This window comes from Strongylocentrotus purpuratus, unplaced genomic scaffold (assembly GCF_000002235.5).
Source record: "Strongylocentrotus purpuratus isolate Spur 01 unplaced genomic scaffold, Spur_5.0 spur5_contig_857, whole genome shotgun sequence".
Lineage (NCBI taxonomy): Eukaryota > Metazoa > Echinodermata > Echinoidea > Camarodonta > Strongylocentrotidae > Strongylocentrotus > Strongylocentrotus purpuratus.
In genome coordinates this window covers 538,963-599,910 of record NW_022145565.1, presented here as the reverse complement: position 1 = coordinate 599,910, position 60,948 = coordinate 538,963, and the positions used below count along the sequence as shown (strand labels likewise).

Genomic DNA, 60,948 nt, shown 5'->3' with positions numbered 1-60,948 from the left:
GTCAGTCACTCAATAGTGTCTGACAGTGAAGTCTAGCAAGTAAACGGGTTTCCTTGCATAATTTGACAATTAGGACACTGCTAACATTTAAATTTCACAGATGGGACATTCATAATTTCTGCAAAGTTCTACAGAATTTGATGTTGGCTGCAAAAGGGACATAGTACCTTTAATGGATTTTGTTCAGCATCGTGCCGTCATCCATTTCATGGTGCTCCAGAAGAGGAGCCGAATGATATCCGTGAGAAGCTGGATGGCATCTTTATGGGACATGCTGCTGCCTACTCCACAATATAGAAATAAGCAGCTTCCTTCCAGCTGGCTGATAAAGCTATGATGACGTTTGTTTTTGTTTATTTATTTTTTAAGTCCCAGTAACTCCAATTTAAACGGCTGCTCTTATACCTAGGTGGGGGTGCTGCTAAACTTAAATCTTGTCACCTGTAATAGAAAATATGAAATATTCATTAAGACGTAATTACGTCTCCGAATACCTGCTCCTTTATAGTCGGGCTATGAACTTATTGAACGCCCCTCGTATATATTATATAAGCAAATTAAAAAATCGTACGATATGATAAAAAATCAACTATTATCTAGATCTGCCACCATTCATTCATGCACTGATTTCATCATTCGCATATTGATTCCCCCCCCCCCCCCTCATTTTATTAATTCAACTCCCATAAGCCAATCCGGGTTAATACCGTTACACAAGTAGCTATATTAAAGACAACTTATTCTCTATTTGGCTTCAGACCACGCACCAAGAAACACTTTTCCACCAAATCCATGACCTAAACCAACATAAATATTACATAATTTTGGAATACACATGTAAAGCGCAGGCAATAGGATTGGTATTTATATAGGACACGCTCTATGAAAAACGGAATGCTTGTTCTATTGCGTTATATAAAAAGGGCGTAAATCATTGATTTTTTTTCTCGCGTTTGAATCACAATGTTCTTAATCACCGCCTAGAGATTCTATTTCACACGGTGCTTGAATGAAGTAAGCACACGTATTTGTTCTCTTTCAACCATTGCTTCTCATCACTACCTGAGTACAATCACCAGGAACTACGCCATTAGGGGCCGGATGATTGAGGGATGAAACTACCTGCTGTTTCTATAGCAACCATGCAGTGATGAAGAAAGGGAAGCAAGAGGAGAAGGTTCTCCAAGCTGTCTTGATCATTACAGGAGTTCAGTCCACTGGAAGGCACACATCGACGGAGGGGAACGCTTGCTTGGTTTGTCCATAAGAAAGAACTTGAGATTGAGTGGTGATATCGATCGTAAGTAGCTTTCTTTCAGTTCTAAGATTTACAAGTATTATCATCATCATGCTTATCTTTTATGTGATCGGAATCATCTTCCTGGGAGGATGAATTGTTATATGCTGCAAGGTTGAATGGTTGGTAAATTACAGTCGTTACAACTTGAATAACATTTGTTATTCTAAAGATTTCTCTTCATTCACGTATACCTTTATCTGGTCGACATTGAATGTGTATCATCCTCTTATAGCAGTTCACTATTTGGCTTTGATGGAAAGAGTTTACATGAAACGAACGATGAATAGAAATAAAGAGGGAAAGAAGAAAGGGAGAAAAACGCACACTGGAAGAAAATGGCTAGGCCTCTACGGAATGTTAACAATATTAGAAGGACCAGTGCCCCCCCCCCCCCTCGCATGACAACTATTTACGCTAGGCCACTTATAGCTCAACATTCAGGCAAATAATCAGAAAGGCTATGACACTATGTTTCATGAAACATTACTCAAAGGGAAATTGTCTATAAAATATAAACAGATGGATACATGTTGGCAAATGTCTATAAAATATCAGTTTCTAGCTATATGGGCGTATTTTGTTTACGTCAGCGTCATGGATCGTATCGCGAATGCACCTCATGACAGGGACCCGGGACCTCGGGACTATGGAAATTACCTTCATGTATCAGGCATTTTGACATATTAGGGAATCAAAAGAACTGAGTGTAACAGAATTATCTTGTTATAAGATATATTTTACATCAGAGTTCTTTATTACGAGGTTCCACCATGGACCTATATGGTTCCACTGTGTTTGAATATAAGATTCCTAGATGAGTTGCTGTATTTTTATTATGCTATCTGTTAGAGAAAATATTTGAGAATTGTTTAAATACAGTTTAAACTAAATTATTCACACGCTTTATAAATTCGATGTTTTTGTAACTTATGAATTAAAGGTGTGCTGGTTGAATCTAGGCCTATGTTGATGCCTTTAGATGTAAGCTTCAATGTGGTGGTGGAGGTTATTTTACCTGACTGCTAAGAAAGTATAAATGCTTGTAAGTAAGCAACCAGGTGGCCGACGGCTTTAGGTCCTCTCCGAGGGACCTGTTAATGAGGATTACCAAAGGGCACTAGCGCATCACCTTGGTTTCGAACCCTGGTCACCGGATTACGAGACCACTGCTCTACCGACTGAGCTATCGCGCCTCCTGCGTCACATTCTCAAGAAACATAAATGGGGACAACTAAATGTTTTTAAATACTTTTTAAAATTACAAAACTTGGTAAGGGTAAGGAATTATTTAGTTGTTAACTTATTCATTTCATTCTGATGAGAGCTTGTATACGTAATTCAGGATGTATCTATTGCTTTTCATTCACATCACTGTATATGGAGCAAAATCTTTAAATACAGTTGCAAGTCAATCGAACGATTATATTGTAAAGGATTACGAGCGATTGCCCTTACTTAGGAATGCTATTATTAATAGTTGTTTCTACAGTATATAGATAAAATGCTCGTGCGTCATCAGACCGCTTTTAATGTTCGCTTGGTTGATTTCAAATGTAAAATATCTTATAATCCCCATGACTACAGAAGTATAAAAAGCGAAGGGAATTTTGCGTTTTTCGGCCATTAATCTTTTCATCGATATTTACAGTAATATTGTGGGGAAAAAAATGTATTAAAAAAACAGAAATATCACTGAATCTTCTAAAGGCAGGTATACTGTCAACAAGTATTTTTTTTAGATGTTAAACGTGTACTCGGATCAATAAAGGTTTTCTTAATGACCATGAGCTGTCAGATAAAAGCACTTCGAGATTCAGGAAGTTTTCATACTCTAAATATATTCTGTGTAATCATAAGCTCTTCCTGCGAGTATTGGTGTTCCTCAATGACCGTAATGCTCTTTTAAGAAGACTTTCTTCTTTCGTTTTTTCCACAAACAGTAGAAAATATTTAGATCTCATACTGTCAATTACCAAAGCATATTTTGATATTCTCCTATCTGATCACAGAACCAAATTGATATCTGAATTTAGTGTTTTGAATACAAATCTATCAATATTAATGTACCAGAGCGTACTTCTTCAATCAAACTTTCATAATGTATTTTAGTATAGCAACTACAATATCTTTAAAAACAGTTACCTATTTTCATGTATTGTATTGTATTTATTAAAATTCATTGATGTATATCAATATTCTGTTTATAAACATATAAATCAATTTACAATGTGATGTAACAAATCAATATTCTGTTTGGAAACATATATATATATCTCAATTTACAATGTAATGTAACAAATCAACATTCTGTTTGCAAACATTATATACCGTATAAATCATTTTACAATACAGTGTTTATAGCAAAACAGAAGGAAAATTATATCTAGCAGAAACACTCTTTCATGCATGTTCCATTTTTTTTTAAATTTCATTCGATAAAGTGTGCTATTTCTGCTGGTAAAGAGGAGAGGCGTGGGAAACTATGTGAAACCATGGAACACATGGAATATTGACATTGTTATAATTATGTGCTGGATAGGGGGTGGTTCTACATCTACTAAAGATTGAGAATCGGGAGAGTTACGTATTCATTGTGGTATTCTGATCACCCTCTCTCTCCCTCTCTCTCTTTCTCTCTCTCTCTCTCTCTCTCTCTCTCTCTCTCTTTACCTTACTCCCTCTTTAATTATGCCGCATTATTGTAGAGCGCTTAGAGACTTCTGATACAGTAAGTGTTAGGCGCTATATAAGCAAGGATAATTGTTATTATTTATCTTTCGTTATTACTATATGTCTATTTCTCTCTGTGTATCTCTCTCCCTCCCACTGTCTCCTTTCACAATCCCTCTTCTTTCCCAGTCATCGTTTAAATATGTAAATATCTTGAAGTACAATTTGACCACTGTGTTGTTTTTTTTCGTATCCATCCCTCTCTTCTAATACACATTGATATCACTTGACCCCTCCCCCCCCCCCCCATCTTATTATATCCACTCTGCCCGCTTCATGTCGCCGTCGCCCCCCCCTTTCCACAACCACTTTCTCCCTTATCTTTCCTAAAATGGAATTATTATGGATTGATACAATTCGTGGTTGTTCTCTGAAATATAAGGTAGATATTTAGTTCTAATTCCCTTAACTGTCATATCCAATATCACTTTCTCATGAACATGATGAATATGATACGGGATGTGCGGTGACTGAAATATCAGATCACTTCCTTGAAAGAAGAAGATATTTTTACTTGCTCTCTACTGCTCACAGTTTTATTTACCCCCCCCCCCCTTGGTGTCCCCTCTCTCTCTCTTTCTCTCTCTCTCTCTCTCTCTTCTCTCTCTCTCTCTCTCTCTCTCTCTCTCTCTCTCTCTTTCTCTCTCTCTCTCTCTCTCTCTCCCCTCCCTCTTCCTCTCTGTAATCCCTCTTTGCGTCGCACTAAACCATCTCATTCTTATTTTCCCATTGGTGCCCCCCTCTCTCTCTCTCTCTCTCTCTCTCTCTCTCTCTCTCTCTCTCTATCTTCTTCTTCTTCTTCTTCTTCTCTGTAATCCCTCTTTGCGTCGCACTAAACCATCTCATTCTTATTTTCCCCGTCTCACTGATAAACAAGATGACGAACTAAAGACATTCTAAAATGAGGTCACTTTGAAAAAGACCTTTGTTGACAGCGAATGTCTTGCTCTTCCAGTCTATACAGTAAATATAATCGGGGCAAAATATTTAGTGACGTCTCTTTCATAACAAGAGCATTAAACTTACTACCATCATTTTCGGAAAGCAATGAACTGGACAAAAATAAGATCCTAAATAGACACTTATTAAGTGCTATCCTTCTTCTAAATTTCCATGGAATTCGTTTTCTTTCAATTTCTCAAATTCATCGCCCTTCTCCCTCTCTATTTCCTCCTTTTCCCTTCATCATCATCATCTCCATCTCCTTCTTCCTTCTCCTATTCGTTTGCTAATACTAAGTCATTCACCCGTCTTCCGTTCTAATAATACGAAGAGCTATAAACTACGTTTGAGATGAACTAGGTAAACAGTCTCCCCATTAAAACCGAGCATTAACGTATCAATCTTATCACGCGATACATCCCAAGGGGATTCCATTTTATCCACAAGATGGAACACTCCGTGACAAAATAAAATTAGCCACTTAATGGGTAATACGTACTTCAAACCCGGCATAAACATAACCGGAAAGAAACTGGAATAGAACATAAATGATACCTAATTGTAGATAATATAGAAAGTTGGACGGGTTTTTTGTTTCCTATTTGAAGAGTTGTTTCTTTTCATCGTCGTTTCTATATAACCAATATCGTAAATTTTGTCCAGTTTTATAGAAGACTGATCAAAGAGATACTACTACTAGCTGGTATCTCTTTGGACTGATTAGAGTTTATAAGAAACGCAGTACTCTGTATGCTGAGAAGTCTTATATGACTTAATTCTACTCACGCGTGGAGTATATATCACCAACACGTGAAGAAAATTAAAGCAATATACTGATAGGATTGAGGATCGTGGTACAAGGAATACCCGCCAGACGTGAAGAGCAGAGTCATCAACAGGTCTCATACAGTATAGCTTACCAAAACAGAGTACAAGACAGCAGAGACAATGTTTAGTCAAAATCTACCCATCACTAAGAGGTTCAGACAATATGTATCTGATACCACTCAAGGTAATGATGTAAATATGAACCTTGCAACCTGCATGAGAGTAAACAAGGTCTGGTATCCATTGGTTTTAAGCCATGTCAATTTGAATAACATACGTCGATTTTATTTGAAGTGTATTAAAAATGTCATATTCAACACTGAAGGCGGGCATTGTTTGCTTTTTGTTCGCTGGCAATATAACAGAGCGCTTTTATACAACACTTAAAACATGGATTATACTCCTACTTCTAACAGCATCCACGTCTTATTTATGATGCAGAAATGTACCAAAGAACAATATATGTATCTATTAAGGAGAAGAGGTATAAACCTTTCCTTCCCTGCACTTTTTTGTATTACTCTTGTTATTCTTCGCGAACACTTTTAGTTTAGGATATACTACAGCAAATTTGTTAGATCGTATCGTGGTACCAATATAAGAGAAAGGTCACGCTAATCAAGATGAGTCGCATGCTTGTCTCCAAGATCATCATAGAAGACACTTCTTATCAAAACAGCCAAACGAAAGTAAATTGTTTTCTTGAAAACCAGGCTATTCTTGTTCATGGCGCGTGTTTGAAGGGATTTGTGCAATTATGAGTTTCTTGCTAATCTTGCTGGAGGCCTTAAAACCAATTGTATTCAGCAAACATTCTTCTTTACCTCAGGAGGAGTCTTCTATTCAGATTCTCAGTTTATCATCGATCAAGGAGCTTTATTCTGGCTGGGCTGCAAGAGCTCTCTTCTAGATTGCTTCCCTGCATGCCTTCGACCCGTTTCCATTGTTATGAAATATGACGTTACCTAAGTGTTTCGCAGGTAGTGGCGGTATACACGGGGAATAAATACATTTGGTGAGAGTATGCTAGCAGGAGACATTGTTAGGTAGTGTGAATATGTGTTTCGGTAATCATATAAGTATTGCTATTGGTGACTTCCCAGAATAGACATTGAGTTTGGTACATGTTTCCTATACTAATAAACAACAAACAGTTTTGAGGTGTTTTCCAAGACACCGTTGAGTAACTCTAGCTTTGCTTGTAATTGTCATCGTATATCCGCTCCTAAATAAAAATAAAAAAAGTAGAAGAAGAAGGAAAAAAGAAGAAGTAGTAGTAGTAGTAGTATAGTATTGTTTTTCGAGTGCTCTGTTTTAAAAGTTTCGAAATGCTATCTCTCCCTCTCCCTCTCTCTCCATCTATATCTCACTCTCTTTCCTCTATCTCTTACTCTCTTTCCTCTATCTGTCACTCTCTTTCCTTTCCCTCTCTTTCCTCTATCTCTCACTCTCGTTCTTCTCCCTCCCTCTCCTTCTATCTCTCATTCTCTTCCCTCTATCTCTCACTCTCTTTCCTCTATCTCTACATGTCTTTTTATAATCCATCCATGTGTTTCTCTCTGACCCTTTCTTTCTTGCCTAAAGTTAATATAAATAAAAATGTTGTCCTTTTTTGTTCTCTCTGTGTCCCCCCCCCCCCCCTCCTTTTCATGCTTTCAATTGCTCTTCTCTGCCAACCTATTTCTCTTTACCTTTCTTATTTCCTTATCTAATTTTCGTCTTCTTTTCGTCTATTCAATTATAACCTATATTCTCCTTTCAGGTCTGCCTGTTAAAAAAAAAGAATTATGATTTTATCTGCAGTGCAGTAGTTCACCCTTAATTGCCCTTGATCAATCAGCATGGAATTTCCGATTACAATTGCTTTCATTTACTTCCTATTCAGGTAGTTTTGTCCTGTATTCATCCAATCAATAATTCATTACTTTTATCCCTCGTATGTGATGTGTGAGTGACCACCTTCCAATGTCATTCGCGATTAAAAGCGACCATAATTCCATGCATGTTTCCTTCGAAACGTGCATGGATGATTTTCAATAACGCAACTTTTCCGCCATGAGCAATAATCATTCGACTGTGTACAAATCTATGCAATATATCAAATATCAAAAGCTGTTTTATTCAAATACTATGTGAGACTAAAGATAACTTAATATTATTATAAAGGCACTGTTAAAAGTGAAGAAATATTATTACATTTGAAATTTACTTTCTAAATTGATATTTTGTTTATGTTCATTAAGTTGCGAGTACGCTTCATTGTGTTTGTTTTTTTTTCAGGGAAAACTTGGTGACTCGATTTAGTTTATTATTTTCAAATTCAAGATGAATTAAAATTGATATCCGGTCATTTTTTTAATGGACGGGTGGCTTTCTCCTGTGTATCCTACCTCATGCTCTCTCGTGTGGGCTCCCCCCCCCCTCCTCTCTCTCTCTCTCTCTCTCTCTCTCTCACTCTTTCTCTCTCTCTTTCTCTCTCTGTATCTCTCTCTCTCTCTCTCTCTCTACCCTCTCTCTCTCTCTCTCTCTCTCTCTCTCTCCCTCTCTCTCTCTCTCTCTCTCTCTCCCTCTGTCTTGACCTGTCTTAACCATATTACCACTCTAAATGATTTAAATGATCTAGGGTACTTCCTGAGCCAAGGTCTTGTATTCATTCATGCACAGGGTCGGTTTTTTACACTTTATATCAATATTTAATTCATATAAGTCATTTAACAATGTCTTTTCAGATAAATATTGAAGGGTTGATACACTTGACTTCCAGTAGAGCCCTATGCTATGTCTCGAATAGGTATGAATAGGTATGAAATAGACGCTTTAATTTACTTTATTTGCAGGAAATACGATATAATATATTGATTTAGACTTCTCTGGTTTGAAGGAGAATATTCAGCATTAATAATCATAGAGATTGAGACATCATTGTTTTTTGTGACTCAATTACATGTACATTTGAATAGTATATTATCGTTCATTAGGATAAGGTGGTCAGTGAATATTTAGCCCAGATTACCCTCTTGTGGATCGTAATGATCGGAGCAAGACTGCATACGACCGAACATTTAAATCAGAGGCATCGGGACCTTTAATTGTTCTATTATTTGTATCGTCCTCGTTCTTTCATCAAACGTCTTTTACCGCTCGAAACGATCAATGGGTGAAAGGTCTACTCCCTCCAGTCATGAAATCGATTTTACCCTTAGGCCTTTTGAGATCGATGCTTGGAAGGCGTGTCAGCCATCTTAGATCACGTGATTTCATCATTCACATAACAAGGTTGATTCTTGATCTGACCAAAAAGTATCTCCTTGATCTGACATGCTGGCTTCAGCAGGAGCAACACAAAATTAATGACAAGAATATTCTGACACTGATTGTTTTCTTTTGGTGTGAGAGAAGGCCATCAATCATCGATGAATATTGATAGAAGTATAAGTCTCACGATGCATCAACAGTTACAGTCTTCCTGTTTTGTTTGTCTCTTTAGCCTTTGGGGGATATTTGCAAGGCATACACAATAGTAATAAGATATTTTTGATACCACTATAACAAACAAGAATCTTTCAGATACGATTTGAAATGTCATATTTTCTTGCATAGATAAAATACATAAACTTCAGGGATATAAGGGATAAGAAACACATTTTCGCACCTCAACAGGTTTGAAATAAACACTCAGTTACACGTACATTTATATACTATTCTGCCTAACTGATCGTTACTAAAAATACGTATGCATTGTCTCAAAGGTCTATCAGATTTTTTCAGATTGCGATTGTTAAGAGGAGCGCTTTTAAGAAATTCTCATCTTCAAGAACTGTCGACTAGGAATTCTCATGAGTTTTCTCCAATCTCTTTTCAATGACTCTAACATCCGAGAGTACACTATTATGTCCAATTTTCAACAGAACTTAAAACCGGCTGCCAACAAAAATGTACATTTTAACCATTCTAACAGTTCTTACCAAATGGTAAGTGGATGTGAAGTACCGTCACCAAGGGTATACTGGACAGCTATTGACCGTAACAGTTGACATAGTATGGAGGACTTTCTTCCTGTACTTCATGGAGTTCAGACAGGCGTCGGGACTCGGGAGTGCTTCACATACTGTTTCATATTCTTTCAACACTTACTGTCTTGTTCTATCTGTTGCAAATGGTTTTTATTAACATAATATTATATCGGTACTATTTCAATATGAACGTTCATTGTCATGCTGTCAATACTTCCGACACTATCCCAGATTTTGCCGAATTAAGTTGGAAAATAAAACTCCGTCCAAGTTACTATATCTTTGTCGATACGTAAGTACATTCTAAAGTTGAATTCAAAATAAATTTTATAATGCAGATTTCGGATTTCCTTTTCATTTCCCTGTAACATGATGCGTCAGAGACTTCGCCAGACGTTGACGCACTACTACGTTATTAATATTGCACGTCGTATGCAACATGCATTGCTAGCATTATAAGTTAGTTTGAGAAAATAGGCCTATTTGAATGAATGTATGAACAGGTGACAATGATAATCCCAATTATTACAGGATTTAATTTCAACAAAATAATGTTGAATCGAATCTGTTTAATTTAGGGTAAAACTGTAACAATCATTAACAATCGCGGTTTTGAAGTTTCCCTTTTAAATTCTCCCTCTTCCATTCTTTGCTGGGAAGAATCACTTTCTTATTAATCTTTTTTCAAATTAACATGATGAATTTTCATTTCTCGTCCTTCCTAAAGTTTAATCTTAACCTTAAATCTTGCAAGCCCCTTTTCTGTAATTCAGTCTGTTTGTCTTTCTTTCTCTCTTTCTCTCTTTCTCTCTCTCTTTCTTTCTTTCTTTCTTTTCTTCTTTCTTTCTTTCCTTCTTTCTTTCTTTCTTCCACTCAAAGCGAATATTGATAAATAATTATAAAACTGCTCTCATGACCAAGTCAAATGCTTAAGAATACCTTTGAAGCCCTACGGTGTCTTTCTTTAAAATTAGCTCCAAACCAATATGACTTATCTTAATTTATCAACTAAGTTAATCGCGGTAAAGAACATTTTCATTTCAAGTGTATCACGTGACATCATTGACGTCTTCAATTCTGATGTCGTCGTAATCGATCATTGAGGGACTTGGAGGACATTAATCTGAGAATATCAGGTTTCTCGCAGGAAATTAACTCTTTACTTTTGCCACATCGCCACGATCGCCTGTTTATGAAAAGAAAACAAAATGGCCTTCTAAAATGAGGCGTTTATGAGTCCAGTCATTTCAAATGAAAGTGTTCAATCAGAGCGAAGTGGTTGAAACTGGGTCAGGTAAAGAGTTGTTAAAAAATGAATTCTGCGCCTCAAATCGAGTTAATTCCCGAAAGACGATAATACAGATGCATTAACAGGAAATCATTTTAAAATGTGTTCTAGATGATTGGTGACCCACAGAGAATACTTACATGTACATAAACATTTCTATTTGTAAGAGAAAAAAATGGAGATTAAGAAAGCACTTAAAAGATGTTATTCAGTACTGTTACACAATCAAAAAATTGATTTGACCTTCTACAGATGAAAAAAGTTGTTTGTATTTTTAAGTCATTATCAAAGTATCATATATATCCTCTCTTCCAATCTTTCTTTCCTTTAAGTTCTAGTTCTTCTATATTTTCTTCTTAATTTTCTTATCTATCCCGTAGTTGCTCCTGTTCCTCTTGTTCCTCATTTCTCTTCTCAATTTTACCCCCCCCCCCCCTCCTCCCTGCTCAATTTTACCAGTTTTATTCCAGTGAAATATATGTTTCTTTAACAAATTCTATGGGGTTGGAGCTAATACCAACATACGTTCTAACTTGTTGCATAGATAGGTTTTAAGATTAAAGGCCTAGACGTGGCGGCATCATCTTGGAAGTAAATTTTCTGAATAATAAATGCACCACTGACGTACAGACCATTCAATGGCACCGCACCTATGACATCCAACCATTGCAGTTTGCCTTGTAATCTGATCATCTTGTACATTTTGTGGAGTGAGCCATTCTGCATTCCGCAGCATTTTAACTGTTTTGTCTTTTTTCTCTCCTCTATTCAAATTCTTCCCTACATTCCTTTTCTATCTCCTCGTATCTATCCCCCTTATCTTACTCTCTCTCTCTCTCTCTCTCACTCTCCATCTCTTCCCTCATCTCTCTTCATATCTCTCTCTCTCTCTCTCTCTCTCACTCTCCATCTCTCCCCTCATCTCTCTCTCTCTCCATCTCTCTCTCTCTCTCTCTCTCTCTCGTTATATCTTTATCTAACTATTTCCCTATCTCTCTCCTTATCTGTCTCAGTGTCTTATAGCATCTGTATCTCTCTTTATATATCGCGTCTCTGTATCAGCTTGCGTACGTGCCTGTACAGTGTATTTCACCTTCTTTACTCTCTCCAGGGAGGTGAGACAAGTCCCTGCTCTGCGCTGGTGAGTTCATTGCCGGACTGTACACACTGTCAGTGGACGCTCTTGAGTTATGATAATTTAACAGTAAACTAACACTTCAAACGCGCTCCAAAGCAAGCTTTGTAGAAAGACGTGATCAAATTTCCCATTTCAATATAAGTCTATCGTATTATTCATACTACATGTATATCCAAACCTGAGCCCCTTGTGTTCGAAAAAATCAAATTTAAATATAAGCAGGAAAAAATATACATCCAACTTTAAACTAGTGAAACGTAGATATGTTATTGGTGTTACGCATCGAATGTTCAGGACAAGATATTCCAAGAAGCGTGACTTTCTTCTTAAGACGCCATTCCGTGCAAAAATGTTGAATAACAAAGATTGCTACCAAAATAGCGATACTCATTTTAGTAAGCCCATCAGACTAAAGACTTCTATCAACGAGAAAAAACATAGATTGAAAAAAAATGGGATAACAAGAAAACAAAAATCAAAGCCTCGAAAAGATGAATTGTACAGCCCTTTCTCGTGTAATCCAACCCAATGTATTCTTTTTCTGTATAACTTAAAGAAGGGTACATAGGGGACGTGTACGCTTTGTATGATAGCCGATATAAAAGTTGTTACTGTTAGCTTGGCAGATTTTAAGGGACTTTGTAGCATTGTTCAGGTGAGAGAAAATGGTGTTGAGGCAGTGACTTCAATAAAAGATGTAAAATTAAAGATAATCTGAAATTTTGAGTGAAAACAGACCATCATTAATTTCTATTTATTTATTATTAACATTTATTTCCTTCTCAACAGCACAATATAAAACACAATGTATATATACATGATTATGTAACAATTATTTCAACATAGAGTATACAGTAAATAATTCAGATACGGAAGGAGGCGAAAACCCGGAAAGTGTAGCTTGAGTTGGGAACGCCCATAATAAATTAACACAGTTACCGAAAGAACATTATAGATATTATTATGAAAATTACATTGTATATAACAGAACGTTGATAGGAAAGAAAAAATAGTGAAAGGAAGAGAGGAGAGAATTAAGTATAGGAAGGCATGTTCACTTATAAAGAGAAAGTTACATCAATTGGGCTGTACATGTGTCTGCGATTACATCATAAAGATAACGAAGTACAATTGTAAAATAGACAGCGGGTACATATCATTAAAAACAAGCAAAATCATCAAACAGACAACAGCTTTATCCGACAGCATTGTCCTGGGAATATACAGATGGTACTATAGCAACAAGTTATCAAAATAAATAAATAATCGGTCATACAAACATATCATTAAATTCCACAAAAGATCATTAATGATAAAAATTGGGGAAAAATGATCTGATCGATTCCTTAATTCTCCCAACTATACTATTACAATTTAATTACAGGTGAATGTAAATCGTCGCAAAGCAATGAATTGGCTCTATATACCATTCCAAACATTTAAATGTTGAAAGAATTTAAAAGCCTGTCTTATTAAGTCTTATTTTCTTTGAAAAACTTTTGGAAAAATTCAAAAATGGTTGGAAGAATTTACTGTAAGAGGAGTCGCACAGTGACGCCTTGTTTGAGAATTCTTCCAGATTTTGTGCATGTTAGAGGGTTAGTACAGTAGAAGGAATATAATACATGTAAATAGCATTTTATACCAAAATTACGCAGTTTTATCATCAACCTTTAACAATGTTACCCAGTCACTGTAGGATGCTATTACCGAACAAAAATAATCCCTATACCTTTGAGACTAATCTGGTACACTTATGAAATTCGTCAACTTCTACTTGTTTTCGTTCCATCAGGCTCATAACTCGATTTATAAATAGAAAATATCATTAAAAGAAATGCAAAAGTGATTCAATCTTGAAGAAAATTGTACCTTAGGGCGCGATTTACTGCTCATCTCATGAGAGCGTATACTGTGGGGACAAACAATGCCATCGTGATATTGTTTACTCACTGTTCGACGTAACAGAGTCCTACATGTACGCTTAACCTTCGAGCAAACTTTTTCTTTTAAATTGAGCCGATGCTTGTTTGTCAAGCTGTTATAGCTCGAAGTATTATGCTCATGGCTACTTTGTGTTGTTCTATTCAACGATTTGACTACTTGACTACAAGTACTTTAAGTACTTTACCGTAGTACCTCTTTTCTTCCTTATATTTTTCTTCTCTTTTTTCGATATGTTACATTCGTTTTCTTTATCCTTGCTCATCTATTTTAACGAGTCAAAAACCAGCCTTAAAATGTGTCATTTAAGCATAAATTTATTTAAAAAAGCAAATGAAAATGATATACTTGTTAATGTCTTTGGGGAGAATGAATTTAGTCCTTTATAATTTTCACTTATAAATGGTCATTCAAAAATGTATCTTTTTCATATTTATGAGCAGGTCTAGCACCAGTGGTTAATTTTTTGATTTGGTTTGGTTTTAATTTTCGTATTTATGCGTATGAAAATTAACAAATAACTTATTATTTTTGAAAAGGATGCGGCTAGATTTCTCTTTTCAGAGCCGTTATTTCAATGGGTCTGTTCTTTGTAGAGGTCCAGACGTGTTCTATAGAAGAGCTTGGAGTGGCTCTCCCCCCCCCCCCAAAAAAAAAAAAAAAACTTCAACCCCCCCCCCTACTCCCCCCCCCCCCAACAAAAGAATAGCTTTATTATATATGTAAAGTCACAACAGAACCCTCAAAGCCCCCAACCCCCAGAGCCCTCTCCATTCCCTGGATTAAAACCCTCTAGAACCTCTACTGATGCCTAGATGAGATGGATTCACTATGCTTCGTTCTCTTTACATAATCAGATGAGCAGCCATCTAACTATCCTTCTGCGTGCGCGGCTAGCCATTGTAGCATCCCGTGTGAAGAAAGCAAAGTCTGTTACAAGCAGTGTCAGTTAGCTGAATTTAGGTGACACAAATCTGACAAGTTTGAGCTAATCTCAATATAAAAGTACATGACTTGGGTCATGACGGCAGGACACTCAGAGCTCGATATTATATCCTCTTTCTATCAGGAGAGGCTAAGGGCTCTGTTAACTGAGTAATTTGACAGGGCTGACAGTATGGCATGCACGTATCCCATTGCTGCGAACCCACAAATAGCCGTCGTATACCCCGCCCCCCCCCCCCCACACACACACACACAATACCAAGGACCGGGGGAACTCAATACAATGTGTAGTGATCATACTGGCTTTGCCCGTGTACATTCAAAACGCCCCCCCCCCACCCACTCCCCTCTAAGGAGAGTTCCTCTCCCGCTTGTTTATTAATGTGTCGATACGCCGTTGGCATTTTCATCACTACCCCCAGGGACTCGGTATATATATCTCTCTCTCTCTCTCTCCCCCCCCCCCCTCTCTCTCTCTCTCTTTCTCCAAGTGGGTGCAGAGAGTGTACATTCTAACCATTTTCTGCCTGTAACGCCCAAGCTCTAAGGGGGTTGTATGACGCGGAGCAAGGAGAGAAACGAAGGACATGAGCTCTCATGGTCATCTTCACCGTCCATTGACATGAAGAAACTGAGCCAAGTCGGGTCGAGTGCCCTCCTGTGAACATGACTCTGTCGACGTCTGTCTTTGTAACCTTGTCCATGCATTTTGACTGATTTTGTACTGATTTGAGTGTGACGACAATGGATATGATAATTAAACTTCTTAGAAATGCAGGTGCCCACGCAAAAAGGTTTCCATAATAAAATCCTTGCAAGATTATCGTGAGTTCGGCTCCCTCATTACTTCTCATACTTTTCCTTGTCTATCGCCACGCCCCTCAGCCCCCCCCCCCCCCCCTCCTCCTCCTCTCTCTCTCTCTCTCTCTCTCTCTCTCTTCTCTCTCTCTCTCTCTCTCTCTCTCTCTCTCTCTCTCTCTCTCTCTCTCTCCCTCTCTCTCTTTCGTATCTTAATGTCAATATCTTTCTCTAATGTTTCTCCTACCTAGGCCCTGTAATAAATTATAGACTGTTACAATTACTGAATCTCAACCACATCATTTGTATATAATCGTACCTTTACCAATATCAACTTACACTCGTCTTTTGTTACAGGAAGATGGAATTCAATCACTGTAAGATACAATCGATTATAGCAATACTAGATATATATTTACAGTTGTCCATTTAAGTCGATTTTGTGTACCAGTGCTCTTTTCTGTCAATTACCATTTAGTGGTTTACATTATTTTGGCATGTGAGGGTGCACATGCCCCCGGGCAACAGGGAAGAATTTCGCTTTTGTGCACCCTGACCCACATGCTATTCCTTCTTTATCTTACTTTGTATTTTCCTATTTCACTCTGTATACACCTATATACACTGTACATGCTGATTGTGTTTTTATGGTCGAATAAATAATAATAATAATAATAATAATAATTTTACATCCTTACTATAAATCAAGATGAATTAAAAGAGGAAAAACTTTGGACGAATATCTGAGACGATAGGTTGGGGCACTGATGAATATCAAATATTATTCTAATGACAATAAATCTTTTGGGGTATAAATAGATCCAACCTGAGAGTGAGGATGATAGACTTTGCCAGTAGTAGTGAATAATTTCCTCAGAAAGAGAAGTAAGAATGATGTAGTAAGACAAATTGATTCCTGCTAACGATTTACCATATTATAGTTGGCGCGCGCAGGTGAATAATACGAGAGCTTATGTCTATTTGCACGCCCATCATTACGCAAACATAATACGAACACAGTCATCTCTCCTTGCTCACCGCAACGCATAGCCCTGTTGCCATACACAGCACTTAACATCGAAACGCTGGCCGCGGCGTCTCGTACAGGCACTCGGCATCGGTGATGGTGGGATATTAATTAGTGAGTGCCAGCATTCCAATTCCATAAACATGTTGTTTTAGGTCAGTCGCCATTCGGTAATTTTCTTTTGCTATCCATTTGCCATTTTGAATCAGGGACAAATCTGGGAGAGCAGGAGGCCTTGGCGCATGCACTCAACAAAATTACTATCTTCCCAAACATGTCAACAAGGTGAGTACTGATTGTCATTCTAACTTTAGGTACAGTCGTCTGATAACAGTCTTTATGGTATTTTCATCTCAATATTTGAATAATTCTTTGTCAATTTTACTTATAAATCAACACTGCCATGTATATTATTATTATAATAATAATTCATACAAAAACTAGCTATTTAAATAAAACCGATTTATTCAAGGCTATTCGCATCAAAATACTGCAACCATTATACTTCAGGAACGATCATACCCGATCATGTTTGTAGTGTTTTTAGTTTTCTCTCCTTAGTTGATATGATATAATGGTATGATTGAAACAAACTTTTATAAGGTTCATGAGTTCTTTTATTGTTATCTGTTTCACATTTAGCTGTGGACCTACATATAAATCTAATCCAATTCCCATACATGTGAATGTGCGAACTTATGAAGTAATGTTCATACATGAAGGCATTCAGCTGCATTTATCATTTTTACCGAGAAAAACAAAATTATTGATAATTTAAATGGATTCATAGAGAGAATACCTTTTTCAACTTAGTATTTTTTTTCTTCTTTAAATTCCTACATCACTTTTTCATCACACACCAATGAATAACCATTCTTGACACTGCACACACTCTATCTAATACATGGAAGAAGAAACATGACGAATATATATAGACATAATATAGTGATAACCCTTTTGACGCCTGCCAAGATCTATTGTTTAATCTCAACTATAAATATACCCGACGACGTGTTGGAAGATCCATAAACGGTTTACTATTTAAGTAGTGATCAAGATGTAAAGAATCTTATCTTTATATTCTTCACACGATCATGTCAAATGCCAACACCGCTTATCAGATGATTCGATTTAAGACTTGTCATTCTACGCTGATGTTTGTCGAGAGAGAATATAAACTTGACCTACAGAAATTTTAGATTGACGAGAGCTGTGTCTCAATTTATTTTATTTGTAAAGAAAAGTTCGATGAAGATAGCTTGTATCAAAGTAATATCTGTCAGTGAATGTTGTAGTCTACATGAACGTAGAGAGAAAGGGTACCAGTACATGCAGGCGCGTACGCAGGATTTTTTCAAGGGGGGGGGGGGGTTAACATTTATAAATCGGGTCGAAAATTTCGCAACGACTCAGCCAGCCGCTGAATAAGCGGGGGGGGGGGGGGGGGGGGGGGGGTAAGAGGACACTTTTTTTTTTTTTGGTCTCGAAATTTGAAAAATTGACATTTTGCTCCGTTGGGGGGGGGGGGTAAGGTCAGCTTTTTTAGGTCAGCCATGGGAATTTTTTTTTTTTTTTTTAATAAATAAAAAAAAAAAAAAAATCCAAAGGGGGGAGGGGGGGGGGGGTTTACACACAGAAAAATACCAATACCCCCCCCCCCCCCCTGTGTACGCGCCTGAGTACATGCAATGTATAACGAATTAGTCAACAAAATTTCTCGGTCGTGCGCTTTGTGTATCTTTAATTTACCTGCAGTGTCCATACCTTGGGAGGCTACTTGTGGAAGGAGAGCTTCGTATAGTTTCATCCTCTTGTTTTGTGTTTCTTTTGCAAACTTTGTGATATTTGTTATTGACATCTGTACATTAACCCGAAAAAGAGTCTGACAACACACAATATTCCATGTATTGTGATGGTGTTTTTCACGTTCACGGACGTTTGCTTTGTAGGGGGCAAAGGTTCGTATACTATTTTAATAGAGATTCATCATTGAACTCTCGTGTACAGAGATCTATTATTTGTGGCTATTATCAATATAGTCATCCCTTTGTATTGATATCAAGGATGACTGACTAACGAATACTACTCGGGGAGTGATATGTGTGTATACGGGATACTTTAATTACCAATTTACATATTAAGTTTCGGCTGTGCAGGAATCAAATGTTATTGTAAGACTTTGACAGGATATCCGTGATACAGTTTATTCTTCATATGCCTACCATTCTCATGTGAGGATTAATTAACATGAATGACATGACCTGTCATGTGAAAATCTCTGTTAACTTTTTGATAACTTTATAATATAATTATTGTTTGCTTGCTAATACAAAAATATTTCCCCAAATCTAACCATGCACGATCATGATTTCTTGAAGTTTTGACCCGTTGCAGTGGATAGTAGCATGTTAATATAATGATTACCAGTTAGATGTATTCGAAATGAATAGTCTCGAAATTGCGTTTTGTACTTTTTGTTTTTGTCATCAAAGTAAATTATGATAACACAGGTGTGAACAAAATAAGAGATATATACATATGTTTGTATTAGATTAAAGGGATAGAACTAGTTAAGTTCTGGTTTCAGACCGCAAATGTCCTTAAAGTGCATGGTTATTGCACTTATTCTTATTTATGACATTTCTAGTGCCCTTTTAGGACCTAAAATTGCTATTACGGTAATTTTAGAGCCCAAAATGTGTGAATTTTAGCCAATGCGATCTTACCAATTCAGCTCTACTTTACAAAAAATATGGTGACGGTTAATTAATTAATTAGTTAGTAATAACAATACATAGACCGGCTGGCTGTGCGTATTATAACTAAGACGAAAAAGCCAACAAAAAGCCAACATCGGCATTGGCTGGAATAAAACGTATAAGGCGCTATTTCGTTTTTGCAACGGCTGTTTTTCAAATTATCTAATACTCGTGGTGGTACACAAATATTAGAAATGGTTATATTTATGGATATTTTAGCCGTCTCTGAACCGATTTTGATCAAACAAAGAGGAATTTGTAATTTAACTCATCTATCCCTTTAGCCTCAATCGATATAAAAATGCTTTTATACAATTTATGTAGGCCCAGCTTCCTCCATAGAGAATCATTACCCACACAGAAGAATGCAACTATAAAAAAACAAATTATAAAAAAAAAATTGTTTCCGCCCGGGTTCGAACCGGGGACCTTGCGCGTGTGAGGCGCACGTGATAACCACTACACTACAGAAACCTGACGGTCCATTATCGATCTTTACACAATTTGTTATTATAGCAACAAAATTACTGTTGTCACAAGATGATTGGGAAATGTACCTTCCAATAGGTTAAATGTTAGTGATCGCAGTGGAACAAAAAGCTTGCGAATTTTTAAATTTTATTTATTATCTCTTAACTATCGTACTTCTAGGGTTGTAACATGTATTTCTCATATAGTGGACTCTGAGAATTGGTCGACGGAGAATTAAAGTAAGAAATGTTTTTGGCAATCGATGCTCTTGTTAAAGACAGTTTGTCCCTTTTGCAGCCAACATCAAATTCTGTAGAACTTTGCAGGAATTATGAATATGTCATGTATGTCCTATCTGTTAAATTTAAACATTAGAAGCGTCCTAATATTCAAATTATGCAAGGAAACCCGTTTCCTTGCTAGACTTCACTGTCAGACACTATTGAGTGACTGACTTGCTTTTTTCTCCTTTGGTTATGACATACATAAAATGAGCAGTAAAGGGTACATTAGCATTTGTCTACATCAATAACCAACTTCTTGTAATGGCCAACATTAAACTGATTGAATCTTTGCGCAGCATAAAACGTACGACCATTCGGTACAATGGTCTGAAAATCAAAATATTACTTATTAGTTCTATAGCTCTTAAGTAGATTCGACAACTAATAGTCGTTATTTTCCCACTTAAAGACATTTTCAACCCCCCCCCCCTTTTTTTTTTTTTTTTAGGGAAGTTCTAAACTAATATTATCTTTCAAATGCCGTTGGAATTTATCGTTTTCATTGTTTTGGCCTGCAAATCGGACATAGTACATTTAATGCATTGAATTCAAAATATTCTCATTGGCTGCATCAGATGAGGGTGCAAACTTTATCTTATACAGTTTTAAAAACTTTTTTTAAATCATCGACAAAAATAGTTTCCGCCCGGGTTCGAACCGGGGACCTTGCGCGTGTGAGGCGCACGTGATAACCACTACACTACGAAAACCCGATATGATGAGTTGATAGTTAGAAAATCTACAATAATAGCTTGTTGTTCTTTCAAGATTCAAAACATCAATTTAAAGATAAAAAATGGATTCTGTTTATTCCTTTGAAATCCTTTTTTATGATCGACAAATTTATGAACGATTTAGATAAGACAGAAACTACATTAGCAATTTTTTCAAAAACTTTTAATTTAAAAAACTGTGACCAATTTTGATCATTCAGGAAAAAATGGTTTCCGCCCAGGATCGAACCGGGGACCTTACATCTTAAACTCAGGGATCAAAAACCTTTTAAACCTTTTTTAAAATCATCGACAAAATTGATGATATAGAAACTATGTTAGCAAAAATAGTTTCCGCCCGGGCTCGAACCGGGGACCTTGCGCGTGTGAGGCGCACGTGATAACCACTACACTACGGAAACCCGATGGTATATAATTAGTTTGAATCTCTAGAATAATAGCCTGTTGTTCTTTCATAAACATACGATCATAATTTGGGTTTTGGTTATAAGGGATTGGATTCATTAACAAATAATAATAATTGACTAAGGCGTGCTGAGAGTCACATGTACTGCTTAAAAATATGTTAGCATATGGGACTACACAAACATGTTGCAACTGTTTGGTCCAAACATTTTAGCTATACTTCGTCGTATTTAGAATAAAGGGGATTTTGAAAAGTAATCCTTTAAAAAAATAGAATTAAAAAGCTTACACATTATTTTCACCAGTACTACGTCAATTTGCAGCCAACAAATTCTGTAGACTTTGCAGAAAATTATGAAAATGTCAGGTATGTCCTATATGTGAAATTTAAACGTTAGCAGTGTACCAGTATTTAAATTATGCAAGAAATCCCGTTTACTCTCTAGACTTCACTGTAAGACACTGTCAGTGACTGACTGAAATCTTTTTTTTTTTCTTTGGTAATAACATACTTAAAATGAGCTGTAACAGGTACATGAGCATTTGTCTGCATCAATAACCCACTATTTGTGATGGCCAAAATTAAACTGATTGAATCTTGTAGCCTACAGCACAAAACGTACACTATTCACAAAAAGGGACCGAAAATCAGACTATTTACTCCTAAAGTCGATTCGACAACTATTGGTCGTTATTTTCCAACAAAAAGACATTTTCAAGCCCCTTCGTTTTCAGGGAAGTTCTAAATTAGTATTATCTTTCAAATGCCGTTGGAATTTAACCTTTTCATTTGTTTGGCCTGCAAATGGGACATAGTACCTTTAAGCCGCTGTAGTAACAATACATTAATAAAAGTATTCAAAATGTTATATTCATATGACGACATGATGACAAATCAAATGGTAACCAAATTTTTCAAAATAACGATCAAGAAAAATTGTTTCCGCCCGGGTTCGAACCGGGGACCTTGCGCGTGTGAGGCGCACGTGATAACCACTACACTACGGAAACCCGATATAATGAGTTGTGATAACCATTACACTTCGAAACCCGATATAGTGATGAGATAGTTTGAAACTCTAGAATAATAGCATGTTGTTCTTTCATAACCAATTTAACGATAAAATTGGATTCTGGTTAGGCCATTACAAAAAAGACACGATTAGCATCCTGCCTTTTTGAAAAATAGTAAGGAGAAGGCCCTTTTTTTCAAAAAAATCTGACAACTGGGCTATTTTTCAAGATGGCTGCCAGCATTTGCTTTTTTTAACTTTTTTATTTAGAAAAACATAATTTTAGCAGTTTTTTTTCATGTTATTTATTTTTTTTTGTTATATTAAAAAGTTTTTTTTTTTTTTTTTAAAGCAGGGAGCCTCAAAAACGGAAGCGGGCGGGGACGCTTAACATGAACAAAATTTGTTAAGGTCTCTTAGAAGGGTTTACATTCAGGCGGGCTGAGAGTCACATGGACTGCTAACACATTATGTGTGCATATGGACTACACAAGCATGTTGCATGAAAGTTCGGTCCAAACATTCAGCTATATTTTGCCATATTTTTAAAAATAATCCTTTTCACTGATAAAAAAAAACGGGAGAATTAAAAAGCTTACAACTTATTTTCTCCAGAGTTACCTTTCTCTTTAAGCCGTTGATTGGTGACTATATTTTTTATTGTAACAATACATTAATAAAAGTATTCAACATTTTATATTCATATAACGACATGATGACATTTCAAATGGAACAACATTTTTCAAAGTAATGATCAGGAAAAGTTGTTTCCGCCCGGGTTCGAACCGGGGACCTTGCGCGTGTGAGGCGCACGTGATAACCACTACACTACAGAAACCTGACATGCTGTGAAAATTATTATCAGAGTCAGAACAAAATTTTTTAATGGGCCACTCTAACCCAACTGACATAGCCTTTTAAACATGAATACACCTCTTCTTATTAATATTCCAGCCTCTGATTATTCAGAAAATCTCTAAATTGACCAAAAAATGATGATAACCATCAATTTTCACAGATCTCACGCTTGCTAGGCTACGCCCCTCGAAAAAAAGGGTAATACGGTCACGTGGTTTAATTTGCGGGCATGTCCGATTTGATAATTTGATAATTTCATGATTAGGAATGTAAAGATTGCCAGAAACGTATTGAGATTATCTAGTGCATATTATTTTTCGGATAAATGTCTTTTTTCCCCAATTAATATCATAGTTGCCTTTTTAAATATATTTCAATGCCTAAATCACCCTCCTTTTCAACGGAGAGGCTCCTGCAGTGACGTCATATGCTTTTGCGCAATACAGCTCCGAAAGTGGGCTTTTTCTGAGCGTTCTTTTTCTGAGTCGTCATTTTTAAAGCTAGATTCCAGAATTATTGATGATTTCTAAGAAAAATCATTGTCATATTCGGAATCCCCGTCAAAAATTATTCTACATGTCTTTTTCATTTTGAGCCCGTTTTTGTTTAGAGTGGTCCGGGGAATGGCCTTTAAATACGCACCGATGTACAAGGGCCATGATGTTGATAATAATAAACACGTATTCCTTTATGTTAACAAACGTTAACAGACCTATTTTAGTCGATGGACGGATCTTACGACAATATTAGTAAAGTAATATTATATTCCTAAAAGAAAGCCTTTAAACGACGATATGATAATGTATCAAAATGTTAACATATTACAGAATAATGATAAAGAAAAACAAAAATAGTTTCCGCCCGGGCTCGAACCGGGGACCTTGCGCGTGTGAGGCGCACGTGATAACCACTACACTACGGAAACCCGATATTACAAAGTGTCTCATTGGACATTCTAATCCATGTAATCACAGCTGTTATTTGCAGAGCACTAGCGCTTATTTGTTATTCCAGTATTGACAATAAAGAAACAGATGGTGTCCAATTTTGACACCTCTTAAAATAGACCTGCCATTAGTACCCGTCAATTTGATACAAGTAACATATTAACAAGACACGGTAATGTAACGAATAATATTTTACTTCAAGTGGTAATGGTTATGGGCCCCAAGACGTGGGTAAATTAATTAATGCCCTAAAATCTGTCCATTGAATGATAGTTTGAAATTGAGAATATGGCAAGAAGTTCTAAGAGTCAAAAAATTTAATGACACCCATTTTCCCATTTAAAAAACGTCTTCAATTTAGCGAAAATTGTGGTAAGCCTCCGACCCCCCCCCCCCCCCCCCTAAAAAAAATATATTATCTTTCAAACTAGGATTTCAAGTGGTATGTATGTTTCATTTCATTTTGTGATTTAATCATTTAGGAATACAAATTGATAACTTATACTTCCCAAAAGTGAGCACAATTATAATAGCTAGGTCTGTAATGAAGTCCAACAGTATACATTTATAATTGTTTTTGCCTTTCCCAGTCCCTCTTGAGAAACAGACTCCAATGAATTATTATATGGCTTAAGCGTTACTAATTAACTTCATCAGCTCTTAAATCGTTTAAGCCACTCCATATCCCCATAGAAATGCATAGAAATTAATTACAGAATAATCAACTGACCAAGAAAAGGGATTGTCTAATTGATACTGTAAAATCTTATCATCAATTTGAAATCTTATTCTGAGGACGATTTGACATATGGAAAAATTCATTTATTTTATCCTTTTTCTATGGTCAACTATTAGCTTATATGAAAATGACGAATCCGAAGAAAAAAATCCGAAAAAGAAAATTCAGTCCAAATAGACGGACGACATCACTGATTATTTCTGCACACCCCTTGAATTCCTCTTTTTTTTCTTCACCGCACCATTTTCTTTGTAATAATCGAGGGAAATGATAACCTGCTGAATTTTATTTCATGATGTGAACGTGGTCACACAGGGTCGAATTTCACGAAAGAATACGATTTTGTGATTGCAAGATGATGCCTTAAACAGTTTGCATGTATCGTATCCCGTTGGGTATATGCCAGATAATGATGTACCCAGGCTTTGATAGCATCGATGAGATTGAAACATGTATGATCTATATCCTCCGGCTAGCCTCTAGCCTGGCTGAGGATAATGAAAACCATTATGAGTAGATTTCGCTTAGCATACCAAATTCGTCTCCTCGTTGTACCTATAAATGCCATGAATATCATTATCATTATAACATGTTGGTGTCATATCCCACTATAACATCTCATCGTATTCATGTTATAACCGTAGAATCTATCCTTTGCCGAGCTATAAAGCTGTTGTTTACTCCTAAAGCGATACACAAAGTCAAAATGATAGATTAGGCCACCTTGTATAGGAGTCATGGTTGAAGTATGATGGAAGAAAATTATACTCTAACATTACTCAATGTCTAAATTATATCTCAACAATTTTTTCGTTTAAACTTTTCTAATACTTACAACAAAATATAAAAAGTGCATTTAATATCTTCTTTCGTGGATTTCGTCCTTTTACTTCTTGCAATAGAATAGAAAGACAAACACACGTTTGTTTCCTAGATGAATTACACGAGCATGAACGTTTTCAATATGATCATGATGAAATCATCATTTCTCTGAACCAAATGAGTCTGATACATAACTACAGGCCTGTATTTTTATATGACTTCTCGTTAACACGCTAGTGTTGTTGTTGTGGTAATAGTTTCCTTTGTCCTGTCACTTTTCCTTTAATGTGACGTAAATCATGCCTGTTTCGTAAACTGTTTTCAAGAACAGGATTGTTGATTTTTATTGCTTATATTCAGTACGTGTTGGTAATTCGACTGGATTTTTGTTATCTTGTCCATCTATTTGAGGACAGAATTTTGTTGTGTGTTGGTTTGTTTTAAGTTCCGTCATATAAAAAGAATATACAATGAAAAGAAGATAACAAAATTTATTAACTTATACATAATATACGGTTTTTATAAGCAAGAAAAATTACATGGTATTCATTTGAAGAAAAAGCACATTAACAACGAACAAATGTACAACGAAATAAACAAAAAGAACCTGAGAAATAGACGGCGGGGTAGCCTATTTTCAGCTGCACTTGCATAGTGCAGCTGGTGTTCCATGACGACTAGAAGTGATGTTCCTTTTATCAAAACAAATTTCAAGATCTGCGTTATAACACTACTCCCATCCGTACGTGGTAAGAAAATCCTGCCATCGGGTATATTCTCATAACCAAGAATTATCTGACAAAATCTCACTGTGTACAATTTCTTGTGGGTTTCCTTTCGTCTTCTCGACTTTTCTTAAAAAACATTTAAGCCATCGCCTCAAATAAGCGAAACATTGGTGCACAAGATTAAGCATATCGAAAATCCTATGTTAAGCTCATTGGTTTTGAAAAAGATTCAAACATGTTCTCTGAACAATTTACAAACCGGATTCATTGCTTTCGATATTTACTGACACCAATCCTAATTGCCTCATACTAGAGATAAACACGTCAATTAAACAAAAGACAAGATATTATTATTCATGCCTTACAACCAAGCTGAAGATAGGTACGTGTCTTTTCTTTATTTTATTCTAAGCTAAATCTATAACCAAGTCATGCATTGTAAGTTGACTTTCCACGTTTACCACAAATACCATCAAAATGCCAATCCGTCAATCATTTGGTGCCTGGTTTTTTAGTGTGGTTTTAAAGTTTTATTGTTGTTCTTTTTTATATCCGCATTTTTTGCTGTTTCTAAATTTCTTTAAAGACTTATAATAATTTCTATCTTCTTTGCTTTTGATATTTTCGAAAAAATGTTAAATGGGGTGTAAAATGTGAATTCAAAACGTTCATTTACTTCTTTTCCGCACTTTAATATAATACATGCGCAGGAATAGAAACGTCGCCCTTGTATTGATGTACATCCTCTAGAAAAGTGTAGTATTTTGTAATATATCATTACTAAGAACTGAAATATCAAGTAGCAAAGTAGGACTCTTCTCCATTTCAATCCCATCAGTGTATTTTGATTACACCTATCATAGAGTAAGGAATACTCGATCTCCTCATCTCAAATCACATTATAATGTAAAATTGCACAGAGAGTTCAGGATGAATATAAGAGGTAACGATTACGCATTACAGATTTGAAAGAAAAGGGGCGTACGGGGTGTTGTGGTCTAGTTGATAAGTAACCAGACTGCCTTGGTGCAGAGTTCGAGTCCCTACCACTTACCTAACTAATCATTTTGACAAGACAATGAATAACTAATTTTTTTCAATACTGGGCCAGGGAGTAAATAGGATTATTCCTTAAAATTATAGCGCATGGGGACAAACAGCATTGTATTACCCCCCCCCCCCCTACACAAAAATATAATGATAATAATAATACAAATAATGATGATGATAATAATAGTAATAACATAAATAAATAAATGAAAGAATTAACAAATAAAATAATATTAATAAATAAATAAATACATCTCTCTCCCTCTGTGTGTGTCCCTCTCTCTCTCTCTCTTTCTCTTTCTCGCTCTCTCTCTCTCTCTCTCTCTCTCTCTCTCTCTCTCTCTCTCTCTCTCTCTCTCTCTCTCAATCCCTCTATCTTTCTCCTGGGTTCACCATTGCTTATTCCATCTAGCATCTTATACTGGTTAGTAGAGCAGGGTTAGGTCGAATCAGGAAGTTGGATTCCCTTAAGTAGAAGGTGATGCTCCAATCATTAACCTCTTCATGCATTTCAATTACGATCAATGCTTAACAGATTGACGAGGATTGGAGCAGTGTACTATATTACCAGCAGGAGTGGAAGCTAATATCGAGGTGTCGCTTCCTGTTTGTCTCGCTCCAGTCCAATGAAATTGAAATTTCCTCAAAAGAGGAGGTTGGTAATGTTTTTTTCTGAGTGATTTTCCCCCTCATCGTGATACGATTCCGGATCGTAACGGCGGATGCGTTTTTAATGGATGTTCTTGAATCACGTCAATGGCTTTCGGCGCCAACACTATATTTTCCATCATCATCAACCCTTTTTTAACCAGAAACATTAATGTGTATATTGGCAACAAAAAGAAGATGGAGAGAGGGGAGATAAAAATAAAGAGAAGAAGAAGTGTGTGTTTTTAAAATGGATGAGGTTGAAAGGGGGATGGGAGGGGTGGAAGCCACGAAACATTTATCATGTTCATGGCCCAGATGCAATTTGCTTTGGCATGGCTTTGACTACAGTCACGCACGCTAGTTGAATCAATACTCGTTCAACAACTAGATGAGGAGAGGAAATAGCAGTCGGAATGGGGGAAAGATACGAGAGGAAACGGAAAAAATCGAGAGTGTATAACAGGGAAATGGGACAGGAAATGTTTGTACTTTTTGTGAAGAGAAAGATGCAGAGAAAATCAATAAAAGAGAAGACTGCAGAACTGTCAAACTTACATTTAGATTTCTCTTGAGAAGACAAAATGTAAATTTATTTCGACTATTATGAACAGCAATGTAAAGAAATGATAATATGTACGATACGAATTGAGCGTACTCTATTGGTGAGCATTGATACGATATTGTTCGCTCTTATATACGTATTGTTTAAGGTTAGGCATCACATGAGGGTATTTATGTAGCCTCTGAACCTGTAATTTAATATCTCATTCTAAACGGAGTAAAAGTCATTATCACTCTCTACCATGTTTACCAAACATGCTACAAAACAGTTTGAGATTTATTAGGTATCCATGCTTTGATCGTTAGCCTATAGTGTCATGTACATGATGTAAGAAGTGTACACCAGTAAAAGAGAATCTGTTGGTATATATGGGCAGGATACTAATGATAGATGTCAATAATAATGATATTCCTTATACACAGTTTCGTTCCGTTATGTGTAAACATCGATAGATCTATAGATATTTCACCAAGAAAATGCAAATATAAAAACCGGACCAAATGTACTAAAATGTAGCAAAAATGGAAAATATAGCAACCAAAGGATGATTGAAAATATTGCAAAAAAGCTTCATGCATAGTATGTGGTCTATGAAAAAAAAGGTTATTAAAGTTATAGACTAAATTCTTTCTACAAAGGTTAATGTGATAATCCCTATGTTAATGTTACGTAATGTGCTTGACTTTTAAAGCTAATCGCGAATGATATCTTCCAAAATTAACACCATCTGTGCCACTAGGATTTCAAACGTAAAGGAATATGATTTATCGTTTATTGTTAGTATAGGCCTATTTGTATGGGAACAACCTTCTTAAAGGATATAATCTACTTCAGGTTTAGAGAAAAGCGAATTGCATTTTTTTCATTCGAACGTACGTATTTAATCTTTTTAATTAACCTAAATTATTCCAAGGCGGGATTTTCCACCTATAGCATGCAAGATGATAATTGTCTATTTTCGTCTTGTTCTTTACTAGGTATCGATACGTTGAACATTGTATGCTGTTTCGATAAAGTGAACATGTGACTCTATTGTGACGTTGTAGAAGCCTCTCGATTTCCCAAGACTAGCATAAATGATACCACCAGAATTGTATGAAGAAGTCATAAAACAGGAATTAAAAAAAAAACCTTTCACTCCTCATACGGCCTTCGCAATGCATGTCCCCATTTTCTTTTGATACTAGTTAAAATGCAGATGAGCAATTTACCTTACTGCAAGATACACCATAGTCTGACTATTACAGGACGAATTGATAGATAGTTTAATGACAAATATAACAAGTAGAGATGATGAAACAACATTACCTCGTGTCTGCTCTATTTTCATTCCCCTAAAGAAGAATAATGTTGAAGTAGGAATTGATTGGAAGAAGCATGATAGGCGAGGCCAAAGATCACTATGGTGTACAAGGTGTTGCTACTCATTATATCACTGCTTGCGTCTAACCATTTCCATCTTTTCTAATGAGCAGCCTTGTCAGTTGCTGCTGATGTTGCACGTTATTACGCTGGTTAACTGGATGAGAAGCCCGACCCCGGACAATTACCCCCCCCCCTCCCCCCCCCCCCCCAAAAAAAAAATTCTGCTTTTATCAAAATCAAGTTATTATCAGAGTGGACTACAATTTATTCAATGAACAGGAGGTGGGGGTAATTTTCCGGGGGGAATAATAAGTCTTAGGGAGTCATTTTTAGGGGTGGGGATAATTTTGGTGGGGGTGGTTTTCCTGATTCGAACATATCTTATCATCTGTTCTTCCATTAAAGTGTAAAGCGGTTAAACACGTAGTATTCATCGCAATTAAATGTGAATATTATTTGTTATTATTATCATTATTATTCTTATTATCTCATTGATGTCATTATTATCGTTACCATTATTACTATTGTGTTTTCATCCCCCCCCCCTCTCTTTCCACTGATTTTCAGTTATCTATCTCATAATCAAGATCCTACCATACCACTGTGTACTTCCCTCGCCTTCTTACTTCCAACCGTATCAATAGAACATCATTAGTGACCACTCTAAAGCCTTTTTTTTTATCAAGTAACCATGCCAACACCGGCGGGGTAGGAAAAGTGATGATTATCCTAATTATTTTCTTTTTGTTTGCAGTTGAAGGACATTTTCATCCAGTGGTCATTTGGCATGAAATTATTGTTTGATATGTCCACTATCCAATAGGAACTGAGGATAGGGATTTTTGGCAAAGGAAAACCCGACCAGGCGTGGTAATACAGTCATCGAGATCGAATATAACGCATGTATTAATTACTTTCCTCTGTGGTCAACGCTTTTTTAAAAGTATATATATATATATATATATATATATATATATATATAAATCATTTCCATTCTAGTTCTCTCCCTCTTATCTGTCTCCCCCCCCCTCTCTCTCTCTCTCTCTCTCTCTCTTTCTCTCTCTCTCTCTCTCTGTCTCTGTCTCTCTCTCTCTCTCTCTCTCTCTCTCTATGTATATTTCTATCTCTATGTCGCTTTCTTATCTCTCCTTCATTCCTCTCAAGTTATTCGTATTTAGTTAAAAATTAGATACCATTAAATCACATTTCTGGTTCCCTGAAAGTATGGTGATGTTGTCTTGTTGTTTTTTCCTTTAACCATAATATATCCATGATATTTCCAAGAAGTGAGAACAATTTTAATATATATTACTAATTAAAGAAAAATGATTTATGTTTCTCGTCTATACCGCCAACGTGTGGAGTAAATTGATGAAATTCTGACGTGATGTGCAGCTCGTGTGATTTATTTTAGAAATTGAACATGGCTATAAAGAAAAGGCATCATCTAGCAGATGACTCGTACTTTCTCTAGAATCGTGCAGAGGAGAACGATTACGAGAACATAATTTCATCACCAAATTATTGTCATGCGTCATGCTAACTATGAGGATCGTGATCGAAACGATTATTAGAGATCAGTTCAGAGCTTATAAGAAGAAGCCAAACAAAATTAATGGGGGGTAGGGATTACTGATTTCTGGGGAAAAAATAGGGTTACCCTTGAAACATGTTGGTAAAAGGTTAAGAGTGAAAAGGTGGGATTTCGTATCTGATATTTCTGAATTCAATCTTAAACGTGGGAAACACCGCAAAATTATTTGAAGATTTTATCTACAGTCTTATTCCGCCTACGTATTTTGTAGCCTGCCTTATCCTGCCTTGTACATATATACCCCTCCCATCCCCCTTCTCTTTATCTCCCTCTCTCCCTCTCTATCCCTCTAACTATCTCTGTCTTTCCACTGACATTATATATGCACACAATATCTGTTAAATGACATTAGAGTGTATTTGTCACACGATACAGCAATCCATAAATATTTATACATTTCATATCAAGTGTAAAATAAAACATTTGTCCTACACATTTTAACTCATTTCATTTGTATTTACACTGTTATTATTTTCATTTTATCTTTGCAGGCGTCTATCTTGATCGAGTTACATGGCTTACAATCGAAGTAAAAACGTTTACCGCGCCACTGATGGTACAAGCATGAAATCATCTAACAACAATCCGGAGAGGAAACAGAAATGGTACGACGATGTACGAACACAGGGCGATCATAACGTGAAGTATCTGAGCAAGATCAAGGACATGAAACAACAACTCCAGAAAGATGGACAGTCTACGACGCCCTCTGTTGGTCGAGGTGGTGGTGATCATAGTCGTCATAGGACGCATCCAGTGACTCGTCCGAGTCTTACCCGTCATCTCTCTCTTAATCTACCAGTATTCGTCACCAATGCAGACTTATCAACCGTCCCTCGTGCAGGACGGCTATCTATGTATTCTAAGGCCAACAGACCAGTACCTGCTATACACCCAGTCCAAGGAATCGGCCTGCTAGAAGATTCTTCTACAAGGAAAGGAACGAAACGTACTGATTATTACTCAAAACGGCACAACTCACTTACGTCAATTGATAAATTTTCCCCAGACATGGACAAAGGACATCAACCACCCACACTTAAACGCTTTGCTCGCTCTCAAAAACCAACTCCATTATCCACCCGTGTTCACAAGGCCTCGTCAGATTCCAGAGATGACCATTGCATGCACCTGAGATCGTACAATGTGGCGTGTTCACACTCACAACATCTTGGTCGGCTTCGATCACGATCAACATGTAGTGAGAATGATTCCGGTGCCCAAACAAGGAGTATCAAACAGGCATTTGGTCGCCATAGCACAGATAAAGCAGACAACCGTGGTGCTACGACCAAAACAAAATCAGCAGTCAAATATAAGCCAAGCCTATCGAGTTCTCATGATAAAACTCGAAGGGTAAGTCAGGCACCAGCCCTTGACAAACGATCCGTCAATGTCGATGTACCGTATGGAGGGGTAGACTACTACAACCCAGACTCTACTGGGTACAAAGCCCCTGTCTGCACTCCACACACAGTCGTGTCTGAGAAATCAGACCTAGGGTGTCCCTACTGCCAAAGCAGTGACAGTGGCGTGTCTGTCAACAAAGGAAGCGTTTCCTCTGCTTCAAGTTCTAAATGCCAGGACACGAGTGACTCCGATGATTGGTCCGACATTGGTGTGACTCTATCCCAAATACGACTGAGTCATTCACAGTCAGAACCTTCTATCAAGGACATGGCCAACACCATGACGGTAACCAGTGACATCGACGCTGATGTAGAATTTCAACAGAATCGCTCAAACTCATCGACGACTGGGTCGTCCGATGATACGATACCCGTCGTCCAGATCAACTCGAAGTCGGAAAGCGAGAATGAAAAGCAGATGGAGAACATGGTGACAATCAGCGCACCTTTCATTATGTTCCGCCCGGCCACACCCCGCATGCCGGAGAGAGAAGAGAAGACGTTTGATCATGAAGTTGGTCGGGTCCTTGTCAAAGCTGCTTCACAGGCTGAGCTACGACGGAAAGAGATGCAACGACTTGTCGAAGATATTGAAGAGTTCAATTCGGCGAATAAGAATCTTTATCGAAAGGTCAAGCCAATCAGCGGATAATTAAAGATTCAATCGGGTTGAGTCTGTATTAGTTATTATGCGACAAAGTAAAATTTATACGGTACATGTAGTATACACTTGTAAGATATTCCCGCCAAATTGTCTGTTGTATGTTGACGAATATGTTGATCATTTTGTCCATACGTCCATATTGTATCATTCAAGCAAGTATCAGCGTTGCATGTGCTTTGATATCCAGCTCATTTCAAATCACCTCTGATTGAATTTATTCCTCGCAAACATTTCGTTATAACTTGTTTATTCAAACAAGATACGGTTTCCAAGATTCCTTACCAAGCTCCCGAGGCAAATTGATGACATCCCGGTCCACGTGACAGTCATGTTGACTCTATTCAATTGAAATGCAGGTCTCTGTAATGATATGCAGTATGCCGTCAGGGAAAGGTTTGGAGCAATGAATACTTACAGATTTCAATGTAGTACTCAGCCCAGGAAACCTGTGGAACTAGAACATTGTATTCAAGGGTTATGATTACATCAATGTCATCAATGCATTAATATCAGAGATAGATAGATGGAGAGAGAAAGAGAAGGATAAAGAAAGAGAAAGAAAGAGAGGGATGAAGAGACAGACTTTATAAAGCTTTTCAAAACTGTCTTTGTATGGGTCTTTTTAGACAACGACTGCAAGATGGGGAAATAATTTAGATCAAATTAGTCTTAAGTGCCATAAAGCTCTTACAGTACTCTTTATCAATCGTCATGTAAACATTTTCTTAATATAAATATACACATGAATTTATGTTTCCCATCTCACAATCATTCAAAATATAAATCTGTGTATTTTCAATCAAAATGAGCAATGTATAAACAGAGATATGATATCTTCATGAAAGAAAATTAGAGCTTAAATAAAACTTTTCTTTCCCTCCCCTCTTCTCTCTCTCTCTCTCTCTATCTATATATATATCTCTCTCTCTATTCTCTCACCCTTTCTCTCTTCCTCAGTATAACTACATGTATTATCATAATGTATTGGCACGACGTTACATTATATCATGTTATTACAGATTTGTAGTCAATGTCACAACTTTTGTCATAATATGTTCTCATATTTAGCACGATTTTCTGACAATCTGTTCTGTTACATTGGATATACATTGTACTTTGTATAGTCGTCATTGATGTGTACTTGTACCATACTTGGATCTCACTTTTATAAGGTAATTAGAGTATCAGACGAATGTACATCTTAAAGATGTTACTTCTTCCTTCTGCCCGATAAAAATTATATTTGATTTCAACAATTTCGAATTCAAAAAACATTTCTATAAAAGCATTTTAAAAAAGTTTCGTTTTTCAAAGAAAAACGTATGTTAGGATCTTCAGCGGTAATGGGTTTACTAGAAATCTCTTTTTTTCCAAGGTCTGTCGATGATCGGTTGACTTCTATTATCTATAGATTTATATGTTGAGGACAGAATAGGTCGGTCTTTTCTCTTCAGCCTGAAAGTATATCATTCTTCTTTACATACACTGTTTTTCTTCGGGAATTCAGGGTTGTTGTTTTTTCCATTACAGAAATTCATGTTCACATTATTACCTGTGCAGTGTATGTTCTAATGTGACGTGTCTCATCATAAAAATCATTTGGTAATGTTAACATGGTAACATTTTAAGTTGTAAAATCAAGTAAATGTTATCAAATCCGCATTCACCATTTTGTTTCCGATGTTACAAATCACAACCTTAAGCAAACAAGATGTGCACCATGTATGTTTGTGTTCGCAAGGTGTTTGTATAGTTAGCAATCCAAAGGTAGATTATTATGGTTAAATCCATGTCAGCTGGAAATCACGATGTAAATATATGTCACTACGAGCAAACTAATATCAGTATATTTCATCAGGTAGGAATATCATGAATGTTGAGGAGTTCAGCTGTGAGTAATGATTGTAAGCTAATTATGTCTGTAATTGGTGGTGATTAATGTTGTGATGATAAAAATGTTTCCTTGTAATAAACCATTTGGTTATCTTGTTAAAGATATAGTTAAGTTTTGCATAGGGAGATAAACATAAGTGCAATATAAATGTGATTTTAAAACAAAACAATCATTAGATAATATTTACCATTGTATTTTTTATTATGTAAAGTCATAATTGTTTCTGCTTTTCTTGCCTTAACTCACTCCGTGGCTATGTTGGCCTACAGATTAGTATTATCGGGATTTCACATTGATTTTGAACGTTTTTTACGGAATAGAAGTTTCGACCAAATTTGCCGATAATTTTGTGACGACAATCAGCCGACAAACCAATCAAGAGATAGATTAGGATTTCCATGTATACTTTGTTCCAACACGAATAAAACAGATGTTATCATTATGCCGAAGTCAAAAGAACATAAGCACATAGAAACCAATGTGTCGCAGTAAAAAAAAAAGAATTCTAGTGACTCCTCTGATTATTATAATGCTTCGTTTGACATATAAAAAACCTTTCAAGACTACTTTGTTAAGAGTATACAAATCGACCCAATAATCACATTTTATCAATAAGTATGGATAACTATAGCGTCTTAAATTAATGTATTGGTGAAACGTTTGGATTTGAACTGGTATTTTTGTACAAGATTATTGTCGGTTTAACTCGTTAACCGAGAAGGGAGATGTATATGTAACTATTTATTGTTAGCTATTTTATGTCACATACATATATCTATTTATGTGTGTCAAACATTTCATTTTGACCGAGAATAAAAGAAATAATCTAAACTAAAATCCCGAGTGATGTTTGCTTCATTCTGTTTGAACCAGTCCATATTATTATGGACGTTGTTCACGGCTAAAATCACGTTCATGGTGTTTCGAACCATACATAATAGTTCCGCACTCTTGAACTTGCAGTTCTATCAATAATACCAACAGCAGTACTACTAATAACATTATTATTTATGTCATTATTATTACCATTTCAATATATGATGATATAACGGTAAATAATTCACAAAATGATCCGTAACGTAACCCTCTTTATAGAAAAAGGTACATTGATTTTGGATCCACTTTGCCACACTAACTATTTCTCTTTGTTCTAAGTCAAACACTCAGACATGGCATATTCGAAGAGGCTATACAAGTAGTTCCAATATATAAAGTCTCTTTCAAACTTGATTTGTCAACTATGCAATATGTGCAATTTACTGCACGTCTATGAATAATTATGCATTTATATAAATAATTAATTAGTTTACTCGTTTCCCAGTTATCCCCTGATCTCACATCTCTCTGCACGCATATACCTCTTATATTCATGTTGTTAATGAAACAACCACGTTCTTCAGTGGGTCTTTGTTTCCATAGCAACCGCTTCAGGCTTGATACGTGTGATACCCTAAAAGTCGATCAGACACAAATGTTATTTCCCTCGCCCGTTCTCTCTCTCTCTCTCTCTCTCTCTCTCTCTCTCTCTCTCTCTCTCAAATACATGAGGAGGACATATCATTTGTCTTTCTTCATGACATGCAATCAAGTATCTTCCCGACATGCTTCAAGCTATTACGAAGGAGATGTGAAATAATTGTTTTGCAAAACCTCTGGGTGCTATCAATAATAGACCCGTGCTTCCCAAAGCTCCATGCCACCGCCAATGATAAATTATGAGTGATCTATTTCGATTGAGCACGTACGTGTTGTGTGTAATTAGATTGGCAAGACCTTACTATAGGGATGAATGTTGTGACAAATGCTCTAAAATTGATCACAGAAAATACAATAAAATAAGATACCGGAACTACAGTAGTCAATGTCCCCAAGCAGTGCCATGATGGGTTTTCATAAGGATGTAAATGGACTTTGAAAAGAAAGAGGCATATACTCAAGAAGAATAAGCCAAATGGTTTATCAAGTAAAACGTAGAAGTGCGGAATTCTAGAGGCAAAGTTTTACCAATTTGATACACTCCCAATGAGATAATACGTGATATGCCTTCCGCAATCGGGGTCTTTCTTGTGCTTTATATATACTATGTACAGTACTACCACCACCACCACCTCATCAATCACCACCATCACTATCATCACCACCATCACCATCACCATTATCACCACCAGTCCACCACCACCACCACCACCACCTCCACCACATGTCATCATCACCGTAAACACAATGATTATGCCTACTAACCTCATCACCCCCTCCCCTATTATCACAATCATTGTTATCATCAATAACACCATAATCAAAATCACCCTCATCGTCACCATATTTAATTCTATACCATCACCACCACCACTTACTTGCCCAACGTCTTCTTCGTCTTCATCGTCGCAACCATAACCACTATCAACAAATCACCATCATCTTAAGATACCCTCTTGGAGCGTTTTTGTTTTCCTTCTTCTCAATTCCTACGACAATTGAATTTAATATTTAGACGACATTTTAAATGCAAGCATCACAAGTCATGAACTCGAATCTCATCAATAACCAGGGCCTGTATTATTATAATCTACTTTGATACAATCAAACATGAAACCGTTTTGTATTTCAAATCCTGCTATAAATAATTGTATCTTACCATGTATTGTATCTATCCTTAAAATAAAATTAATCGTAATTAGCTATCGATAGTAAAGTTAATGTTGATTTGAAGGAGATACGGTTAATTATTATCAATATATTGTTATTATTATATGATTCAGTGATTGCAACAAATTTGAAAAAATGGGTTACTTAAAAGATATTACGACGTTGTAAGATAAGGGAAAACTAAGGGAGTAAAATACATATTCACGGACTTTGAAGAATATAACATTTGTATACCTGAGGGTAACAAAAGTATGCATGAGCGCTCGTTCGAGAACAAATATTATCCTGCTGAATTTCCCACTTTCAGGGAATTGTGAACCTCATGGATAAAAAAACCATAGAACATCACAGCTAATAAATTTAGTCAATTTCCTAGGGATACGATATCCATGAAACAATATTCCCAGGTTATTTTCTCTTCACTTAACTTACATTTCTAGAGAGATTGTAGAAAGAGCAGGCAAAAAACGTGACTCTTAAAAAAGAATTGTCCAGACTCACACCAAACCATAATAAATTTACTCCGAGGCATGAGCAAACTTGAATATTGTTCTTTCACGCGCCACACTTTCCTCTCAAAATGATTAATTTTGTGAATTTGTTTATGCCCGTTTTCATCTAGGTGTCTTCAAATCATCGAATTTGTCATGGAAACCAACCTGGTAAGTTCAGTCGAGCAGAGAGAACATCTCAAGGTACAATGGGTGAAGACGAGAGGAAGAATGGGAAGCGACAGTGTAGAAAATAGCGATAGAAAAGGGGATAACGTGTAGATAAAAAGAAGAAAGGGAGAGAAGGGGTGACAGGGAAAGTGAACGATAGATAGAAGGGGAATGGGAGAGAGCGAGATGGAGAGAGAGCGAAAGAAAGGAGAAAGAGACACACAGAGTGAGAGAAACAGAGGAAGGTAAGAAAGAGAGAGTGAAAGAGAGAGAGGGAGAGGTAGATAGAGAGAGGGGAGGGAGAGAGAGAGGGGAGGGAGGGAGAGAGAGACATGAATAGGCTGATAAGCAACTAATGTAATTTGTTGTCACTTGACATTTAAAGTTATCTGTTAGATGAACATGGCGGGTGTATTGACATTTAAGAGTATTCCTCTGTGGTTGAATTGAATTGTGGGGTGTTTTCGAGAGGGAATAACGCGACAGTAGAACAATGATTTTGTGTGTAAAACAGGCATCTTGCTTTCAAAGTCCCTAAACATTATTTGTCTTTTGTTGTTGCTAATAAATATTACTTTATGATAAAGAAATTATACAGTTAGTGTAGACTGTATGTTAATTGACATATATTCTACAGTAATATTTTGTATTTTTATTTCATCAATATAAAAGTCCTACTTTATTATTACTGAAGCATAAACTTTTCATAACAAACATTCATTTCAATTTTGTTTTTTTCAGTTTCTTAATTTTAATGTATATGACACTGAATACAAATTCCAAACTATTAGAATTGCCCAACAGTTTTATTTCACACAAAAGGCAACAATCCAGGTCAGTAAAAGACCAATTATTTACAAAACATGTTGACATATAAAAATTCATATTAAAACTTGTTAATTACTTAAAAAGGTATCAAAATAACATCCAAAATTACAATTCATATAATGATGCATGGCAAATTGCTGTAAAATCAGATAAAAATACAGTAATTACTCAAATGTTAAAAATTAAAGGTGAGAAAAAAATACATTTGATGTGTAGGAATACTGTTGGGTACATGCCATTACATTTTGGTACATCTCTTAGATGGTAACCTTCATAATCACCTCGTATTTGAATTTTAAAAGGGACTCCTTTGAGCCTCTGAAATTAACTAAAATCATCTAAATCTCCACACTAAATTGTTATATACGCACTGAAGGTAAATGTTTAGAAGTCCCCACCCAGTCCCTAAATACATGTTCCAAATGCTGGTAGTGTGGTAGGGAAGTATCAAATTCATCACAATAATTAATCATACAAATTCATAGAATTACCAGAGACTTCCAAAATGATATTTCACTAGAACCATTCTGAAGACTTCTAAATCAAACTTCTTAATCCAGGGATAAAAACATGCTATTATTGCAATCATTTCCATTCACATATCAGTCATTTCCACTACAAAACATGTTGAAATACCTCATTCCATCTTAGATTTTTCGACAATTTTGAAGACATCAGATCTACTTCTTCTGCAGTGTAATCATTGTTATATCAGTTCAAAATGGATTTTAAGATTTGACCATGCTAACCATGTATGTTATTATTGCAACACTTGTATTTTACTGTGCTAGGTCTACCAATTCAATACAAACAATTAAAACTATTATTGCCAAGCTGGGACAAAATACCTTGATAGATAGATGGATAGGAACTGACACTCCTACTAGAATAAATATATAATTACATCACCATTGTCTATTGCTAGGTATCCACTTGGTACATTAGTATTTAAAAAAAAAATGAACAATGTTAGTTTGAGGAAGAACAAAATATTTTGACAATCAGAAATCTTTCACATTCAGAATCCCCAACAACCCAAGAAGAGGAATCATAGAGTAGAACCTCATAGCTAAGAGTACTGATATAACAACTTTTAAATATAACAAAGTAATTTTCCTGTCCCACATTTTTTTATTTCAATTTTTTTTAATTTCAATTATTATTTTTGTTTGACCCTCATATAAAAAACAATTCAAAATAAAAACATAAAATTCATTTCCTAGAGCAGTTGTTATAACAAGGATCCTCTCAATTGATTAAAGTCTAAAACTGTGACCAAGAGCACTTCATGCCCTGATCATTAATTGCATGTGTAATAAAACCATTGTTACAGTATCTAATAGATCATGAGAAACACTTGAACCTTCTCTACATCAGGGATTCCTCGAGGTTCCTTGAAGTGAAACTAAGTTACATTAAACCAATTTTATACAAATGTGCACATATATTACTAGCACAGACAACAGCTGCTTTTCACCTCTGGGTAAAGCACTGTAAAAGCGATTTTGTTTTGCTGTCAAGAAATGGGTCAGTTAAACTTTCAGAGAAAAATATTTTTAGGCCGAATAAGATAGGAATTGATTATTCTATATTATTATCATTCTCTTATTTGGGGAGGGGGAGGGCTTAAATTTCAATACATAAATCAGTAAATGCGATATGAGGTGCTACAAATTGGGAATGTGACATAAGGGGTACATAATCATGGCTATTTTTTTCTACCTCAATTAAAAAATGGAAGTATAAAACAAACATGTTAAACCATTTAAAAATGTATTTGCACAATATATTTTCACTTACAATATTATAAAATATGCATAAGGGAACAAAATTTTATGAACACATGAGAAGGGATAACCATGGCCCCATTGTAGAAAAAAATTCTCTGATGGTAACTTTGCCATCAATATTAACTACCGTGGCAACATCACTCAACTGGCAATCAAATCAAGGTTTCCATGGAATTTACCATTAATGGCAAAGTTACCACCAATGGTAAGTCTTATGCAACGGGCCCATGAGTTTTCTGGTTCATTTATTTCACCAACATTAAGCCTGGGTTCAATGGTACAATGATGACTGAACTCCATTCACTATTTTAATATTGTTCTATCTACAAAATCCTGTGCAATTCTATTTAAAATAATATATAGCTAAAAATTATAAAAATATAAAGAATACAATGACAATGGAATTAAAAAATAAAAATAAATTAACAAAATCGCAGATAGCACTTAATGTGTATTATCTATAATCATCAGGAGTTTTAAGCTTGACATCATAATTTCTTGCCCTTCTTGTCCTTGTTGCTAGGCAATCCAGCTTCCAAGATGGCTGACATTAGGGTCTTATCTTGAAGAGCAAATTCAACCTCTTTCTCATTCATCTTCATGCACATCTAGAAGAAAAATATCAAAAACAAAACAAATAGATTACACATTCATCAACAAAATGATATTTCACATTTTGGGATTATTTGTGTCCATTTGAGAATATTCTAACATTTTAGTTCTTCATTTTTGACAGTGCACTGTTAATCATTTCAATAAACTATTTTTTTTTTTTTTAATTGACAAACATTACTGTAAGAAATTCAAACATGTCATACTTCATGCCAATTTCCTACACAGTTTAACATTGTCAAGAAAAGATTTCATAGCATAGAAGACCTTCACAATGTTTCCTACACGTGGCTGACCCTTTAAATCAATCAACAGCAAAGTGAGAAAACCTCAGTAATATGGGCAAACTAGCAGACAACATCCAACAATAGAGGACACTCTTTACGTCTTCGGATGGAAGCAAGTCAATTGTTCCACATCCTCACTGAGTAGTGATGCTATGGGCAGTGATGGATATTTATTACTCAAGTATTCACATGTATATGCTACATGCAAAGTTTGAAGGATGATCATGATACCCAAAAGTAGCATTAATGACATGAACAAATGCCTCAAACAGCCGACAATAATTGGTTGAGAATATTACTTTCCATGCCTAAAGTTTAATTTAAACTGCATTATGGAGTCTTTATGGTTTCATACTAAACATGTGTTCCAACATGGTATCCAACAATCGACGTCTAAAAAACTAACTGCTTTAACCCTATTTTAACCAGCCTATTTCATCAAAATTCAAGCAAATTTGTAAAAATAAGTAAAATTTATAGGCAATCTGATAGGATCTGCATCTCCAGGTGAAACAGCATAATAGAAAAAAGGTTGAGCAGAAGAGGGTAAAAGAGTGACCTACTTTAATCTGTCTTGCATCCTTGGATTTCTTGAGAGCAAGGACCCCTCTCGTCTCGATCAGCTGGCATAGAGACAGGAACTCTGATTGGTCAACGGGTGCAACCTTACGACTAGCACAGATCTTGCAGTATGTGTCATGGACCTATAGAGAGTAAAATAGTTTACTTTAAATTAGGCTGACAGATTAACTGATGTTTGATTACATAGGCACAAAAAGAAATAAAGTACATGCACTTCCAACGAGGGGAAAGCAATTAAATAAATAGTCATGCATAAACAATAATTTGAAGTTTATGAGCAGGTTTTGGATTTAAATAAATACCCCCCCCCCCTTCCCCCTTACAAAAATGGTTTTCAGGCAAAATTTTAATTCAGCAATGAACATCTTTTGACAGTTTTCATTATTCAGTACTTTATACATGGAAGAATACCAGTTAAGGAATTCATGAACAACCCAAAATGAAGACATGTTCATCAATTATAAGGCGACCAAAGTGTAGAGGAAATACTTCTAGGTATTACACAAATCTAAACCACCTGTTGTCTATAGATAAAGCCAAACATAGATTTAAAGATTTTTGGGTCGGTCGCAAAGGGCAATACGACATCTTTTTTTTTTAGGCCTTATGGCAACCATCTATGCATACACCATCTATTCCATCTCTATATCCTTACTGATGAACTATGAAATACAAAACAAATTCATTAATATTTCATGTAAAAAGTACTGGTAAAGTATAAATATAAACCAACCTTTCCCAAAGTGACCTCTCGACTCTTGCCTTCTTTGACCATCAGAAGAACTGTACAAATGACCAGCTTCTGTTGCATTGGAAAGCTTTGACCTTTGCCCCCTGCTGAGGTCATGACCCCTGACCCGTAGACCTCATTGATAACGTTGGATACCTGGAGGAGGGAGACCTTCTTCAGGGGTTTGGACGGAGAACCTTTCTTGGGTGATTTCCTGGGAGAGGATTTGATGGGTGATAGTAGGGCCTTCCTTGGGGAACCTGAAATGGAAGGAGACTACTTGTCAATCATCATTCTCAGCATTTAGGATGAATTAAATGCTGCAGACACTTAGTTAGTCCTAGCATTGACCTGCTGTATACAATGAGATTATGGCACATTTTACATGGACTCTAGCCAGGATTATATCTCTGGCTTAAGTGTTCAACAGGTTAAGCACCTGTGCATGGTGAAAACTATCATGACCTAAGAACATTGCACATGTGATTCCACTAAAGTATGTTGCAAAGTTTGGATGTTTCACAGTATTTCTAGAGTTTGTTCAAACTTACCTCCTGATGGTTTCAATACTGACTGCCTTCTGACGTCTGCTTGAACAATCTCAACTGCTCTCCTGATTGATAAAATAAACAAGAAAATTAGTTAAAATGTTAGTACATACAAGGTCAACAAATTCATTCCAAATACATATTATAGTGGCGACACATCTTACTGGTAACTGGAATACAAGGTACTTTAAGAGTACCCGATTTTAAAACTTGTATGACCAAAATTTGTTTGTGTCTGCATACACTAAGATCCACTTGTAATAAGATAATAATAATAATACACAATATTTATTAGGCACTTAATACAGGTGTCTCTAAGCGCACTATAGTCTGACTAAAAAATTATGTACCAAAACTTATAATAAACACACAACTTATACATCTGTTCTTTATTCAATAAATCATGCATATATAATAATAAAAATAAGAGTGAGATCAAACATACATAAGGTCAAACATAGGATCAAACATGAGATCGAAGAAACAAGAAAAAAGACGGTGTGCACCTCCTTTGACCGACTCACAACTGCAGAATAGCATTCATGAATTAAAAAGGTGTATTTTCAACAAGGACTTAAATTGGTCAAGAGAATGAAATATTATGATGACAATGTCTTGTTTATAAATTGTCTTTAGTCCGACCTACCTGCAAACATCGAGGGCTTTCCTGACGTCTCCTGCTACTGCTGCTACTTTCCTTGCACACAGCTGAACAGCCATGGGATCAACTACAGCAGTCCCATCAACAGTGCTCTGAGAAATGAGAATAATAATAATAATAATAATAATAATCTTTTAAAATCCACTCCAAATATTATTAAGTTAAACCGAAAATGGAAATTCTTTTTGCCCAATTGATCGTGAGCCTGGCAGCCACTGAGCAGCACCAGATCGACGTTGCTCTATCCCTTATTGTTGAACGCCAAACAAGGTAGCAGCAACTCCCGTCTTTTAACGTCTTTTGGTATGACACGGCCGGGGTTCGAACCCACGACCTCCCGGTTGTGAGGCGGACGCTCTACTGACTGAGCCAACACATGGGTATGAAAGTTTGACCAAGATTAACCCATTGCAGGAGATCGAATAAACCTTGAACATGTGAATAATCAGTCATACTATCTAAGACTGATTCATTGAAGGAAAACAAATCAAATATTATTGAGGATTAAATTGTTTGTTACAGAAGTTTCTACATGGCAACGTATCCCATGAAATCCAACTATTTCGCATCAATGGATCTTTTTTAGGATGTGAACTGCCCGAAAGCTCAAAAGAAATGACACTCATCCTGAAGACGATAGGTACAACCCGTGGTACAACCTATTGAAACGTTGATCATGAGTGGTCCTTATCAGAGCCACCTCATCACTCTCACATCTATCTTTACCATGGAAGCCTTCAACCATTACAAGAAAGTACTGGTTTCTGTATAATGGGATATACTTAGTAAAGATTTTCCTGAAAACAGAACATTTCTAACATTGGCATTACAAAATATAGTTTTACAATGTACATCATACACATTGCTTCAGACTGACATCCACATAACATGCACCTGTAGAAAAACAAATTACCAGTAATTGCATCAGTCACACATTTAGTGACAGCAACTTCCCAACATTGGTTCAATCCACAAGATTCTATGACTAATGTCCTTTGGCAAGACATTAATCTACATTTGCCACACTCAACCCAGGTGAGATAAATGGGTAACTGGTAGGATTATTCCTTGAAATGTAATGTGCGCTGATATTGACTGGTAGAGCTAAAGCTAGGGTAATAATTTCCAAAGCTCTTTGGAAGCGCATAGAGATGTTATTTCATAACGTATTATGCGCTATACAAGAACTGAATATTATTATTATTATGACGCTGATTCTTGATATTACCTCTTTGAGTCTGTCCTGTAAGATGGTTGAGATCTGAGTCCTGGTGTAAGGAGCAAAGTGAAGTAGCTCTGGTCTACATTTGGGTCTGGATTGTAGCCTAGGTAGGATTCTATCAGTGAGATCCAGTGAATTGGCCACACCTGTTAGACACATCAATCAACACACAGGTTTAATAGTCTCATCAATACAAGCTTCACAATTTGGAAAGGTGAACTTATAGAATCGTGCTACTTTTGCTGGAACTATGAAGAAACACAATTTGTTTTTGTTTTGACATTATAAAGGATCAAATATGATTGCATGATAAGCTTATTTCAAATAGCTATGCTGCAGGGATAGATAGGAATGTGTACTTTACATGCTCTGTTGAGAGTATTGATTTATACAGCATCTACCATACAAAAGAAAGAATACAAGTACCGGTAATGTATAAATACAGTCAACTGAAAGCCTAAATATATGTATCTATAAGAGACAACAGTCAGTGGAGGATAAAATGTAGACAACATGATAGCCTAATGAAAGCTATGTGTATATCTTTATTGGCTACTAAGAGTAGTGGCCCATCTACTGTCTTTCACACTATTGTATTAACACTCAATAAACCCTTACCCTAGGGTACAACTATAGAATTCCTGTAATCTGGGATTACTTTCTTAATCCAGTGATTTGCAAACAAAGGGTCATGAGCGCTGATCAAGATTGAACACACAACATTGTTTTCCCTAAGCAACTTACAACAAAGATGAAAGCCTACAATGAATTGAAAGTAAGGGCACATTCAAATTGGAATTCAAGACTCCTTTCAGGAAACTCTTGTGCCTTCTTTCTTGCAAGTAATTCCAACATTGCATATTCATTCCCAGACTTAAAATCTAATAAATTGTTATAAAGAGCACATAGATGGGATGTTGATTCCAATTCCTGTTAAACCTTGACTTCTCTGAAAGTGGCTTCATGTGGAGGTCACCTTGATGGTGGTCAGACAGGCAAACTGTGATCTTACCTACGAGCACCAATCTAGACTTGGGAAGACTTGGCCACTCAAACATGGTGTAAAGAACCTCCTGGCCTTTGGAGTCTAAGTGATCTATCTCATCCAACACCAACAATCTATGGAAGAGAGGAGAGATACTATATTACAAGCTACTACACAGATGTATATATATCAAGTATGAAATGTTTGTGAGGCAAACAGATCAGGGATCGCAGAGTTTTTACCATTCATGCAACATTTATTAACACTTTGGGAACTGTTTATGTGGTTGGTTATATGTGACAGAGTACAATACAACACCCCAAAAAGAAAAAGATAAATATATAAGTAGTATACCCATAAAATATATTTTAACAACAATTCCTGAAGAAGCATTTTACTTACACAGTGGGTCCATTTGATGCGAATGCCTTCTGAAGAGCCTTGGCGGCCATCTTGGCAGATAGCTTGTCTGTTGATACATCCTGTTTTACTTCTTTCAAGACTGTGTTATATATTCCTTGACTCTGTCTGACCAGCATGCAGTTCACAAATATATGCTGAGTGTTTCTTCTGGAACTCTGTAATTAACAAAAAAAATTAAATTAGTGTGAACATCAAAGCATCTTAGTACAATGTCATCCTGTTTAAAATTACAGCATGGAGTGACACAGAATAAAAGCATATGTTTGTTACGAACTCTCTGGAACAAGAAGAAAAATAATGCCTCCGGCTACTTCGTAACATGGCATAATTACTTGACCAAGTTACTAGGTAGGTAAGTAGAATGCTAAATACCTTTTGTTGTTGTAAGATCTGTTTGAGGCAAGCTGTCTTCCCGGTTCCAGGAGCACCAGAGATATAAAGACTTCCTGGTTTCCTGGCCTCTAGATGATTCTTGAGGAATGATTGAATGGTTTGAGTCTCTTTCTCTCGGCATAGGAGACGCTCGGGGAGGGATGTGTGAAGTGCTTTCTTTGCTGAGCTGTAACATTCATCTGAAATATCAATACATATCCCATTTAACAAAAGTGATAAGAAAATTTGGCAGGTCCTTAAAACGTGCCTCAGATTTATGGAGGCTTCTTTTCCCCGCTGATGAACTACTGCATGTAATGAAACGGTTGCATGGTTATTGTTAAAAAAGCAGTGCGAACACAAATTGCATACCACAGACTGCTACATATAAACCATGAACAATAAAACTGAGAAGTCATTGGAATCATTCCTTTGAAGACTAAGGGCGTGTTTATGCTTAACTTTTTCTGGCCAGAATCAGGCATCTGTTACGCATTTAGTTTAAAACACGGTTGCGTCCTTTCTCACTTTTGTAGAATCACTGAAAAACGGTGATCACGATCACCGATCGTAAACTCACAAAAAGATGCGTTTACAATTTGTAAACGCGTTTAAATGGGGTCAACGCACTGACCTCTAGTGGGTCTACACATGGACCATGGTCTACATAGCATATGCGCATTTCAAGGTTGCACATCCAGCTGCAAGGCCAATTAAGGCCACCCAGGGAGAATTGCCTGGAGGAGCCAGAGAAGTGAGCATAAACAGTACACCGTGGAACTGTGATTACGATGAGCGTTTACGATGAGCGTTACAAATCGCTCATTCGGCCTTCAAAATTTAAGCTTAAACGCACCCTAAGAGGTACAAAACAGTATTGCATTGAAAAATAAATGATTTTTGCACACATGTCTGACCACTATCAGAAAAGGAACAGATGAAAATATTGCAATGTGAAAGTTAAAGAGAGAGGAAGTTGGAGGTGATGAAGGGAGAAGTGGATGGGAAGATTGAATATTCCCACACAGATTGTTTAAGACCTTACCATCTGGTCTAGTGATGGTGAGTTTCCTGGCAGGGGTCACAAAGGATTCTGGTCTTTTTGAAGGTGACTTCGTTGGAGAAGATAAATCATCTAGTATAGATCTCTTGACTTTTGTTGGACTGCACGGCTCTGGATGCTGGTTTTCATCATTGTAATGTTCTGAATAAAAAGATAAGAATCAGTTGTCATCATAAACATATAAATAATGATTATGAATAAATAACAAGAGCTTATATGGGGGTGGGGGTAATGTGGTCTTGTGGAAGTCACTGTCCTATGCACTTGCATCCTTTGGCAAGACAAGTGATCCACATTCCCCACTCTCCACTCACATACCTGTTAACGAATGGGTAACTGGTAGGAAAAAATTCAATTTTCTTTCACTAATAGATCTATATTACATGAATTGAAACACTTTCACTTATATAAAAAACATCAAATGGTTTTAGAATGCGACCCCTGACCCTCATGGTATCATACCTGTATGTGATCTTTTCCTGGGAGACTTTGACGGTGACCTGATACTCCCTACAGGGGATTCCTTAGCAGCTACAACTGAAAATATTGAGAGAGAAAATGCATAGTTAATGTACAAGTTAACAAATGAGTACCGGTAATCTAGGTTTTATAGAATTAACTTTCAAAACCTCCTTTTCAAGCAAACAATAACCAAGAGTTTGCACAACTCTCAATACATGTTCATGTTCCTGACTATGAGTTCAGATGAATACCCTTTCAAAACCTGTGATAAAGAAGAAATATCATTTTACTGTTAGTACAAAATGTTTATTACTGAATATTAAGAAATATCAAAAAGACAGTCTCAATGATATACTTACTCCTCTTTCTAGGTGAGAGAATTCCATCCAGTCTACCTGCTAATGATGTAAAGCTTGGTTCCCTATTCACAGGTATTAATCTTGAAGAAAGCGAAGAAAGACTTTTACTTCTGCAGTGGTCTTTCTTTAGTCCAGCAAGGTTCTTCTCTTCCCCTTTAAGAGTAAGTAGAGTCCTGCTTGGTGTTTGGGTCTTTCTTGAAGGGAATGCCAGAGTGGATTGGCGGCCTCTTCGAGTTTCAACAGGCATGATGGTATGGTGGAAGCTTACTGCAATCATAAAGGGTATTGTCAGAGGACTGTCTTATTATCACTTATTATTAATATTAACATTTTCACTGGAGCTCAAGGAACTTATAGGTTACAGCTTTGGTGTTTGTCTCAGTTCAATCCTACACACATCTAGATATGATATCCTAGTAGAGCTATCACTTATAAGTAGTAGTGCTGTTCCGAGAATGAGGATCGTCCGCATAAACAAGGATATCCTTGTAGACCTATACACAGATAAAATGGGTCATTAAAAATAAGCATCGTCCAAATTTTCGCGGACGTTTTTTTCATCGGGTCTCTACAGGTTTCTGTTTAGATCTACCACGCGCTGGCGATGCGAAAAACGGATTCCTTGTAAGAAAATAACCCCAGTTCACCGTCTACTTTCATGGGTTGTCCGCCTTCCCGAGGATATAGACTAGGCCTATAGCTGATGAGTCTAAACTATTAGGCCCTAGATCTAAGTCTCTTTACAAAGTTAATGTAGATTCTAAAATGCATCAAAAAATCATTGCGGAATTAGTTTTACGCATCGCCAATGCGCGGATCAGAAATATGAAACAACTGCGAAAATGTGGATGATCCGTCAGCATTTATGAAGACAATCCTCGTTTATGCATTCTCAGACCAGCGCCCCTAGATTTACTGCTGATTTTCTCATAACCATTTTCAACAATAGAACTAGCTAACACAAGTTAGGTCTACTATCTAGACCTAGATCTAGATTCTAGACCATAAACCCTACAACATGTTGATGTTAAATTGACAGTGTTGATCAAGTCAAGCATTTTGCAGCGCCAAATAATAATAGGGGCATCGAAACATGTATTGTAGCCTAACTTGTAAATTAGTGTAGGCCCAGATTAAGTTGTATTAATATTCAAATTATAACTGCGCAGCACAGTCACTGCAATAGTACATAGGGCCTAGCCTGTTTGTTTGTGTACTTGTAGTGTACAGACAGTGTAGGCCCTAACATTACAAGTATAACTCCCTAATCACACCAATTCGGTAAAGTAGTGGATTAAATCTTGTTCTAGAATCTAGAATTTCGTAATACTCACGTTTATTAGAAGAGCAAAAGACCCAGCGTTTGGCAGCTTCGATTCAGCTTGGATATGGAGTTAGTAGTGGAGTCAAATAAAAAGCAATGTGTGTACGTGTAGCCTACGTAAATTAAATGTATCGGTAGGATAGCTAGCTTCCCGCGAATCGAGTTCCGCGCGAAACAGTCAGCTGATTTAGTTAGCGTCCTGCAACAAAGCCATGTGATTGGTCCTTACAACACACAAGCCCCCCTGTTGTGTGTAAAATTTGCATGGCCTTTAAATGAAGCGAACATCCTCCTATATTAATTTCTACAAAAAATTAATGGAAAAATTATGTTATAAATTATAATCAAGTCAATATTATTTTAGCTCATTTTCCATATTAGATTAATATCAAAATAGATTCAAGAGGTAAGAAATATATTTTATTTCCTGGAATTATAGTTCATTTTCTATCGAAGGCTATAGATTTAGTGTTACTCCTAAAATAAGGCTAATGCATATTCATTAAAATTCTGCCCTTTCTAGAGTTTACACAAGCCGCCGAGGTTAAATAATATAACTTTTAAAAAATGTGGGGAAAAGTTATAACATAAATTCATGGCGGCATTTTACTTCAATTTTCGCGGAATATTGTCAAAATTTGCAAAAAAATGTACAATTATCGTGAATTTTGACAATATTTCGCGATTTTTTTTTCTAAAGGCCCTGAAACTCCACTGTACTTACTGGACCTACTAGGAGACTGACGGTTTGTGGATTTTTTAATGAAAAAGTGACCCATAATAGGGCGACACATCCCCGTATATGTGAGAACCCCCCCCCCCCCCCCCCCCCGAACTAATCCACCATTTTTACTATTATAGCTGTACTAACACTAATTTTCTTTGCCTAATTCGTGAGAAAATATTTAGTGCGAATCGAATAAGTGGGGGGGGGGGGGGAATAATGAGTACTATTTTTTTTCTTACTCAACACCCACATCCCCCCCCCCCCCCTTGAGGAAAAAATTAGTTTTTCTTTGGGGGGGGGGCATTCTCTTCAAATCCCCAAACCCTTAAATTTATTTTTATGCGAATTTGTTTACCATGTTGATATTTTTGTACAGGCATCCGGCCCACCCTCTTTCGACAAAGTCCTGTGATCTGCGTCTCTTGAACTCTCTTCCTTACCACAAATGTACAATTTAACCCTGTTTTATTAAAATTACCATTTCTCTAATTCTAGACATTAAAATAACATGTCATGCACTGATTGGTTGAAGCTAGTCCGATGGGGAATCAATGAAATTCTACAAATTCATCATTATTTTCCTCTTCTTCCTCATCCTCTTTTTCTTCTTTTCCTTCTTCTTTTTCTTCTTGTACTTATTATCATTTCTATCATCAATTTAACGTTGTTATTATTAATAATAATTATTATCTTTAATAAGTAATTATTTTTATTTTTATTATCTGTCTGTAAATATTATAATTGTGTACATGTCTGTAGGGGACCCCACTTGAAATAAGCTCTCGAGCTTTCGTGGTTTATCCTGTTCAAGCTTACTTATTTTCTATCTGTTATTATTGTATATTGTTGTATGTTGGAAGCTTGTCGAATAAAATCAATCAATCAAGCAATACAAAAAGATCATGTGGCATATACATACGAAGGAAAGACGCTACAAACAAAACACGAAGAACGACCCGGAAAAGACTAGAAAGCTGAACTACTGAATTATGAATGACCTTACTTTGAGGTCGACGATTCTCAGCACAAACATTACAAACGCAATTTTGTGTGCGCTTGTACTGCAGGGAGGCACTAAATTGTTATATTACAGAGTTCACGTGGCGTTATCGCAGGGAATAATGGTGGAATCAGACAGGTAAATTATGTTTTTTTCAAGTAAAATATTCAGTTTAAATTTCCTCCTTGAAATAATGTCACTGTCTCAGATCGAGTGAGCAAGCCACGGAAAGTCAGCGTCCGCATCGGCTATGGACATGCGTACTAATCCTATTGATTTTTTTCGTAAGGTATTCCCGGTCAGGGCCCTCGGTCAAACAGAAATAACCGTCTGGTACTGGTAGCCTAGAAAGCAACCTCAACCACTTGCCGTCTTTGCCACCAGGAAGATGAGGATAATATCCACTTTGTGGCCTCCTGTAGTATCCTAGCGTCACACCGAAGTGACTTCATCGGAGAAATGCAGAGCAGACACTTTTCTGAAACCACCCTCTCATACTTCAACTTCAATGATGGCTTTGCATTCACAAAAGCTATACTTCTTCCCAACCACCTCATGCTCCCATCAAATCTATATGATAGACTGAACACTCTAATTCTACTCTTCCTTCATAAAATTCACATTGCCCGTACCTCTATCCTTTCCTCTCCCACTTGAATGTTTGTAACTACAATGTCAACAGCTGGAGACGAAAGACACCAACACTGACGCTTGCAGAATACAACTGCAGATCTCCGAGAACAACGGAGGAAGAAGAAGAAGAAGAAGGTACTCACACATACCGGCAGCTGCATTACTACCCTGGCTGTATATTAGAAACTGTTCTAGTCTATTGATTCTCAACATTTCAAACACCACTGCACTGGCACTGTCTGTACAAAACTCAACTGATTTCACTCTAAATCGGTACTTTTTTAGTAGGGTGTCTGATCGTGATCGCGCACTCGATGTTGTGTGCTAAAATCCTTCCCATAGTACCCTAGACCGAATTTTCCGTCTCTTTCGTTCGTTAGCCTCTTATTGGGGTAGGGTCGGCTCTCTCTTTAGAGACCGAAACAGACTAGATCTATCCCGCGAAATGTGTAGGGTTATGTGGGCAAATCAGCACACCAAACTTGCAAAACTTATCCCCGAATTACTCCTTTCACAGGATGCAAATCCGATGCATTTTATATTGTAAATTGGGTTAAAACTTAACTACTTCGGTTCCACTTACCAACTTGACTGAAATAATCTGTTTAATGGTCCATTTTTAGGAAATTATGGGTCAAAATCGATATCCATGATGAAAATCTTGGGAGCCGTGTTAAACTCTCGCTGCCGGAGTCATCTAAATCAATCTCATCCCTTCTAGTCAAGTCTACACCGAAGGCAAATTGATTATGAAGGAAAAACTGTGATAACGCCATTACGAACGTGTAGATGGCGCACAGTTTTTCCTTCATAATCATAATCCCTATGCAGTCTACAGTAGGGGCGTTGCCGTTGGTCCGAGAATAAGGATCGGCTTCATAAACAAGGAATGTCTTCGTAAACGTGGACTGATGCGTCCTCAAAAATTAGAATCGTCAGCATTTTCGCAGACGTTTCATATTTTTGATCGGCGCATTGGCAATGCAAAAAACGGATTCCGCAATGATTTTCTCGATGCATTCATTTTTACAGAGACTTTGTACAAAGACTTTCAGAAGACGGACAATCCATAAAAGTAGACGGTGAAGTAGGGTTATTTTCCCACGAGGAATCCCATTTTTCGCATCGGCAGGGGGCAGTTCGGTAACCTAAAACCCGCTGAGCGCCGATGAAAAAAAACATCCTCGAAAATGCAGACGATCTTTATTTTTGAGGACGCATTTTCGTCCGTGTTTACAAGGATATCCTCGTTTATGAGGACGATCGATCCTCATTCTCGGACCAGCGCCCCTACTGGTCGATGTGCATTGCGCGATCATGCAAAATTGGTCAATGTTTTTATTACCAAATCGAGATTCAAACCTTTATTTCTTGTGATCCTGAAGGTAATACTCAATAAATGAGGTGTCATATGAAAGAGCAGATTAATCTCCATACTTTAAAAGGGGCATCATCTCGGAATTCTAAAACTATCTGAGGCAAAACAGCTATTTAAATGTTTCCATTTTAAGAATTTTCTTTCGTTCAAACAGTAACAATATGGACTTGGGGATTTTGTCTTAAGTGTCCACAAACCGCAGCAGGTTAATCTATGGCTGTACATGATACAAATTTAAGAACTTTAAAAATGATTATGGGGAAGAGTGTGTAACACCCTTGAATGAAACACCAAAGTGCTCACCAACCAACCGTGGCTTTATTCTTTTTTGTGTGTAGTGAGGGAGATTCCAGTGATTCCACATCTTCCAGTGAAGCATCACCAATCCCAGAAAGGGAAAAGAAATCCAGGAGAAGAGAGAAGGATGCTAGAGATGAGCATGGGAGGACGGGAAGAAGGTCCCCATCCCCAAGACGTAGATCAACCCGGAGACAGAGTTCAGGGGAAAATGAGAGAAGGAGGGATAAACAGGAGGTAGAAGAGAAAAAGGACAGATCTTTATCAGATGAAGAAGGTGTGGATAGTAGGGACAAGCCTCATTTGAGGAAATCTGTCAAGAGTGATGATACTGAAGATGGAAGGTCAAGAAGGAGAGAAGATGATGGAGTCATTAATAGAAGACACAAATCTGATGATGAGCTCTCAGTTGGTGCGGACTCAGATATTGAGACACTGCAAGAAGGGTAAGCATTAACTCAGTAAGCATGTGTATGATTTGATTCTTAAGGAAATGGTACCAAATAAAACTAGAAATTTAATTCGTCATGGGGACGAATTAGGTGGTCTGTCTTCAAGTCTTATGATAGATTATAATATTTTCTATATTGAGAAAGGGAGAAGTTATATAGACATGTAAACAATGATGATGATCATGATGATGATGATGATGATGATCTTGATAGTAATGGTGATGACGATGATGATGATGATGATCATGATCATGATGATGTTGATGATTATCATCAACAGACCACGATGACATCAGACTGATCGAAATTAGAGATATAGTCTCAGCTACAACATACTCAAAAATCAACAAAAACCAAGCCGAAATAACGGCGATATTGCTCGCAAAAGACAAGAATGTAGAATCCAGATTTGAGAAAAAGTCATCTCCCATAAGGATTACACGCAAAAAGTAATGGATCAAGTAATAATAGGGTAATAATAAAGTAAATATGGTTGTTTATTACATTATTTGCGATTGTACGTGTTTTAATATTCAAAGGAGATGGTACAGTGAAAGGTCAAAAAGAAAAAAAAGTTAAAAAAAAAAATTGTTGGAGACGCCCGGACTCGAACCAGGGACCTCGAGGTCGGAAGTCAAGTGCGTTACCGATATACCAAAACATTTCCCATAGAGATTACACGTAAACGGAAAATGGAATTATCAAAACCCACTTTGCAAGTGAGATATGAGCATGATCCCGGCATCTGATCGAAAAATGATGGGCACACTTGTAAAAGCTTATTGTCTCAGCTACAACATACTCAAAGCTCAGCGTAAACAAAGATAAAACGACGGAGATATGGCTCGCGAAAGACGAAAATGTAGAATCCAGTTTTGAGAAAAAGTCATGTCCCATAGAGAATACACGCAAAATGTGAAAAATTGACATGCCTCCTTTAATTGCAAAAATACGCCATGATACTATTGTCAAAATGAAATATCGTGCAACTGCATTTGTAGAGAATATTCTAAGGTAGAACATATCAAAATTTGAAAGAAAATTGATCAATATTTACAGAGTTACAATCAATTTTCCAAAAATCTGCTGACGTCATAATATGCAAATTGAAATTTTGAGTTCGGAGGCCATTATGATAACGTCATGAGTTAATTGAGGGTCAAATGACAAATGAAATCATATCTCCAACTCATGCTTTTTCTAACCATGATATAAAAATTGAGGTCAATTGACTATCTGAAGAGCTATTTTGATTTTTAAAATGAAATGTTTTTGATCAAATTTGCATTATATTGCCCATAGCAGCACGCGCGGATTTTGAACTTTGACGCGCGCTCACGGCCTTATAAAAGGTCAAGGGTGACTGAAATTAATGTAAATTGTCATTTAGGGTAAGAGGAATCCAAATCAAGTAAAAAAAATGAATTTGACCTTTTCCGCGCGTTGTGAGCGCGCGCAACGCGCGCGTTGACACGTACGGACGGAAAATTTTGAAATGCTTAAAATGACCTGATTCGTACTCTTGTTTAATAGTTAAGTGATTTTGAGCATTTTTAAATTTTGACGCGCACGTACGCGCGCGTCATGACCTTTATGTGATTTTTGATGACATGACCTGTTGACTTTTGACCTGAAATATATGTGATATGAATATGAATGATCTTTGCTGATGCATCATGAAGATATGATGGATAACGTGATTTCACAAAATGGCGCCTGGATGACGTCACGATGACCTGATGACCTTGAAAATGTTCTTGTCACGTCTCATGACAATGACTTATAAATGTGTCAAAATTGAAAGAAATTAACACAACCAATCTTGAGTTAACCGATAAACAAAAAATGGGAAGAAATAAAAACGAGAATGTAGAATCCAGTTTTGAGAAAAAGTCATGTCCCATAGAGAATACACGCAAAATGTGAAAAATTGACATCCCTCCTTTAATCGCAAAAATACGCCATGATACCATTGTCAAAATGAAATATCGTGTAGACTGCATTTGTAGAGAATATTCTCAGGTAAAACATATCAAAATTTGAAAGAAAATTGATTAATATTTACAGAGATACAATCAATTTTCCAAAAATCTGCTGACGTCATAATATGCAAATTGAAATTTTGAGTTCGGAGGCCATTATGATGACGTCATTAGTTAATTGAGGGTCAAATGACACATGAAATCATATCTCCAACTCATGCTTTTTTCAACTATGATATAAAAAATGGGATCAATTGATTATCTGAAGAGCTATTTTGATTTTTAAAATGTGATGTTTTTGATCAAATTTGCATTATATTGCCCATAGCAGCACGCGCGGATTTTGAACTTTGACGCGCGCTCACGGCCTTATGAAAGGTCAAGAGTGACTGAAATTAATGTAAATTGTCATTTACGGTAAGAGGAATCTAAATCATGTAAACAATTTGAATTTGACCTTTTCCGCGCGTTATGAGCGCGCGCAACGCGCGCGGTGACACTTACGGACGGAAAATTTTGAAATGCTTAAAATGACCTGATTCGTACTCTTCTTTAATAGTTAAGTGATTTTGAGCATTTTAAAATTTTGACGCGCGCGTACGTGCGCGTCATGACCTTTATGTGACTTTTGATGACATGACTTGTTAACCCTTGACCTGAAGTATATGTGATATGAATATGAATGACCTTTGCTTATGCATCATGAAGATATGATGGATAACGTGATTTCACAAAATGGCGCCTGGATGACGTCATGATGACCTGATGACCTTGAAAAGGTTACTGTTATGTCTCATGACAATGACCTATGACTGTGTCAAAACTGAAAGAAATTGACACAACCGATCTTGAGTTAACCGATGAACAAAAAACGGGGAGAAATAAAAATAAATAATAAATAAATAAATAAATAAATAAATAAAGAAAGAAAATTCTGACGAAAACAATAGGTGATCTGTCGTTGACAGACCACCTAATTAATAAAATGAGTTATGAGAAGTAATGTGTGATCATCCACTTTTGTATTTCACAAATGCTTTATCCAAATGGTGTTATTCAATGATTTAAGAAATTGGCATATTCCTAAAGTAGGACATTCATATGATATCCTTTATCTGAAGGTTAAGTGTAAATGTATGACCAAAGGAAAACATTGTCGTGAATTGTCAGGTCGACATTAACATTATTTTATTTATTATTTAAATATTTTCATACAAAGCAAAGTACATGTACTATTCAAAATAAGTTGGAAACATTGGGAAATATGTTTATTGTGTATTTTCATCATCATGTATTTAATGGACTGTATGTTTTGGGATCTTATTCATGTTAATTCCTCAGCATCCCAGAACCAACCGTGCAACAGAAGCAGCAAAGGAAGCCAGCTAGGTTTGACAGTGACAGTGATGACAGTGAGAGTAGTGTTTCCTGGAGAGAACGAAGGGTGAAAAGTGTTCTACTAAGCAATGAGCAACCAGTAGAGGACAGACGAAGCTGGTAAGAGAAGAAATATATTAGTACTAGATTATTGGTGATTGTACAGGGTCAATATCCACACAAGGGAAAATGAACCCTGAGGCTCATATGGTTGACAATGATAGTGTGCATCTTCTTTATTGCTCATGTCATTCACCCAGCTGTACTTCGAGTCTTGCCTGAGCTGCCAGATACGATGTGTAAATGTTAAAAATCTAACTAATTTGCAGCTTTTCCTGTCCAGGGATAGCTTTATGATTTTCTCAGTACTTGTAGGTGAATGATAATTCATTCTTAAATGGACATTTAAGAATTTATATTTATTATATTTAATTTATATTGCAGGGACTATGCATCCGATGATGAAGATGGAAGAGGGAAAAAGATGCAGAGTGCAGTGGGTAGCAACATCATCCATGGCAATGTGAGAGAGACTGAAGGAGGAGATGAAGATGGTGAGATGGACCAGGATGGAGACAGAGAAGAGAGAAGGAAGGAGGATAAGGATCAGGATAGCACGGATAGAGAACGAGGGAGAAATAGAGAGAGGGAACATGATAGAGACCGTGATCGCAGGAGGGAAGGAAGAGATAGAGAGGAGAGAGACAGAAGAGGACGAGATGGTGATAGATCCAGGCCCAGGTTCGTATGAAATGACTTCTCATTTATCATCTCTGATCTCATTACCTTTATCGTGTGATAATGAATAAAGGGGGAAGCTTGGCTTGATTGAGACCGAGAAACTAGAAGGATTGTGCATAAAGGTTGTCATCCTTGTTCACTGAAGTCTCTAAGGAATTCACACCATATACCTCATAATTGTTATCTAAAATTTGAAATACCAAATCCCCTTTCCTAAGATCTTATCGTTCGAGATGATATGTTATGCTTATTTTTTGTTTACCAGATGTTAATTATGAACTTGTTTATCCAATGTATTTTAGGGGAGAGGAACGCGATCGAAGAGATAGATCTCTTTCACCAAGCCACTACAGCAGGATGAAAGACAAGTACGAGGACCGGTTCCGAGGCGGTTCTAGGCGAGACAGATTAGAGGAGGGAGAGGTCGAGGAGACAGGAGGATATGAAGATGCAAGGAGAAGATTCAGGAATAGAAGATTTAGAGAAGAGGAGGAAGAGAGAATGAAGCGTAATGAAGACAGAGACCAAGATAACAGCCGACGGTAAGTGAACAACTTATCTTCCAAGTTGACTTTTGGTCAACTCTATATTGGAAAACTATGTAATTTTTACAGTGCTAGTCTGATAGATGATCATGTGCTTGCTGTGATAATTCTTTGGTGTTTTCCTTTGTGAGCAGGTTTAGCATGTTGCCCTACAAGTGTGGTATCAGGCAGAGGAACTCTGAACAGAGACTCTAATCTGCAAGGGGCTTGTCGTCCCATTATGAACAATGTAAATTTCAGGTCCCTCAGAGAGGACCTAAAGCCGTACTAACAAGCATTTATGCTTTCTTAGCAGTCGGGTAAAATAACCAATACCACCACCACCAAATTGCACTTTCAAATATTTCAATGAAATAAC

General features: G+C 36.6%; 3 protein-coding genes and 6 non-coding genes across 9 annotated transcripts in view; 2 read left to right on the top strand and 7 right to left on the bottom strand.

Annotated features, from left to right (window-relative positions):
* Positions 1-1,032: 1,032 nt before the first annotated feature.
* Positions 1,033-33,996, top strand: LOC115928841. The gene is made up of 3 exons (XM_030996836.1): positions 1,033-1,300; positions 17,163-17,238; positions 32,427-33,996. The coding sequence occupies exon 3, from the start codon at positions 32,449-32,451 to the stop codon at positions 33,994-33,996; it is 1,548 nt and encodes a 515-aa protein (XP_030852696.1). The 5' UTR covers positions 1,033-1,300; positions 17,163-17,238; positions 32,427-32,448.
* On the bottom strand, positions 20,114-20,186 carry TRNAV-CAC. Its single transcript has one exon. It is a non-coding gene; the product is annotated as a tRNA-Val (tRNA).
* Positions 21,105-21,177, bottom strand: TRNAV-CAC. Its single transcript has one exon. It is a non-coding gene; the product is annotated as a tRNA-Val (tRNA).
* TRNAV-CAC lies at positions 21,530-21,602 on the bottom strand. Its single transcript has one exon. It is a non-coding gene; the product is annotated as a tRNA-Val (tRNA).
* TRNAV-CAC lies at positions 22,545-22,617 on the bottom strand. Its single transcript has one exon. It is a non-coding gene; the product is annotated as a tRNA-Val (tRNA).
* TRNAV-CAC lies at positions 23,385-23,457 on the bottom strand. Its single transcript has one exon. It is a non-coding gene; the product is annotated as a tRNA-Val (tRNA).
* Positions 24,330-24,402, bottom strand: TRNAV-CAC. Its single transcript has one exon. It is a non-coding gene; the product is annotated as a tRNA-Val (tRNA).
* A 5,945-nt stretch (positions 33,997-39,941) lies between the features above and the next one.
* Positions 39,942-51,677, bottom strand: LOC115928963 (cell division control protein 6 homolog). The gene is made up of 13 exons (XM_030996996.1): positions 51,469-51,677; positions 50,135-50,401; positions 49,776-49,850; positions 49,296-49,454; positions 48,251-48,450; positions 47,858-48,033; positions 47,483-47,589; positions 46,477-46,616; positions 45,234-45,340; positions 44,591-44,652; positions 44,043-44,299; positions 43,291-43,431; positions 39,942-42,436 (listed from the first exon to the last, which is right to left on the bottom strand). Exons 2-13 carry the CDS (start codon positions 50,379-50,381, stop codon positions 42,317-42,319), a joined length of 1,791 nt encoding a protein of 596 aa, XP_030852856.1. The 5' UTR covers positions 50,382-50,401; positions 51,469-51,677; the 3' UTR covers positions 39,942-42,316.
* Positions 51,678-53,175: 1,498 nt separating this feature from the next.
* The window catches only part of LOC576841 (pre-mRNA-splicing factor CWC22 homolog), a 23,651-nt gene continuing 15,878 nt past the window's right edge, over positions 53,176-60,948 (top strand). Inside the window, exons 1-5 of the mRNA XM_030996995.1 lie at positions 53,176-53,323; positions 55,535-55,939; positions 59,269-59,424; positions 59,749-60,045; positions 60,348-60,587. Coding sequence (XP_030852855.1) covers positions 53,307-53,323; positions 55,535-55,939; positions 59,269-59,424; positions 59,749-60,045; positions 60,348-60,587 — 1,115 coding nt within the window. The 5' untranslated portion in view covers positions 53,176-53,306. The remainder of the gene's footprint in view (positions 53,324-55,534; positions 55,940-59,268; positions 59,425-59,748; positions 60,046-60,347; positions 60,588-60,948) is intronic.

Excerpts from the sequence above, each read along its gene's own strand:
- LOC115928841 (XM_030996836.1), top strand. The coding sequence starts at position 32,449 with ATGGCTTACAATCGAAGTAAAAACGTTTACCGCGCCACTGATGGTACA.
- LOC115928963 (XM_030996996.1), bottom strand. The coding sequence starts at position 50,381 with ATGCCTGTTGAAACTCGAAGAGGCCGCCAATCCACTCTGGCATTCCCT. Across the intron at positions 48,034-48,250 it reads AGATCTTACAACAACAAAAG|AGTTCCAGAAGAAACACTCA; the intron begins GTATTTAGCATT and ends TGTTAATTACAG. Across the intron at positions 44,300-44,590 it reads AGTATTGAAACCATCAGGAG|GTTCCCCAAGGAAGGCCCTA; the intron begins GTAAGTTTGAAC and ends CTTCCATTTCAG.